General features: G+C 39.5%; 1 long non-coding RNA gene across 2 annotated transcripts; it reads left to right on the forward strand.

The window, feature by feature from the left end:
* The first annotated feature begins 18,167 nt into the window (after positions 1-18,167).
* LOC141420293 (uncharacterized) lies at positions 18,168-48,165 on the forward strand. 2 transcript variants are annotated; one of them, XR_012444917.1, is made up of 13 exons: positions 18,168-18,262; positions 19,983-20,075; positions 22,440-22,532; positions 24,253-24,345; positions 26,708-26,800; positions 28,521-28,613; positions 35,266-35,358; positions 37,079-37,171; positions 39,536-39,628; positions 41,349-41,441; positions 43,804-43,896; positions 45,617-45,709; positions 48,072-48,165. It is a non-coding gene; the product is annotated as an uncharacterized lncRNA (long non-coding RNA). The 2 variants fall into 2 exon arrangements; XR_012444916.1 differs by lacking the exon at positions 18,168-18,262 and having other exon boundaries at positions 19,660-20,075.
* Positions 48,166-72,089: the final 23,924 nt, after the last annotated feature.

The following is a 72,089-nucleotide window of genomic DNA, read 5'->3' on the forward strand; positions in this document are numbered from 1 at the left end:
AATTAAAGAAACTGTTGATAGTGGTTCCTCATTATTTTATATTCTTGTTCATTTCCATGTAGCTAATTAATTTGCCACTTTTTATTGAAATTTACTAATATTATGGGTTGCTAAGTGTTTATTGATTGACTACTCATATCTCAAATGGTAATCAAAAGAATTAGGCTTCTCAAAGATACTTGAGTGTGTGTGTGTATAAAATCCTGACCGTCATGGTATTTATAGTATGCCTAGTTTTAGAAGTGATTTACAGTAGATATTCTTTTGCAGTAACCACTTGTTCTCATAGCAATAATTAATCAATCATGAAAATATGAACTAACCATTGTCCTTATTTTATTAATGAGGAATTGGACTCAGATTATGTGAATGGAATAATAGATGAATATAGGAAAATCATATTTCTGATATGACATGGTTTTTTATCATTTTATCATTTTTGCATTTACTTACATGTGGCACTCAGAAAGTGTACTATCCATAGGTCATTGTTGAACAAATTACTAATGAATGTACTCTACCAAGAATATCAATGAACCAGGATAAAATAATGTGCTTCAGAATGTAATGAGGCACAAAGAATGCAAAGAAACATGCTGTTAAGTTCAATTGAAAATTTTCCATGGGACATGCAGAGGAAGTATAACGGAGAGCAAACAGTCACCCGAGCTCTAGTCATTTTGGGAGAAAGATAAATATACTTGGTAACTATAGAGTAGGCTAGAAAATGATAAATTTATGTTTAAACTCCTAATAAAAATAATACCAATTATAATTTGCTAAGCATTTACTATGTTCCAGATACTGTGTAAGCATCTTACCTCAATTATGAGATATATATATAAATATGCACATACATATGTGTACATATACTTAAATATTTTTAAAGTACAAACAAATGTAAAGATAGGTACCAAATACTTACAAGATATGTCCTTTAGGAAATGGAGGGGAAATGAATGGGATGGAGAAGTATGAAAGTCAAGAGAAAATTTTAGGTTTATCTTTATAGATGCTTTTAAAGAAAAAAGTGCTTTTGTGCTCACATAAAAAATTTCCCAGATACTCCAAAAAGAAAAAAATAATTCATTCCCATCTATGTTATATTTTCTTAATCACATCATCTCTCCTCCCTCATTTTTAACAGTTATTGTGTTTCATTATATTTTCATTCATATATCTATATATCTCTATATATAAACACACACACACATATTCATAATATTCTTTTATCATATTCACCTCCCATCACCTTTCTTCCTCATTAGGGTGAGATGAATCTCAGTGTTGTTGTGTTTTGTTTAACTGGAGGTTAAACTCAGGGCCTCATGCTTGCTAGTCTGTAGCCTGGTACTCTAACACATGAGCTGCTTTACTGGCCCTTTTTAATGTTGGGTACTTTCAAGATAGGATCATGCTCTTTGAACCATGATCATTTATTGTTTTTGCAGTGGGCATTTTCCTCAAGGTAAAACTAGCCCCAGTTCTTGGCTTAACTCTCTGGGATTCCTTCCTCTTTGGATTTGGCCTTGTGATTCTTCATTGTCTTAATAACTTTCTAATGTTTTCAAATATCATTTATAAATTTCCTAATTTCCAGTGAGAGCAGATTGGAATTGGACTCTGCAAATATTTGATGAATGAACTTATTTATTCATATATTATTTATTAAAGGACAAAGCAGTGGTAGGTGCTAAAGATAAATCATCATACAACACAGACAAAAATCTCTGCTGTCATTGAGGCTACATTTTAGGGACAGGTGGTATGAAATAAACATACACCTAAGATACATATTATGTCAAAGGTGAAAATTCTCTGGTGAATATAATGGAGGAATGCATAGTATATAGTAAGTATTAAAGTCAGAAGATTGAATTAAATTCCCTGATAATTTAATCAAGTAAGGGATTAGGCTTACAATGCTGATTCTCTAGAGAGTGAATTCTTCATTGAATAAAGGTAGAAACTCCAACTGACAACAAAAGTATGAAGAATGGATAGTCTCAATTTTTATTTGTTTGTAAAAGTGTTTGTTTTGCTTTTATTTATAATATGGGTTAGGATTTTCACTGTGAGGCTAGGAGTTAGAATTTAAAAGGATTATTTGGCAACAACACTTTCATTTTTATTTCACTTTACTTGTTGAGTTGGCTACAGATAGCTAGCTCAGTGAGTACTTATTTTGCTGTTTAGTTAATTGTATCTGTTTTCAAGTCAGTGAAAATACTTGTAAAAGTGATTATACTGTTTTTGTCAGCTGCATGTTATTTAAGACATATTTTAAATGTACATTTTGAAATAGGGTTATTTTATAATCATTACTCCCTTTGTTTTCTCTTCCTTCCCTAGAGTTTTATAGACTGTATAAGTAGCAGCATTGGTACACACTTGGGTATAGTTATTTCATTGGTATAGAAACAGTGTAAAGCAAATAGGAAACAAACAAATAATTTTCTATTTTGCTTAACTTTTTCTGATGATCATTAACTTTTATTATGTTCATGCTCAAATTATAAAATATTTTTTCTATTAAATAATGATCTAGAAGTCACTTATGCATGTTAATGTTTAATGGCAGATTTTGAAGGTTGGATGACTGGTACAAGTTCATATATTTGTCTTGTGGTGTGGTTTCTCTGGTACTAATTGTTTTTGATGTTGAGAATACATGGATTTAAATTCTGATCCCACTAGCTTTGGGATCTTTGGCAGGTTATATTACTTATGTTAACATCTATTTCTTCTCATGTAATACCTATGACTCAGAGTTATGAGATTTAAAGATTATTTGCACAATATGTTCACAAAATGGTGATTCATCATGAGCCCAGATGGGCATTCTGCCAGTTGAGTCACTCTGTTAGCCCTAATCCTAGTTTTTTTTCATTTATTCATATGTACATACAATGTTTTGGCCATTTCTCCTCCTATCCCCCATCCCCTCCCTCTCCCCTGTACCCCATCTCTTCTGCCCTCATCTCTAATTTTGTTGAAGAGAGATTATAAGCAATAATAAGAAAGACAAAGCATTTTTGCTAGTTGAGATAAGGACAGCTATACAGGGAGATTCATAGCATTGCTTCCATGTACAAATGTGTTACATTCTAAGTTGATTCTTCTCAAACTGACCTTTTCTCTAATTCTTGATCCCCTTCTCCTATTGGCCTCTGTTGCTTTAAAGTTTCTGCTTTAGTTCCTCTGCATTGAAGATATCAAATACTATAATGTTTTTTGAGTTTCTTACCCATCCCCATACCTCCCATATGTGCTCTCCCCTTAGCCTGTGACCAAAGCCCAACCACATTGCTGTATTTTTCCTGGACATAAAGTGCACATATGAGGGAGAACATACAGTTTTGGGGCTTCTGAGCCTGGCTAACCTTGCTCAGAATGATGATCTCCAGTTCCATCCATTTACTTGTGAATGATAAGATTTCATTCTTCTTCATGGCTGAGTAGAATTCCATTGTGTATAAATACCACATTTTCTTTATCCATTCATTAGTAGTGGGGCATCTTGGCTGTTTCTATATCTTGGCTATTGTAAATAGTGCTGCAATAAATATGGGCGTGCAAGTGCTTCTGGAGTATCATATGTCACATTCTTTTTTGTATATCCCCAGGAGTGGGATTGCTGAATCATATGGCAGATCTATGTTTAGATTTTTAAGAAACCTCAAAATACTTTCCAGAGTGGTTGCACTGGTTTGCCTTCCCACCAGCAGTGTACGAGGGTTCCTTTTTCCCACATCCTCACCAACACCTGTTGGTGGTTGTATTTCTAATGATGGCTATTCTAACAGGGATGAGGTGAAGTCTTAGTGTGGTTTTGATTTGCATTTCCTTTATTGCAAGAGATGGGAGCATTTTTTCATGTGTTTTTTGGCCATTTGAATTTCTTCTTTTGAGAAAGTTCTGTTTTGTTCACTTGCCCATTTCTTTATTGGTTCAGTGATTTTGGAAGTTTCCTTTTTTGTGTTCCTTGAATAATATTCTAGTAATCAGTCCTTCGTCTGATGTATGTCTGGCAAATATTTTCTCCCACTCTGTGGATGGAATCCTCAGTTTAGAGACCTTTTCTTTTGTTGTGAAGAACCTTTTTAGTTTTATGAATACCCATTTGTCTATACTTTCTCTTAGTTACTGAGCTGCTGGGTTTCTATTGATGAAGTCCTTGCCTATATATATTAGTTCCAAGGTGTTTCCTCTTCTTCCCTGAACCAACTTTAGAGTTTGGGGTCTGATATTAAGGTCCTTGATCCATTTTGAGTTGATACTAGTACAGGGTGATAAACATGGATCTAGTTTCAGTTTTTTGCAGAAGGCTAACCACTTTTCCCAACAACATTTGTTGAAGAGACTGTCTTTTTCTCCATTGTATATTTTAAGCACCTTTGTCAAAAATAACATAGGCATAGTTGTGTGAATTTATACCCGGGACCTCTATTCTGTTCCTCTGGTCTTCATGTCTGTTTTTGTGCCAGCACCATGCTGTTTATATTGCTATTGTTTTGTAATATAGTCTGAAGTTGGGTATTATGATACCTCCAGCATTGTTCTTTTTGCTAAGTATTGCCTTGGCTATTCTCAGTCTCTTGTGTTTCCAAATGAATTTTAGGGTAGATTTTTCAATCTCTTTGATGAATGGCATTGTGATTTTTATGGGAATTACATTAAACATGTAGATTGCTTTTGATAGTATAGACATTTTTACTAAGGTGATTCTACCAATCCATGAGCATGGGATATCTCTCCACATTCTGTATTCTTCCTCAATCTCTTTCTTCACAGGTCTGTAGTTCTTCACATAGAGGTCATTCACATCCTTTGTTAAGTTACTAATCCTACTTTTTAAGTGAAGAAATTGTTTTGGATTTTCATTTTTCGCAGCCCTTTTGTAGGCTCTCCTTGTTTTTCTGCTTTCTGTTTTCCAATTTCTTTATATAGCCTTTTTTTTACTATCCTTCATGTCTTCTATCTCGTTTACTCTAGTAAAGGGCACTTTGTATTTACAAATGAATGGTGACATCTTCCCCAGCCTTCCAATTTCAGTGAAGATCTCACCTTTTTTTGCAAAGATGTATTAGATGTCCTTTTATTGTTCTTTTCTATTTCTGATCTGTTCAATAATGCTATTTGTTTAGCAAGGGCTTCTGTTATAATTGCTTTATATATTCTTTTCTTTAGCCAGCTAGATAATTAGTTCTAAAACAGAAATATAAGAAATATAAGGTGAGCCAGAAAAAATTTTAAGTTTTCCAGTATCTACATTGAAAAATTAAAAAGGAAACCTGGAAATAATTTTAGTACATTTTATTAATCTTAGTAGATCTGTTAGCTTGGGGGCAGCTGATTTTGTTGCAGTTATCTTAAATGCCAAGATAGAGAACTATTTTGTAATTACAAATATTATTACATTCATCCTCTAATCCTCATCTTCACCCTAAAAAATGTAGACATTGTTATTAGCGTTTATTAGTTGTACCAGGAGGGTTTCATTGTGATATGTCCATATGTGTTTACTATGTACCTTGGTTAGACTCACCCTTCTATCATTCTCCCTCATTCCCTTCCCCCTGGTTAAAATAATTACAACCAAAGTTGTTCAATTTTGCATACAAGTAAATGAATAACATTGACTATATTCATTCTCCTTCACCCTCTCAGTAGTATCTATGCTTTATTTTTTAAAATGGGTATTAATTGTTCAAAGGGGGTTTCACTGTGGTATTTAACACATTCATATATTGTATTTCAATCAGATTAACCACCTCTTTCACTATCTCTCTACCCCCTATTATTCAACACTCTTCAGTGAGTTCGGTTATATTATCTACATGTATACCATGTATTCTGATATTATTCAGTCTATCATTCTATTTTCCTCTCTCCCCTTCCCAACCCCCTCAAACAGTCCCACCATTACAAACATGTTTATATGTGTATATATGTATATATATACATTATATATATATATATATATATATATACTATCATGTATGTATTTATGTGTATGTTTATCTTTTTTGTTTTGCTTTCACATATGAGTAAAAATATGTGTCTTTGTCCTTCTGAACCTGGCTTACTTCACTTAACACAGTTGTCTACAGTTCCATCCATTTATCTGTACACATAATTTCATTCTTCTTTATGGCTAAATAATGCTCCACTGTATACATATACACATTTTCTCAATCCATTCATCAGTTGTAGGTTATGTGGTTGTTTCCATAACTTGGCTCTTGTATATAGTAATTCAGTAAACATGGATGTGTAAGTGTCACTGTTGTGTTTTTCTCTTGCAGCTTTCAGTATCCTTTTTTCATTCTGTAATCTTGGTATTTAGTTATGATATGATGTGGAGTTGTTCTTTTCTGGTCATGTCTACTTACAATTTGAAGTGCCTCCTTTACATGGATATTCAGCAGGGTTGATACTTTGATTGTGTCCCAGAATTCTTGTATGTTACATTTGTAGGTGTTCATTTTTTCTTTGTTATTATCTGAGTACAATTGTGCCTCCATCTTGTCCTCCATCTTTGATAGCCTTTTTCTGTTTGATCTTGTCTGCTGATAATGGTATCCACAGTAGTTTCATTTTAATTTGTTGAGGTTTTCATTTCTAACATTTCTATGTAATTTCCCCCCCATAATTTACATTTCCTTGCTGAATTTCTCATCCATGTTGCTGACTTTCTTGTGTGGCTCTTGAATTGATTTCCTAACTTCATTTATCTATTTGAATCCTGTTTGAGGTCACTGACTATTCTTAACAGTAGGCTTCTGAATTCTCTGACATTTCAGTCAATCAGTATCTTTTGGATTTAGTTATTGAGCTGTGAAGTTTTGGAGGTTTGGCAGTGCCTTTCCTTTTCATATTAAATTTCTGTGCTGTGCTTTATGCATGAGTTAGGATCTGTTTCTGTGTTATTTCCTCCTGTGGGAGGATTCCTGCACCTGTGGGAGAACTCACTCTAGTATTGAAGTCAACAATTGAATAATAAACCAAATATTTGAATAAATGAGAAAAAAATTGGATCCCTTATCTGTTCCCCCAGTAATGTTGTGTTGGAACAAAACTCTGGTTCCTAAGGGAAGATCTGTAAGCTTAGCACTGTTTGAGCAAATAAAAATCAGAAATTTGAGTAATGGAAGGAATGGAGGTGGGGAAAAGATGGAAGTAGGAAGATAGGGAGATGGGGAGAATATCATTGAAATTTTGATTGTAGTAGGGCTATTTTCACTATATTATTTCTGCTAATCTATGAAAATGAGTGTTCTCTCCAGCACCTAGAGTATTCAATAATTTCTTTCTACAGTGTTTTATTGTTTTTGTTGTAGAGGTCTTTCACATGTTTGGTTAAGTTTATATGCAGGTATTTTTTCATTTTGTTTTGTTTTTATGACTGTAATTAACAGGAGTGTTTTTTGACTCATATTTCAGTGTGTTTGTTATTGATGCATAGAAATGCTATTGATGTTTATATGTTGATTTTGTTCCTGGTATGTTGCTGAAAGTGCTTATCAGATCTGAGTCTCATGGAGGGATTTTTAGGATCTTTTTAGTATATAGTCATATCACTGGTAAAAAGGGATAATTTGGCTTCTTCTTATCCTGTTTACATCTCCTTTATTTCTTTTTCTTACCTTATTGCTTGGATATTGCAAGTACTATATTGAATAAGAGTGGTGAGAGGGGATACCCTTGACTCACTACTGATTTTCGAATGAGCTGCTTTTAGTTTTTCTCTATTCATGGGAATATGGGGAACATTGAGGAGAACAGCAAACCTCAGATCAGAAGATCTTGCCAGGACCCTGTCAGAAGGGGCTGGAGACTGGTGGGGAAGGGTCCTTAGTGGGAGTGCTTAAGCAGTCTGACCAACCAGAAAAGACTTGGTTGTGATGTCACAGTGGGCTCATAGCCCCTGGAACTTGGAGAGTCCTGAGGCAGCTCCTGCCTGGTCTGTTGCTATGACAGTCCAGCCAGCCAAGGAGAAAGAAGCTGAAGGAAGGTGTCCCTGTCTTGTGTGGAAGACTGCTCAGTTAAGTGGGGCCTAGGGAAACAACAGGTGTTGACAAGGATGCAGGGAAAAAGAAATCCTTTTACAGTGCTGGTGTGAATGGAAACTACTACAACCACTCTGGAAAAAAAGTTGAAGGCTTCTTAAAAATCTAAACGTAGATCTACCATACGATCCAGCAATGCCACTCTTGGGGATATATCCAAAAGAATGTGAAACAGGTTACTCCAGAGGCACTTGCACACCCCTGTTCATTGCAGCACTATTCACAATAGTCAAGTTATGGAAATGGTAAGATGCCCCACTACTGACGAATGGATTAAGAAAATCTGATAGGCAGAAAGTAATTTTATGCAGCCTTGAAGAAGAATGTAACCTTATCATTCACAAGTAAATGGATGGAACTGGAGAACATAATTCTGAGTGAGGTTAGCCTGGCCCAAAAGACCAAAAATCATATGTTCTCCCTCATATGCAGACATTAGATCTAGGGAAAGGAAAACAAGGGGATTGGACTTTGATCACATGATAAAGCCAGAGCACACAAGGGAGGTATGAGGATAGGTAAGACACCCAAAAATCTAGAGAGCAATTTTTGCCCTCAAAGCAGAGAAACTAATACAGATATGTAAAATCAACAGAGGCCAATAGGAGAAGGGGACTGGGAACTAGAGAAAACGTTAGATTCAGAAGAATTAATTTAGAGAGTAACACACATGTAGAGAAAAGCAATGCAAGTGAACTCCCTGTATGGCTATCCTTATCTCAACTAGAAAAATCCCTTGGTACTTTATATTATTGCTTATACACTCTCTTCAACAAAATTAGAGATAAGGGCAAAATAGTTTCTCCCTAGTTACAAGGTAGTAGGGGGAAGAGGGAGAGGACATGGGCAGTAAAGGAGGGGGCAGGGATAAGGGGGGAGAAATGATCCAAAGATTGCATGCACATATGAATAAAAAGAAATAAGACTCCTTGAATCATACTCTGTCTTTAACATGGTGGAAATTGATAGAATGCACCAGGGTATCCTGGTCTTCAATGAGTTCTAGACTTGTTCAAAGTTGATATTCAGTAAATAGAAGCTAAGAAATTCATTTACTCGATAACAATTAGGATATCACCACTTTGTGTGTGTGGGTGTTTGTGTGTGCATGATCTTTCTGGTTCAATTTGCCATCATTGATTTGTAGAAATTAGGTAAGAGGCAATGAATGTGTGTGTGAATGTGTGTGTGTGTTTGTGTGCTTCTGTGCATGTGTGTGTATGTGTTTGTGGGAGCCCTTGCACACAGGGTTGGTAGTGTAATATTTCTTTTGTAAGTTTCTCTGAGATATGCTTTTTCAAAAAATGGCAGTCATGATTGTTTCCTGGAACTCAATAATTCTGGATAGATCAAAATTTCTTTTCTGTAGATCACGTACAATGTATTCTGTAAGGAAGAACTATTCAGCATTCAGGGAATGTGTGCAGTGTATGTTCAGGCATCAAGACACATGGGTCAATGTGCATCACTGGCATAATAAAAAGGATTTCAATTCAAGTGATTGCTTCAGGAACAGACTCAGGTGGATTACACTTTGCTTGTTTATTTGCATAAATGTGGCAGTATGTCTTCCGTCCAAGAACATGGGTGGAAATGAAGTCACTTCACCTATTTTTCTTAGAATGATCTTTTTGAAGTGCTGATATTGTCCCCTCAGTAGTGTAACGCCTAGACTTTTAGCTACTGTGGATAACATTCCTCATGTGATGAATATGGACAGGTTAGTTTTATTTTGTGTTTGTGTGTTTGTGTTTGCAATATTTCTAGTTTGCAAATGTAATAATTTCCTTGCTCATTTTAATAAGTTCTCATACTACAAAGTATTTCACACTTATTGTGTATAACCACAGTTTAGGCATGCATAAGACCCCTTCAAGCAAATTTTTTCTTTTACACTGTGGAAATGGATGGAATCCACCAGGCTGTGCTTGTGTTCAGTGAATTCTAATTTTGCATTTCAGAACATACAAGCAAAGAAATTCATTGACTTGATAACATTTAGTATATCACCACTTTGTGTGTGTGTGTGAGTGTGTGTATGTGTGTGTTTTTGATTGTGCTTGTTATCTTTCTTGAAATTTGCTTCACTGATTTTAGAACGTAGCTTAATGCACTATGTCTGTTTGAGTAAAAGCCTTGAGTTACCCTGTCTTTTAGTCATCAGTTCCTTGAATGAAATATATAGTGTTTTGTCATTGAGAAATTTTTCAGAACTGAATGTCCTTCCGATGGTTTCATTGTATTCCATAGTTTCTGGTGTTCCTGAAGCTGCCATTCACTGGAGAAAGGATACCAATTTCACTGACAAGGAAATACTATGCATTCATTGACTATCACCTGTGTGATCCTGTGCATTTCTCGGATGAAAGTAATTCATTTCTTTGTCCACCTTAAGTGAATTCCTTTGGTCCGATTCCCACTCCTGCCAGCCAGTGTGTGTTTCTGTTTTTTGATGAAGTTAAGAACAGAGAGCCTGGAATAGCAACATCCTGGTTACTAATGAGCTACAATTTGCATCTACATCAGGAAACAATGTCAGTCGATAGGAGATGTTGCTCTGAGAGGGAGTTGCCTCATCCAATACGAAAGGAGTTTTCCTGGGTGATGGAAGTGCAAAGGGTTTGAGTCGTTTTTGTATGCAATGCAAAAAAACACTTCTTATTGTCAAAAATATGGGTTGCAGATTGGGAGTTCTTGGAATCAGGAGAAAAATATCCCAGTTCTGCCTAGAGCAAGCAGATGTGGGAATATGGAGCAGTAAAGCCATGGTGATATACTAACATATTGCCAGTACCTGATGACACAAGTGGCTGGAGACTAGAGGGGGAGGGTTCTTAAGAGGAGTCCTTATGCAGTCCTACCAATCAGGAAAGACATGGTTGTGATGTCACAGTGAGCTCACAGCCCCTTGAACTTGAAGAGTCCTGAGGCAGCTTCTGCTTGGCCTGTTGCTAAGGCAGCCCAGAAAGCATAGGAAGAAGAAGCTGAAGAAAGGTGCTTCTGTCTTGGGTGGAAGACTTCTAAGTGAAGTGTAGCCTAGGGAAATGGGGGTAGGCAGAACAGGAGCACATGGGTGACCTGAGCCCATCAGATTGGGGGATCCATTTTTCATTGTAGCAAAAGCATCCATGATCCACAGTTTGTATGTCCACTGGCCTGTGTTCCACCTGGGGCTGAATTTCACTTTGAAGAAAAGGCTGCTGTGGATCTCACAGTGATACACACGCTGCCTTGATTTCAGTGTCCCACCAGACCACCTGTACTTAGGCTGTGGTACTAGTGGACTGGCAAGGTGAGAATGATGTTACATGGCGGCCCAGGCACCTGTTGACCTGACAGAAGTTCTTCTCTGCCCAGCAGCGTACTACAAACCATGAGCAAGGAATCTTCGAAGAAGTTGACCTAATTCTCCAGTGTTTCCTGGTATTCATTTGGACTGCTACTGCTGAAAGGTACTTTTCTTTCATGAAGGTCCACAAATTCACTGACTCCAGAATGTTTGCTATTCAAGGAGCAATGAATGTGTATGTATGTGAGGGGGTGTGTGTTTGTTTGTCTTTTTCTGTGCATGTTTGTGCGTGTGTACCTGTGTTTGTGTGTATTTGTTTCTGTGCTTCTGTGCATGTGTGTGTGTGTGTGTGTGTGTGTGTGTGTGTGTGTGTGTGAGTCCTTGCACACAGGGTTGATAGTATAACATTTCTTTTGTCAGTTTCTGTGAGATACACTTTTTCAAAAACTGGCAGTCATGATTGTTTCCTGGAAGTCAGTAATTTTGGATAGATCAAAGTTTCTTTTCTGTAGATCAAGTACAATATATTCTGTAAGGAGGAACTCATCAGCATTCAGTTTTTGTGTGCAGTGTGTGTCCAGGCATTATGATACAGGGGTCAATGTGCATCACTGGCTTAATAAAAAGGATTTCAATTCAAGTGATTGCTTCAAGCACATACTCCTGTGAATTTCACTTTGGTTGTTTATTTGAATAAATGTGACAGTATTTCTTCTGTCCCAGATCATTGGTGGAAATGAAGTCACTTCACCTATGTTTCTTAGCATGACATTTTTGAACTGCTGATATTGTCCCCTCAGTAGTGTAATGCTTGGATTTTTAGCTATTGCGGATAACATTCCTCATGCCGTAAATAAGTACAGGTTTGTTTTATTTTGTGGGTGTGTGTGTTTGTGCGTGTAATATTTCTACTTTGGAAATGTATTAATTTCTTTGATCATTCTAATAAGTACTCATACTACAAGGTATTTCACACTCATTGTGTATAACCACAGTTTAGGCATGCATAAGACCCCTTCAAGCAAATTTTTGTTTTACACTGTGGAAATTGATGGAATCCACCAGGCTATTCTTGTGTTTAATGACTTCTGATTTTGCATTTCAGAACACACAAGCAAAGAAATTCATTCACTTGATAACATTTAGGATATGATGACTTTGTGAGTGTGTCTGTGTGTGATTGTGTGTGTTTGTGTGTGGTTGATTGCGTGTTGGTTATCTTTTTGAAATTTCCCTCACTGACTTTAGAAATTAGCTAATTGTGCTATGTCAGTTTGAGTAAAAGCCTTGAGTTTCCCTGACTTTTAGTAATCAGTTCCTTCAACGAAAGATGTAGTGTTTGTCATTGAAAAATTTTGCAGAACTAAATGTTGTACCTGAGGGTTTCATGGTATTCCACAGTTTGTGGTGTTCCTGAAAGCTAGCATTCACTGGAGAATGGGTACCAATTTTACTGACTAGGAAATACTATGCATTCATTGACTACCCCTCTGTGATCCAGTGCATTTCTCACATGAAAGTGAATTAATTTCTCTGTCCACCTGAAGCGAATTCCTGTGGTTCTATTCACGCTCCTGCCAATCAGTGTGTGCGTTTCTGTGTTTTGCTGAAGTTAGGAACAGAGAAGCCTAGAAAAACAACATCCTACTTCTCAATGTGCTTCAATTTGCGTCTACATCAGGGAATAACCTCAGGGGATGGGAGATGTTTCTCTGAGTGGGAAGTTGCCTCATCAAATAAGAAAGGTGTTTTCTTGGGTGATGGAAGTGCAAAGGGTTTGAGGCGTTTTTGTACTTACCACAAAGAAACACTTTTTTTCGTCCAAAATGTGGGTTCCAGATTGGAAGTTCTTGGAAACAGGACAGAAATATCATCCGAGTTCCACCAAGAGCAAGCAGAGGTGGGAATATGGAGCAGTGAAGCCATGCTAAAGGTCCAAACATCTTGCCAGGACCCAATGACACAAGGGGGTGGAGACTGCGTGGGGAGGGTTCTTAAGGGCAGTGCTTACACAGTCTGACCAATCAGAAAAGACATGGTAGTTATGTCTCAATGGGCTCACAGCCACTTGAACTTGGAGAGTCCTGAGGCATCTCCTGCTTGCCCTGTTGCTATGGCAGCCCAGAGAGCCAAGCAAGAAAAAGCTGAAGGAAGGTGCCCCTGTCTTGTGTGGAAGACTTCTCAGTGAAGTGTGGCTACAGAAATGGGGGTAGGCAGAACAGGAGCACATGGGTGAACTGAGCCCATCAGATTGTGGGAATCCATTCTTCACTGCTAGCCAAAGCATCCAGGTCCCACGGTTTTGAATGGCCACACACATGTGTTCCACCTGGGACTAGATCTAACTTTCCAGAACAGGCTGCCATATACCTCTCTGTGATACAAATGCTGCCTTGACTTCAGTGTCCCAGCAGACCACCTGTTCTTTGGGTATCTTACTATCGGTCTGGCAATGTAAGAATGAGTTTATATGGTGGACCAAGCACCTGTTGATCTGACAGAATTTCTTCTCTGCCCTGGAGGATACACTAACCCATGGGCAAGGCAACTTCGAAGAAGTTGACCTGATTCTCCAGTGTTTCCTGCTATTCATTAAGGATTACTGCAGAAAGGTACTTTTCTTATATAAAGGTCCACAAATTCATTGACTGCAGAACATTTGCTATTTAGGAGCAATGAATGGGTGTGTGTGTGTGTGTGTGTGTGTGTGTGTGTGTGTGTGCAATATTTCTAGTTTGTAAATGTATTAATTTCTTTGCTCGTTCTAATAAGTTCTCATTCTACAAAATCTTTCACAAGCATTGTGTAACCACAGTTAAGGCAAGCATATGACCATTTCAGTCAAATTCTTTGTTTGACACTGTGGAATTTGATGGAATCCACCAGGCTGTGCTGGTGTTAAATCACTTCTGATTTTGCTAAACGTTGCTGGACATACAAGCAAATAAATTCATGGACATGATGACATTGAGGATATTACCACTTTGTGTTTGTGTGTGTGTGTGTGTGTTTGCAAATGTGTGTGTGTGTTTGATTGTGTGTTTGTTATCTCTCTCTTGAAATTTGCCTCAGTGATTTTAGAAATTAGCTTAATTTTCTATGTCAGCTTGAGGAAAAGTCTTTAGTCATCCTGACTTTGAGGCTCTAGTTCCTTGAATGAAAGATGTAGTGTTTTGTCACTGAGAAATTTGCAGAAATGAATGTCCTTCCCGAGGGTTTTATGATATTCCCTAGTTTGTTGTGTTCCTGAACGTTGCCGGTGCATGGAGAAAGGGATCAAATTTCAAACACTAGGAAACACAAGGCATTCCTTGTCTATCCCCTGTGTGATCCAGTGCATTTCTCAGATGAAAGTGAATTAATTTCTTTGCCCACCTTAAGTGAATTTCTATGGTCATTTCCACGCTCTTGGCAGCCAGTGTGTGCGTTTCCATGTTTTGATGAAGTTAGGAACAGACAAGCCTGGGATAACAACATTGTGGTTCCCAAAGTGCTACAGTTTGTGTCCACATAAGGGAATAACCTCAGGTGATGTGAGATGTTGGTCTGAAGGGAAGCTGCCTCATCAAATGTGAAAGGAGTTTTCCTGCATGACAGAAGGGCAATGTGTTTGAGGCATTTTTGTATTCACCACAAGTAAACACTTCTTATCGTCCAAAATATGGGTTCCAGATTGGGAGTTCTTGGAAACAGGAGAGAAATATCATCCCAGTTCCACCTAGAGCAAGCAGAGGAGGGAATATGGAGAAGTGAAGCCATGCTCAGATCCAAACATTTTGCCAGGACCCTATGACCCAAGTGGCTGGAGACTGGAGGTGGGTGGCTTGAAGTTTAGTGCTTTCACAGTCCGACCAATCAGGAAAGACATGGTTGTGATGTCACAGTGGGCTCACTGCCCCTTGACCTTGGAGAGTCCTGAGGCAGCTCCTGCCTGCCCTGTTGCAATGGCAACCGAGCCAGCCAAGCAGAAAGAAGCTGAAGGAAGGTGGCCCTGTCTTGTGTGGAAGACTTCTCAGTGAAGTGTGGCCTAGGGAAATGAGGGCAGGCAGAACGGGAGCACATGGATGACCTGAGTCCATGAGATGGGGAGAATCCATTTTTCCCAGCTAGGGAAAGCATCCATGTCCCATTTTTTTGAGTGTCCACAGGTCTGTGTTCCACCTGGTGCTGGATCACACTTTGAAGAACAGGCTGCCATGGATCTCACTGTGATACACAGGCAGCCTTGATTTCAGGGTCCCAACAGACCACGTGTTCTTTGGGTGTGGTACTATTGGACTGGCAAGGTAAGAATGAGATAACATGGTGGCCCAGGCACCTATTGATCTGACAGAAATTCTTTTCTGCCCTGCAGGGTACACTAAACCATGGGCAAGGAATCTTGGAAGAAGTTGACCTGATTCTCCAGTGTTTCCTGGTATTCATTAAGGATTGCTACTGCTGAAAGTTACTTTTATTACATGAAGGTCCACAAATTCACTGACTCCAGAATGTTTGACATTCAAGGAGCAATGAGTGTGTATGTATGTGTGTGTGTGTGTGTGTGTGTGTGTGTGTGTGTGTGTGAGTGTATTTGTTTGTATGCTTCTGTGCATGTGTGTGTGTGCGGGTGTGTGTTTGTGAGTGTTTTTTTCTGTGCTTCTGTGCATGTGGGTGTGTGTTTGTGGGAGCCCTTGCACACAGGGTTGATAGTATAATATTTCTTTTGTCATTTTGTGTGAGAGACACTTTTTCAAAAACTGACAGTCACGATTGTTTCCTGGAAGTCAATAATTTCAGATAGATGAAAGTTTCTTTTCTGTAGATCAAGTACAATATATTCTGTAAGGAGGAACTATTCATCATTCAGGGAATGTGTGCAGTGTCTGTCCAGGAATTATGATACATGGGTCAAAGTGCATCACTGACTTAATGAAAAGGATTTCAATTCAAGTAATTGCTTCAGGCACAGAGTCTGGTGGATTACACTTTGCTTATTTATTTAAATAAATGTGGCAGTATGCCTTCTGTCCCAGAACATTGGTGGAAATGAAGTCACTTGAATTATTTTTCTATCATGAGTTTTTTGAAGTGCTGATATTCTCCCCTCAGTAGCGTAACGCCTAGATTTTTTCTATTTTGGATGATATTCCTCATACGATGAATATGGACAAGTTTGGTTTATTTTGTATGTGTGTTTCTGTGTGTGTGTGCAACTTTTCTAGTTTGGAAATGTATTAATTTCTTTGCTCTTTCTAATAAGTTCTCATACTACAAGGTATTTCAAACTCATTGTGTATAACCACAGTTTATGCATGCATAAGACCCCTTCAAGCAAATTCTTTCTTTTACACTGTGGAAATTGCTGCAATCCACCAGGCTGTGCTTGTGCTTAATGACTTCTGAATTTGCATTTCAGAACATAAAGACAAAGAAATTCATTCACTTGATAACTTTTAGAATATCACCATTTTGTGTGTCTGTGTGTGTGTGTGTGTGTTGTTCTTGATTGTGTGTTCGTTATCTTTCTTGAAATTTGCCTCACGGACTTTAGCAATTAGCTTAATTCACTCTGTCTGTTTGAGTAAAAGCCTTGAGTTTCCCTGACTTTTAGACTTCAGTTCCTAGAATGAAAGATGTAGTGCTTTCTTATTGTGAAATTTTGCAGTATTGAATGTCCTTCCCGAGCGTATCATGGTAGTCCATAGTTTGTGGTGTTCCTGAAAGCTGCCATTCACTGGAGAATGGGTACCAATTTTACTGACTAGGAAATACCATGAATTCATTGACTATTCCCTGTGTGATCCAGTGCATTTCTCACAAGAAAGTGAATTAATTTCTTTGTCCACCTGAAGTGAATTCCTGTGGTTATTTTCACTCTCCTGCCAATCAGTGTGTGCGTTTCTGTGTTTTGATGAAATTAGGGATAGAGAAGCCTAGAATAACAAAATCCCAGTTCCCAATGTGCTTCAATTTGCGTCTACATCAGGGAATAACCTCAAGGGATGGGAGATGTTTTTGGGAGTGGAAAGTTTCCTCATTAAATGTCAAAGGAGTTTTCTTGGGTGATGGAAGTGCAAAGGGTTTGAGGCTTTTTTGAACTCACCACAAAGAAACACTTCTCATCGTCCAAATATGGGTTCCAGATTGGAAGTTCTTAGAAACAGCAGAGAAATATTATCCGAGTTCCACCAAGAGCAAGCAGAGGTGGGAATATGGAGCAGTGAAGCCATGCTAAAGTCCAAACATTGTGCCAGAACCCAATGACACAAGGGGCTGGAGATTGCGTGGGGAGGGTTCTTAAGGGGAGTGCTTATGCAGTCCTACTAATCAGGAAACACATGGTTGTTATGTCACAATGGGCTCACAGCCACTTGAACTTGGAGAGTCCTGAGGCATCTCCTGCTTGCCCTGTTGCTATGGCAGCCCAGAGAGCCAAGCAAGAGAAAGCTGAAGGAAGGTGCCCCTGTCTTGTTTGGAAGACTTCTCAGTGATGTGTGGCCTACGGAAACCCAGACAGGCCGAACAGGAGCACATGGGTGACCTGAGCCCATCAGATTGTGGGAATCCATTCTTCACTGCTAGCCAAACCATCCAGATCCCACGGTTTTGAATGTCTACAGGCCTGTGTTCCAGCTGGGGCTGGATATGACTTTCCAGAATAGGCTGCCATATATCTCACTGTGATACACATGCTGCCTTGATTTCAGTGTCCCAGCAGACCACCTGTTCTTAGGGTGTGTTACTATGGGACTGGCAATGTAAGAATGAGTTTACATGGTGGTCCAGGCACCTGTTGATCTGACAGAATTTCTTCTCTGCCCTGCAGGATACATTAACCCATGGGCAAGGCAACTTGGAAGAAGTTGACCTGATTCTCCAGTGTTTCCTGCTATTCATTAGGGATTGCTCCTGCTGAAAGGTACTTTTCTTACATGAAGGTCCACAAATTCATTGACTGCAGAACATTTGCTATTTAGGAGCAATGAATGTGTGTGTGTGTGTGGTTGTGCGATATTTCTAGTTTGCAAATGTGTTAATTTCTTTGTTTGTTCTAATAAGTTCTCATTCTACCAACTCTTTCACAAGCATTGTGTAACCACAGTTAAGGCAAGCATATGACCATTTCAATCAAATTCTTTGTTTGACACTGTGGAATTTGATGGAATCCACCAGGCTGTGCTGGTGTTAAATGACTTCTGATTTTGCTAAGCGTTGCTGTACATACAAGCAAATAAATTCATGGACATGATGACATTTAGGATATTACCACTTTGTGTTTGTGTGTGTGTGTGTGTTTGCGAATGTGTGTGTGTGTTTGATTGTGCGTTTGTTATCTCTCTCTTGAAATTTGCCTCAGTGATTTTAGAAATTAGCTTAATTTGCTATGTCAGCTTGAGGAAAAGTCTTGAGTCACCCTGACTTTTAGGCTTTAGTTCCTTGAATGAAAGATGTAGTGTTTTGTCACTGAGAAATTTGCAGAAATGAATGTCCTTCCCGAGGGTTTTATGATATTCCCTAGTTTGTTGTTTTCCTGAACATTGCCGTTGCATGGAGAAAGGGATCAAATTTCACAGACTAGGAAACACTAGGCATTCCTTGTCTATCCCCTGTGTGATCCAGTGCATTTCTCAGATGAAAGTGAATTAATTTCTTTGTCCACCTTAAGTGAATTTCTATGGTCAGTTCCATGCTCTTGGCAGCCAGTGTGCGCGTTTCCATGTTTTGATGTAGTTAGGAACAGACAAGCCTGGAATAACAACATCATGGTTCCCAAAGTGCTACAGTTTGTGTCCACATAAGGGAATAACCTCAGGTGATGTGAGATGTTGGTCTGAAGGGAAGCTGCCTCATCAAATGTGAAAGGAGTTTTCCTGCGTGACAGAAGGGCAATGTGTTTGAGGCGTTTTTGTATTCACCACAAGTAAACACTTCTTATCGCCCAAAATATGGGTTCCAGATTGGGAGTTCTTGGAAACAGGAGAGAAATATCATCCCAGTTCCACCTAGAGCAAGTGGAGGTGGGAATATGGAGAAGTGAAGCCATGCTCAGATCCAAACATTTTGCCAGGACCCTATGACCCAAGTGGCTGGAGACTGGAGGTGGGTGGCTTGAAGTTTAGTGCTTTCACAGTCCGACCAATCAGGAAAGACATGGTTGTGATGTCACAGTGGGCTCACTGCCCCTTGACCTTGGAGAGTCCTGAGGCAGCTCCTGCCTGCCCTGATGCAATGGCAACCGAGCCAGCCAAGCAGAAAGAAGCTGAAGGAAGGTGGCCCTGTCTTGTGTGAAAGACTTCTCAGTGAAGTGTGGCCTAGGGAAATGAGGGCAGGCAGAACAGGAGCACATGGATGACCTGAGTCCATGAGATGGGGAGAATCCATTTTTCCCAGCTAGGGAAAGCATCCATGTCCCATTTTTTTGAGTGTCCACAGGTCTGTGTTCCACTTGGTGCTGGATCACACTTTGAAGAACAGGCTGGCGTGGATCTCACTGTGATACACAGGCAGCCTTGATTTCAGGGTCCCAACATACCACGTGTTCTTTGGGTGTGGTACTACCGGACTGACAAGGTAAGAATGAGATAACATGGTGGCCCAGGCACCTGTTGATCTGACAGAAATTCTTTTCTGCCCTGCAGGGTACACTAAACCATGGGCAAGGAATCTTGGAAGAAGTTGACCTGATTCTCCAGTGTTTCCTGGTATTCATTAAGGATTGCTACTGCTGAAAGGTACATTTATTACATGAAGGTCCACAAATTCACTGACTCTAGAATGTTTGAGATTCAAGGAGCAATGAATGAGTATGTATGTGTGTGTGTGTGTGTGTGTGTGTGTGTGTGTGTGAGTGTACTTGTTTGTATGCTTCTGTGCATGTGTGTGTGTGCGGGTGTGTGTTTTTGTGTATTTTTTTCTGTGCTTCTGTGCATGTGTGTGCGTGTTGGTGGGAACCCTTGCACACAAGGTTGATAGTATAATAATTCTTTTGTCAATTTCTGTGAGAGACACTTTTTCAAAAACTGGCAGTCATGATTGTTTCCTGGAAGTCAATATAGATAGATCAAAGTTTCTTTTCTGTAGATCAAGTACAATATATTCTGTAAGGAGGAACTATTCATGATTCAGGGAATGTGTGCAGTGTCTGTCCACGCATTATGATACATGGGTCAAAGTGCATCACTGACTTAATGAAAAGGATTTCAATTCAAGTAATTGCTTCAGGCACAGAGTCTGGTGGATTACACTTTGCTTATTTATTTAAATAAATGTGGCAGAATGCCTTCTGTCCCAGAACATTGGTGGAAATGAAGTCACTTCACCTATATTTCTAGCATGAGCTTTTTGAAGTGCTGATATTCTCCCCTCAGTAGCCTAACACCTGGATATTTTCTTATTTTGGATGACATTCCTCATGCGATGAACATTTACAGGTTTGGTTTATTTTGTGTGTGTGTTTGTGTTTGTGTTTGTGTGTGTGTGTGTGCAACTTTTCTAGTTTGGAAATGTATTAATTTCTTTGCTCTTTCTAATAAGTTCTCATACTACAAGGTATTTCACACTCATTGTGTATAACCACAGTTTAGGCATGCATAAGACCCCTTCAAGAAAATTCTTTCTTTTACACTGTGGAAATTGCTGCAATCCACCAGGCTGTGCTTGTGCTTAATGACTTCTGAATTTGCATTTCAGAACATAAAGGCAAAGAAATTCATTCACTTGATAACTTTTAGGATATCACCATTTTGTGTGTGTGTGTGTGTGTGTTGTTGTTGTTGATTGTGTGTTCGTTATCTTTCTTGAAATTTGCCTCACGGACTTTAGAAATTAGCTTAATGCACTCTGTCTGTTTGAGTAAAAGCCTTGAATTTCCCTGACTTTTAGACTTCAGTTCCTAGAATGAAAGATGTAGTGCTTCCTTATTGTGAAATTTTGCAGTATTGAATGTCCTTCCCGAGCGTTTCATGGTAGTCCATAGTTTGTGGTGTTCCTGAAAGCTGCCATTCACTGGAGAATGGGTACCAATTTTACTGACTAGAAAATACTATGAATTCATTGACTATACACTGTGTGATCCAGTGCATTTCTCACATGAAAGTGAATTAATTTCTTTGTCCACCTGAAGTGAATTCCTGTGGTTATTTTCACTCTCCTGCCAATCAGTGTGTGCGTTTCTGTGTTTTGATGAAATTAGGGATAGAGAAGCCTAGAATAACAAAATCCCAGTTCCCAATGTGCTTCAATTTGCGTCTACATCAGGGAATAACCTCAAGGGATGGGAGATGTTTCTGTGAGTGGGAAGTTTCCTCATTAAATGTCAAAGGAGTTTTCTTGGGTGATGGAAGTGCAAAGGGTTTGAGGCTTTTTTGAACTCACCACAAAGAAACACTTCTCATCGTCCAAATATGGGTTCCAGATTGGAAGTTCTTAGAAACAGCAGAGAAATATTATCCAAGTTCCACCAAGAGCAAGCAGAGGTGGGAATATGGAGCAATGAAGCCATGCTAAAGTCCAAACATTGTGCCAGAACCCAATGACACAAGGGGCTGGAGATTGCGTGGGGAGGGTTCTTAAGGGGAGTGCTTATGCAGTCCTACTAATCAGGAAACACATGGTTGTTATGTCACAATGGGCTCACAGCCACTTGAACTTGGAGAGTCCTGAGGCATCTCCTGCTTGCCCTATTGCTATGGCAGCCCAGAGAGCCAAGCAAGAGAAAGCTGAAGGAAGGTGCCCCTGTCTTGTTTGGAAGACTTCTCAGTGATGTGTGGCCTACGGAAACCCAGACAGGCCGACAGGAGCACATGGTTGACCTGAGCCCATCAGATTGTGGGAATCCATTCTTCACTGCTAGCCAAAGCATCCAGATCCCACGGTTTTGAATGTCTACAGGCCTGTGTTCCAGCTGGGGCTGGATCTGACTTTCCAGAATAGGCTGCCATATATCTCACTGTGATACCCATGCTGCCTTGATTTCAGTGTCCCAGCAGACCACCTGTTCTTAGGGTGTGTTACTATGGGACTGGCAATGTAAGAATGAGTTTACATGGTGGTCCAGGCACCTGTTGATCTGACAGAATTTCTTCTCTGCCCTGCAGGATACATTAACCCATGGGCAAGGCAACTTGGAAGAAGTTGACCTGATTCTCCAGTGTTTCCTGCTATTCATTAGGGATTGCTCCTGCTGAAAGGTACTTTTCTTACATGAAGGTCCACAAATTCATTGACTGCAGAACATTTGCTATTTAGGAGCAATGAATGTGTGTGTGTGTGTGGTTGTGCGATATTTCTAGTTTGCAAATGTGTTAATTTCTTTGTTTGTTCTAATAAGTTCTCATTCTACCAACTCTTTCACAAGCATTGTGTAACCACAGTTAAGGCAAGCATATGACCATTTCAATCAAATTCTTTGTTTGACACTGTGGAATTTGATGGAATCCACCAGGCTGTGCTGGTGTTAAATGACTTCTGATTTTGCTAAGCGTTGCTGTACATACAAGCAAATAAATTCATGGACATGATGACATTTAGGATATTACCACTTTGTGTTTGTGTGTGTGTGTGTGTTTGCGAATGTGTGTGTGTGTTTGATTGTGCGTTTGTTATCTCTCTCTTGAAATTTGCCTCAGTGATTTTAGAAATTAGCTTAATTTGCTATGTCAGCTTGAGGAAAAGTCTTGAGTCACCCTGACTTTTAGGCTTTAGTTCCTTGAATGAAAGATGTAGTGTTTTGTCACTGAGAAATTTGCAGAAATGAATGTCCTTCCCGAGGGTTTTATGATATTCCCTAGTTTGTTGTTTTCCTGAACATTGCCGTTGCATGGAGAAAGGGATCAAATTTCACAGACTAGGAAACACTAGGCATTCCTTGTCTATCCCCTGTGTGATCCAGTGCATTTCTCAGATGAAAGTGAATTAATTTCTTTGTCCACCTTAAGTGAATTTCTATGGTCAGTTCCATGCTCTTGGCAGCCAGTGTGCGCGTTTCCATGTTTTGATGTAGTTAGGAACAGACAAGCCTGGAATAACAACATCATGGTTCCCAAAGTGCTACAGTTTGTGTCCACATAAGGGAATAACCTCAGGTGATGTGAGATGTTGGTCTGAAGGGAAGCTGCCTCATCAAATGTGAAAGGAGTTTTCCTGCGTGACAGAAGGGCAATGTGTTTGAGGCGTTTTTGTATTCACCACAAGTAAACACTTCTTATCGCCCAAAATATGGGTTCCAGATTGGGAGTTCTTGGAAACAGGAGAGAAATATCATCCCAGTTCCACCTAGAGCAAGTGGAGGTGGGAATATGGAGAAGTGAAGCCATGCTCAGATCCAAACATTTTGCCAGGACCCTATGACCCAAGTGGCTGGAGACTGGAGGTGGGTGGCTTGAAGTTTAGTGCTTTCACAGTCCGACCAATCAGGAAAGACATGGTTGTGATGTCACAGTGGGCTCACTGCCCCTTGACCTTGGAGAGTCCTGAGGCAGCTCCTGCCTGCCCTGATGCAATGGCAACCGAGCCAGCCAAGCAGAAAGAAGCTGAAGGAAGGTGGCCCTGTCTTGTGTGAAAGACTTCTCAGTGAAGTGTGGCCTAGGGAAATGAGGGCAGGCAGAACAGGAGCACATGGATGACCTGAGTCCATGAGATGGGGAGAATCCATTTTTCCCAGCTAGGGAAAGCATCCATGTCCCATTTTTTTGAGTGTCCACAGGTCTGTGTTCCACTTGGTGCTGGATCACACTTTGAAGAACAGGCTGGCGTGGATCTCACTGTGATACACAGGCAGCCTTGATTTCAGGGTCCCAACATACCACGTGTTCTTTGGGTGTGGTACTACCGGACTGACAAGGTAAGAATGAGATAACATGGTGGCCCAGGCACCTGTTGATCTGACAGAAATTCTTTTCTGCCCTGCAGGGTACACTAAACCATGGGCAAGGAATCTTGGAAGAAGTTGACCTGATTCTCCAGTGTTTCCTGGTATTCATTAAGGATTGCTACTGCTGAAAGGTACATTTATTACATGAAGGTCCACAAATTCACTGACTCTAGAATGTTTGAGATTCAAGGAGCAATGAATGAGTATGTATGTGTGTGTGTGTGTGTGTGTGTGTGTGTGTGTGTGAGTGTACTTGTTTGTATGCTTCTGTGCATGTGTGTGTGTGCGGGTGTGTGTTTTTGTGTATTTTTTTCTGTGCTTCTGTGCATGTGTGTGCGTGTTGGTGGGAACCCTTGCACACAAGGTTGATAGTATAATAATTCTTTTGTCAATTTCTGTGAGAGACACTTTTTCAAAAACTGGCAGTCATGATTGTTTCCTGGAAGTCAATATAGATAGATCAAAGTTTCTTTTCTGTAGATCAAGTACAATATATTCTGTAAGGAGGAACTATTCATGATTCAGGGAATGTGTGCAGTGTCTGTCCACGCATTATGATACATGGGTCAAAGTGCATCACTGACTTAATGAAAAGGATTTCAATTCAAGTAATTGCTTCAGGCACAGAGTCTGGTGGATTACACTTTGCTTATTTATTTAAATAAATGTGGCAGAATGCCTTCTGTCCCAGAACATTGGTGGAAATGAAGTCACTTCACCTATATTTCTAGCATGAGCTTTTTGAAGTGCTGATATTCTCCCCTCAGTAGCCTAACACCTGGATATTTTCTTATTTTGGATGACATTCCTCATGCGATGAACATTTACAGGTTTGGTTTATTTTGTGTGTGTGTTTGTGTTTGTGTTTGTGTGTGTGTGTGTGCAACTTTTCTAGTTTGGAAATGTATTAATTTCTTTGCTCTTTCTAATAAGTTCTCATACTACAAGGTATTTCACACTCATTGTGTATAACCACAGTTTAGGCATGCATAAGACCCCTTCAAGAAAATTCTTTCTTTTACACTGTGGAAATTGCTGCAATCCACCAGGCTGTGCTTGTGCTTAATGACTTCTGAATTTGCATTTCAGAACATAAAGGCAAAGAAATTCATTCACTTGATAACTTTTAGGATATCACCATTTTGTGTGTGTGTGTGTGTGTTGTTGTTGTTGATTGTGTGTTCGTTATCTTTCTTGAAATTTGCCTCACGGACTTTAGAAATTAGCTTAATGCACTCTGTCTGTTTGAGTAAAAGCCTTGAATTTCCCTGACTTTTAGACTTCAGTTCCTAGAATGAAAGATGTAGTGCTTCCTTATTGTGAAATTTTGCAGTATTGAATGTCCTTCCCGAGCGTTTCATGGTAGTCCATAGTTTGTGGTGTTCCTGAAAGCTGCCATTCACTGGAGAATGGGTACCAATTTTACTGACTAGAAAATACTATGAATTCATTGACTATACACTGTGTGATCCAGTGCATTTCTCACATGAAAGTGAATTAATTTCTTTGTCCACCTGAAGTGAATTCCTGTGGTTATTTTCACTCTCCTGCCAATCAGTGTGTGCGTTTCTGTGTTTTGATGAAATTAGGGATAGAGAAGCCTAGAATAACAAAATCCCAGTTCCCAATGTGCTTCAATTTGCGTCTACATCAGGGAATAACCTCAAGGGATGGGAGATGTTTCTGTGAGTGGGAAGTTTCCTCATTAAATGTCAAAGGAGTTTTCTTGGGTGATGGAAGTGCAAAGGGTTTGAGGCTTTTTTGAACTCACCACAAAGAAACACTTCTCATCGTCCAAATATGGGTTCCAGATTGGAAGTTCTTAGAAACAGCAGAGAAATATTATCCAAGTTCCACCAAGAGCAAGCAGAGGTGGGAATATGGAGCAATGAAGCCATGCTAAAGTCCAAACATTGTGCCAGAACCCAATGACACAAGGGGCTGGAGATTGCGTGGGGAGGGTTCTTAAGGGGAGTGCTTATGCAGTCCTACTAATCAGGAAACACATGGTTGTTATGTCACAATGGGCTCACAGCCACTTGAACTTGGAGAGTCCTGAGGCATCTCCTGCTTGCCCTATTGCTATGGCAGCCCAGAGAGCCAAGCAAGAGAAAGCTGAAGGAAGGTGCCCCTGTCTTGTTTGGAAGACTTCTCAGTGATGTGTGGCCTACGGAAACCCAGACAGGCCGACAGGAGCACATGGTTGACCTGAGCCCATCAGATTGTGGGAATCCATTCTTCACTGCTAGCCAAAGCATCCAGATCCCACGGTTTTGAATGTCTACAGGCCTGTGTTCCAGCTGGGGCTGGATCTGACTTTCCAGAATAGGCTGCCATATATCTCACTGTGATACCCATGCTGCCTTGATTTCAGTGTCCCAGCAGACCACCTGTTCTTAGGGTGTGTTACTATGGGACTGGCAATGTAAGAATGAGTTTACATGGTGGTCCAGGCACCTGTTGATCTGACAGAATTTCTTCTCTGCCCTGCAGGATACATTAACCCATGGGCAAGGCAACTTGGAAGAAGTTGACCTGATTCTCCAGTGTTTCCTGCTATTCATTAGGGATTGCTCCTGCTGAAAGGTACTTTTCTTACATGAAGGTCCACAAATTCATTGACTGCAGAACATTTGCTATTTAGGAGCAATGAATGTGTGTGTGTGTGTGGTTGTGCGATATTTCTAGTTTGCAAATGTGTTAATTTCTTTGTTTGTTCTAATAAGTTCTCATTCTACCAACTCTTTCACAAGCATTGTGTAACCACAGTTAAGGCAAGCATATGACCATTTCAATCAAATTCTTTGTTTGACACTGTGGAATTTGATGGAATCCACCAGGCTGTGCTGGTGTTAAATGACTTCTGATTTTGCTAAGCGTTGCTGTACATACAAGCAAATAAATTCATGGACATGATGACATTTAGGATATTACCACTTTGTGTTTGTGTGTGTGCGTGTGTTTGTGAATGTGTGTGTGTGTTTGATTGTGTGTTTGTTATCTCTCTCTTGAAATTTGCCTCAGTGATTTTAGAAATTAGCTTAATTTGCTATGTCAGCTTGAGGAAAAGTCTTGAGTCACCCTGACTTTTAGGCTTTAGTTCCTTGAATGAAAGATGTAGTGTTTTGTCACTGAGAAATTTGCAGAAATGAATGTCCTTCCCGAGGGTTTTATGATATTCCCTAGTTTGTTGTTTTCCTGAACATTGCCGTTGCATGGAGAAAGGGATCAAATTTCACAGACTAGGAAACACTAGGCATTCCTTGTCTATCCCCTGTGTGATCCAGTGCATTTCTCAGATGAAAGTGAATTAATTTCTTTGTCCACCTTAAGTGAATTTCTATGGTCAGTTCCATGCTCTTGGCAGCCAGTGTGCGCGTTTCCATGTTTTGATGTAGTTAGGAACAGACAAGCCTGGAATAACAACATCATGGTTCCCAAAGTGCTACAGTTTGTGTCCACATAAGGGAATAACCTCAGGTGATGTGAGATGTTGGTCTGAAGGGAAGCTGCCTCATCAAATGTGAAAGGAGTTTTCCTGCGTGACAGAAGGGCAATGTGTTTGAGGCGTTTTTGTATTCACCACAAGTAAACACTTCTTATCGCCCAAAATATGGGTTCCAGATTGGGAGTTCTTGGAAACAGGAGAGAAATATCATCCCAGTTCCACCTAGAGCAAGTGGAGGTGGGAATATGGAGAAGTGAAGCCATGCTCAGATCCAAACATTTTGCCAGGACCCTATGACCCAAGTGGCTGGAGACTGGAGGTGGGTGGCTTGAAGTTTAGTGCTTTCACAGTCCGACCAATCAGGAAAGACATGGTTGTGATGTCACAGTGGGCTCACTGCCCCTTGACCTTGGAGAGTCCTGAGGCAGCTCCTGCCTGCCCTGTTGCAATGGCAACCGAGCCAGCCAAGCAGAAAGAAGCTGAAGGAAGGTGGCCCTGTCTTGTGTGGAAGACTTCTCAGTGAAGTGTGGCCTAGGGAAATGAGGGCAGGCAGAACAGGAGCACATGGATGACCTGAGTCCATGAGATGGGGAGAATCCATTTTTCCCAGCTAGGGAAAGCATCCATGTCCCATTTTTTTGAGTGTCCACAGGTCTGTGTTCCACTTTTTGCTGGATCACACTTTGAAGAACAGGCTGGCGTGGATCTCACTGTGATACACAGGCAGCCTTGATTTCAGGGTCCCAACATACCACGTGTTCTTTGGGTGTGGTACTACCGGACTGACAAGGTAAGAATGAGATAACATGGTGGCCCAGGCACCTGTTGATCTGACAGAAATTCTTTTCTGCCCTGCAGGGTACACTAAACCATGGGCAAGGAATCTTGGAAGAAGTTGACCTGATTCTCCAGTGTTTCCTGGTATTCATTAAGGATTGCTACTGCTGAAAGGTACATTTATTACATGAAGGTCCACAAATTCACTGACTCTAGAATGTTTGAGATTCAAGGAGCAATGAATGAGTATGTATGTGTGTGTGTGTGTGTGTGTGTGTGTGTGTGTGAGTGTACTTGTTTGTATGCTTCTGTGCATGTGTGTGTGTGCGGGTGTGTGTTTTTGTGTATTTTTTTCTGTGCTTCTGTGCATGTGTGTGCGTGTTGGTGGGAACCCTTGCACACAAGGTTGATAGTATAATAATTCTTTTGTCAATTTCTGTGAGAGACACTTTTTCAAAAACTGGCAGTCATGATTGTTTCCTGGAAGTCAATATAGATAGATCAAAGTTTCTTTTCTGTAGATCAAGTACAATATATTCTGTAAGGAGGAACTATTCATGATTCAGGGAATGTGTGCAGTGTCTGTCCACGCATTATGATACATGGGTCAAAGTGCATCACTGACTTAATGAAAAGGATTTCAATTCAAGTAATTGCTTCAGGCACAGAGTCTGGTGGATTACACTTTGCTTATTTATTTAAATAAATGTGGCAGAATGCCTTCTGTCCCAGAACATTGGTGGAAATGAAGTCACTTCACCTATATTTCTAGCATGAGCTTTTTGAAGTGCTGATATTCTCCCCTCAGTAGCCTAACACCTGGATATTTTCTTATTTTGGATGACATTCCTCATGCGATGAACATTTACAGGTTTGGTTTATTTTGTGTGTGTGTTTGTGTTTGTGTTTGTGTGTGTGTGTGTGCAACTTTTCTAGTTTGGAAATGTATTAATTTCTTTGCTCTTTCTAATAAGTTCTCATACTACAAGGTATTTCACACTCATTGTGTATAACCACAGTTTAGGCATGCATAAGACCCCTTCAAGAAAATTCTTTCTTTTACACTGTGGAAATTGCTGCAATCCACCAGGCTGTGCTTGTGCTTAATGACTTCTGAATTTGCATTTCAGAACATAAAGGCAAAGAAATTCATTCACTTGATAACTTTTAGGATATCACCATTTTGTGTGTGTGTGTGTGTGTGTTGTTGTTGTTGATTGTGTGTTCGTTATCTTTCTTGAAATTTGCCTCACGGACTTTAGAAATTAGCTTAATGCACTCTGTCTGTTTGAGTAAAAGCCTTGAATTTCCCTGACTTTTAGACTTCAGTTCCTAGAATGAAAGATGTAGTGCTTCCTTATTGTGAAATTTTGCAGTATTGAATGTCCTTCCCGAGCGTTTCATGGTAGTCCATAGTTTGTGGTGTTCCTGAAAGCTGCCATTCACTGGAGAATGGGTACCAATTTTACTGACTAGAAAATACTATGAATTCATTGACTATACACTGTGTGATCCAGTGCATTTCTCACATGAAAGTGAATTAATTTCTCTGTCCACCTGAAGCGAATTCCTGTGGTTCTATTCACGCTCCTGCCAATCAGTGTGTGCGTTTCTGTGTTTTGCTGAAGTTAGGAACAGAGAAGCCTAGAAAAACAACATCCTACTTCTCAATGTGCTTCAATTTGCGTCTACATCAGGGAATAACCTCAGGGGATGGGAGATGTTTCTCTGAGTGGGAAGTTGCCTCATCAAATAAGAAAGGTGTTTTCTTGGGTGATGGAAGTGCAAAGGGTTTGAGGCGTTTTTGTACTTACCACAAAGAAACACTTTTTTTCGTCCAAAATGTGGGTTCCAGATTGGAAGTTCTTGGAAACAGGACAGAAATATCATCCGAGTTCCACCAAGAGCAAGCAGAGGTGGGAATATGGAGCAGTGAAGCCATGCTAAAGGTCCAAACATCTTGCCAGGACCCAATGACACAAGGGGGTGGAGACTGCGTGGGGAGGGTTCTTAAGGGCAGTGCTTACACAGTCTGACCAATCAGAAAAGACATGGTAGTTATGTCTCAATGGGCTCACAGCCACTTGAACTTGGAGAGTCCTGAGGCATCTCCTGCTTGCCCTGTTGCTATGGCAGCCCAGAGAGCCAAGCAAGAAAAAGCTGAAGGAAGGTGCCCCTGTCTTGTGTGGAAGACTTCTCAGTGAAGTGTGGCTACAGAAATGGGGGTAGGCAGAACAGGAGCACATGGGTGAACTGAGCCCATCAGATTGTGGGAATCCATTCTTCACTGCTAGCCAAAGCATCCAGGTCCCACGGTTTTGAATGGCCACACACATGTGTTCCACCTGGGACTAGATCTAACTTTCCAGAACAGGCTGCCATATACCTCTCTGTGATACAAATGCTGCCTTGATTTCAGTGTCCCAGCAGACCACCTGTTCTTTGGGTATCTTACTATCGGTCTGGCAATATAAGAATGAGTTTATATGGTGGACCAAGCACCTGTTGATCTGACAGAATTTCTTCTCTGCCCTGGAGGATACACTAACCCATGGGCAAGGCAACTTCGAAGAAGTTGACCTGATTCTCCAGTGTTTCCTGCTATTCATTAAGGATTACTGCAGAAAGGTACTTTTCTTATATAAAGGTCCACAAATTCATTGACTGCAGAACATTTGCTATTTAGGAGCAATGAATGGGTGTGTGTGTGTGTGTGTGTGTGTGTGTGTGTGTGTGTGCAATATTTCTAGTTTGTAAATGTATTAATTTCTTTGCTCGTTCTAATAAGTTCTCATTCTACAAAATCTTTCACAAGCATTGTGTAACCACAGTTAAGGCAAGCATATGACCATTTCAGTCAAATTCTTTGTTTGACACTGTGGAATTTGATGGAATCCACCAGGCTGTGCTGGTGTTAAATCACTTCTGATTTTGCTAAACGTTGCTGGACATACAAGCAAATAAATTCATGGACATGATGACATTGAGGATATTACCACTTTGTGTTTGTGTGTGTGTGTGTGTGTTTGCAAATGTGTGTGTGTGTTTGATTGTGTGTTTGTTATCTCTCTCTTGAAATTTGCCTCAGTGATTTTAGAAATTAGCTTAATTTTCTATGTCAGCTTGAGGAAAAGTCTTTAGTCATCCTGACTTTGAGGCTCTAGTTCCTTGAATGAAAGATGTAGTGTTTTGTCACTGAGAAATTTGCAGAAATGAATGTCCTTCCCGAGGGTTTTATGATATTCCCTAGTTTGTTGTGTTCCTGAACGTTGCCGGTGCATGGAGAAAGGGATCAAATTTCACAGACTAGGAAACACAAGGCATTCCTTGTCTATCCCCTGTGTGATCCAGTGCATTTCTCAGATGAAAGTGAATTAATTTCTTTGCCCACCTTAAGTGAATTTCTATGGTCATTTCCACGCTCTTGGCAGCCAGTGTGTGCGTTTCCATGTTTTGATGAAGTTAGGAACAGACAAGCCTGGGATAACAACATTGTGGTTCCCAAAGTGCTACAGTTTGTGTCCACATAAGGGAATAACCTCAGGTGATGTGAGATGTTGGTCTGAAGGGAAGCTGCCTCATCAAATGTGAAAGGAGTTTTCCTGCATGACAGAAGGGCAATGTGTTTGAGGCATTTTTGTATTCACCACAAGTAAACACTTCTTATCGTCCAAAATATGGGTTCCAGATTGGGAGTTCTTGGAAACAGGAGAGAAATATCATCCCAGTTCCACCTAGAGCAAGCAGAGGAGGGAATATGGAGAAGTGAAGCCATGCTCAGATCCAAACATTTTGCCAGGACCCTATGACCCAAGTGGCTGGAGACTGGAGGTGGGTGGCTTGAAGTTTAGTGCTTTCACAGTCCGACCAATCAGGAAAGACATGGTTGTGATGTCACAGTGGGCTCACTGCCCCTTGACCTTGGAGAGTCCTGAGGCAGCTCCTGCCTGCCCTGTTGCAATGGCAACCGAGCCAGCCAAGCAGAAAGAAGCTGAAGGAAGGTGGCCCTGTCTTGTGTGGAAGACTTCTCAGTGAAGTGTGGCCTAGGGAAATGAGGGCAGGCAGAACGGGAGCACATGGATGACCTGAGTCCATGAGATGGGGAGAATCCATTTTTCCCAGCTAGGGAAAGCATCCATGTCCCATTTTTTTGAGTGTCCACAGGTCTGTGTTCCACCTGGTGCTGGATCACACTTTGAAGAACAGGCTGCCATGGATCTCACTGTGATACACAGGCAGCCTTGATTTCAGGGTCCCAACAGACCACGTGTTCTTTGGGTGTGGTAAGATTGGACTGGCAAGGTAAGAATGAGATAACATGGTGGCCCAGGCACCTATTGATCTGACAGAAATTCTTTTCTGCCCTGCAGGGTACACTAAACCATGGGCAAGGAATCTTGGAAGAAGTTGACCTGATTCTCCAGTGTTTCCTGGTATTCATTAAGGATTGCTACTGCTGAAAGTTACTTTTATTACATGAAGGTCCACAAATTCACTGACTCCAGAATGTTTGACATTCAAGGAGCAATGAGTGTGTATGTATGTGTGTGTGTGTGTGTGTGTGTGTGTGTGTGTGTGTGTGTGAGTGTATTTGTTTGTATGCTTCTGTGCATGTGTGTGTGTGCGGGTGTGTGTTTGTGAGTGTTTTTTTCTGTGCTTCTGTGCATGTGGGTGTGTGTTTGTGGGAGCCCTTGCACACAGGGTTGATAGTATAATATTTCTTTTGTCATTTTGTGTGAGAGACACTTTTTCAAAAACTGACAGTCACGATTGTTTCCTGGAAGTCAATAATTTCAGATAGATGAAAGTTTCTTTTCTGTAGATCAAGTACAATATATTCTGTAAGGAGGAACTATTCATCATTCAGGGAATGTGTGCAGTGTCTGTCCAGGAATTATGATACATGGGTCAAAGTGCATCACTGACTTAATGAAAAGGATTTCAATTCAAGTAATTGCTTCAGGCACAGAGTCTGGTGGATTACACTTTGCTTATTTATTTAAATAAATGTGGCAGTATGCCTTCTGTCCCAGAACATTGGTGGAAATGAAGTCACTTGAATTATTTTTCTATCATGAGTTTTTTGAAGTGCTGATATTCTCCCCTCAGTAGCGTAACGCCTAGATTTTTTCTATTTTGGATGATATTCCTCATACGATGAATATGGACAAGTTTGGTTTATTTTGTATGTGTGTTTCTGTGTGTGTGTGCAACTTTTCTAGTTTGGAAATGTATTAATTTCTTTGCTCTTTCTAATAAGTTCTCATACTACAAGGTATTTCAAACTCATTGTGTATAACCACAGTTTATGCATGCATAAGACCCCTTCAAGCAAATTCTTTCTTTTACACTGTGGAAATTGCTGCAATCCACCAGGCTGTGCTTGTGCTTAATGACTTCTGAATTTGCATTTCAGAACATAAAGACAAAGAAATTCATTCACTTGATAACTTTTAGAATATCACCATTTTGTGTGTCTGTGTGTGTGTGTGTGTGTTGTTCTTGATTGTGTGTTCGTTATCTTTCTTGAAATTTGCCTCACGGACTTTAGCAATTAGCTTAATTCACTCTGTCTGTTTGAGTAAAAGCCTTGAGTTTCCCTGACTTTTAGACTTCAGTTCCTAGAATGAAAGATGTAGTGCTTTCTTATTGTGAAATTTTGCAGTATTGAATGTCCTTCCCGAGCGTATCATGGTAGTCCATAGTTTGTGGTGTTCCTGAAAGCTGCCATTCACTGGAGAATGGGTACCAATTTTACTGACTAGGAAATACCATGAATTCATTGACTATTCCCTGTGTGATCCAGTGCATTTCTCACAAGAAAGTGAATTAATTTCTTTGTCCACCTGAAGTGAATTCCTGTGGTTATTTTCACTCTCCTGCCAATCAGTGTGTGCGTTTCTGTGTTTTGATGAAATTAGGGATAGAGAAGCCTAGAATAACAAAATCCCAGTTCCCAATGTGCTTCAATTTGCGTCTACATCAGGGAATAACCTCAAGGGATGGGAGATGTTTTTGGGAGTGGAAAGTTTCCTCATTAAATGTCAAAGGAGTTTTCTTGGGTGATGGAAGTGCAAAGGGTTTGAGGCTTTTTTGAACTCACCACAAAGAAACACTTCTCATCGTCCAAATATGGGTTCCAGATTGGAAGTTCTTAGAAACAGCAGAGAAATATTATCCGAGTTCCACCAAGAGCAAGCAGAGGTGGGAATATGGAGCAGTGAAGCCATGCTAAAGTCCAAACATTGTGCCAGAACCCAATGACACAAGGGGCTGGAGATTGCGTGGGGAGGGTTCTTAAGGGGAGTGCTTATGCAGTCCTACTAATCAGGAAACACATGGTTGTTATGTCACAATGGGCTCACAGCCACTTGAACTTGGAGAGTCCTGAGGCATCTCCTGCTTGCCCTGTTGCTATGGCAGCCCAGAGAGCCAAGCAAGAGAAAGCTGAAGGAAGGTGCCCCTGTCTTGTTTGGAAGACTTCTCAGTGATGTGTGGCCTACGGAAACCCAGACAGGCCGAACAGGAGCACATGGGTGACCTGAGCCCATCAGATTGTGGGAATCCATTCTTCACTGCTAGCCAAACCATCCAGATCCCACGGTTTTGAATGTCTACAGGCCTGTGTTCCAGCTGGGGCTGGATATGACTTTCCAGAATAGGCTGCCATATATCTCACTGTGATACACATGCTGCCTTGATTTCAGTGTCCCAGCAGACCACCTGTTCTTAGGGTGTGTTACTATGGGACTGGCAATGTAAGAATGAGTTTACATGGTGGTCCAGGCACCTGTTGATCTGACAGAATTTCTTCTCTGCCCTGCAGGATACATTAACCCATGGGCAAGGCAACTTGGAAGAAGTTGACCTGATTCTCCAGTGTTTCCTGCTATTCATTAGGGATTGCTCCTGCTGAAAGGTACTTTTCTTACATGAAGGTCCACAAATTCATTGACTGCAGAACATTTGCTATTTAGGAGCAATGAATGTGTGTGTGTGTGTGGTTGTGCGATATTTCTAGTTTGCAAATGTGTTAATTTCTTTGTTTGTTCTAATAAGTTCTCATTCTACCAACTCTTTCACAAGCATTGTGTAACCACAGTTAAGGCAAGCATATGACCATTTCAATCAAATTCTTTGTTTGACACTGTGGAATTTGATGGAATCCACCAGGCTGTGCTGGTGTTAAATGACTTCTGATTTTGCTAAGCGTTGCTGTACATACAAGCAAATAAATTCATGGACATGATGACATTTAGGATATTACCACTTTGTGTTTGTGTGTGTGTGTGTGTTTGCGAATGTGTGTGTGTGTTTGATTGTGCGTTTGTTATCTCTCTCTTGAAATTTGCCTCAGTGATTTTAGAAATTAGCTTAATTTGCTATGTCAGCTTGAGGAAAAGTCTTGAGTCACCCTGACTTTTAGGCTTTAGTTCCTTGAATGAAAGATGTAGTGTTTTGTCACTGAGAAATTTGCAGAAATGAATGTCCTTCCCGAGGGTTTTATGATATTCCCTAGTTTGTTGTTTTCCTGAACATTGCCGTTGCATGGAGAAAGGGATCAAATTTCACAGACTAGGAAACACTAGGCATTCCTTGTCTATCCCCTGTGTGATCCAGTGCATTTCTCAGATGAAAGTGAATTAATTTCTTTGTCCACCTTAAGTGAATTTCTATGGTCAGTTCCATGCTCTTGGCAGCCAGTGTGCGCGTTTCCATGTTTTGATGTAGTTAGGAACAGACAAGCCTGGAATAACAACATCATGGTTCCCAAAGTGCTACAGTTTGTGTCCACATAAGGGAATAACCTCAGGTGATGTGAGATGTTGGTCTGAAGGGAAGCTGCCTCATCAAATGTGAAAGGAGTTTTCCTGCGTGACAGAAGGGCAATGTGTTTGAGGCGTTTTTGTATTCACCACAAGTAAACACTTCTTATCGCCCAAAATATGGGTTCCAGATTGGGAGTTCTTGGAAACAGGAGAGAAATATCATCCCAGTTCCACCTAGAGCAAGTGGAGGTGGGAATATGGAGAAGTGAAGCCATGCTCAGATCCAAACATTTTGCCAGGACCCTATGACCCAAGTGGCTGGAGACTGGAGGTGGGTGGCTTGAAGTTTAGTGCTTTCACAGTCCGACCAATCAGGAAAGACATGGTTGTGATGTCACAGTGGGCTCACTGCCCCTTGACCTTGGAGAGTCCTGAGGCAGCTCCTGCCTGCCCTGATGCAATGGCAACCGAGCCAGCCAAGCAGAAAGAAGCTGAAGGAAGGTGGCCCTGTCTTGTGTGAAAGACTTCTCAGTGAAGTGTGGCCTAGGGAAATGAGGGCAGGCAGAACAGGAGCACATGGATGACCTGAGTCCATGAGATGGGGAGAATCCATTTTTCCCAGCTAGGGAAAGCATCCATGTCCCATTTTTTTGAGTGTCCACAGGTCTGTGTTCCACTTGGTGCTGGATCACACTTTGAAGAACAGGCTGGCGTGGATCTCACTGTGATACACAGGCAGCCTTGATTTCAGGGTCCCAACATACCACGTGTTCTTTGGGTGTGGTACTACCGGACTGACAAGGTAAGAATGAGATAACATGGTGGCCCAGGCACCTGTTGATCTGACAGAAATTCTTTTCTGCCCTGCAGGGTACACTAAACCATGGGCAAGGAATCTTGGAAGAAGTTGACCTGATTCTCCAGTGTTTCCTGGTATTCATTAAGGATTGCTACTGCTGAAAGGTACATTTATTACATGAAGGTCCACAAATTCACTGACTCTAGAATGTTTGAGATTCAAGGAGCAATGAATGAGTATGTATGTGTGTGTGTGTGTGTGTGTGTGTGTGTGTGTGTGAGTGTACTTGTTTGTATGCTTCTGTGCATGTGTGTGTGTGCGGGTGTGTGTTTTTGTGTATTTTTTTCTGTGCTTCTGTGCATGTGTGTGCGTGTTGGTGGGAACCCTTGCACACAAGGTTGATAGTATAATAATTCTTTTGTCAATTTCTGTGAGAGACACTTTTTCAAAAACTGGCAGTCATGATTGTTTCCTGGAAGTCAATATAGATAGATCAAAGTTTCTTTTCTGTAGATCAAGTACAATATATTCTGTAAGGAGGAACTATTCATGATTCAGGGAATGTGTGCAGTGTCTGTCCACGCATTATGATACATGGGTCAAAGTGCATCACTGACTTAATGAAAAGGATTTCAATTCAAGTAATTGCTTCAGGCACAGAGTCTGGTGGATTACACTTTGCTTATTTATTTAAATAAATGTGGCAGAATGCCTTCTGTCCCAGAACATTGGTGGAAATGAAGTCACTTCACCTATATTTCTAGCATGAGCTTTTTGAAGTGCTGATATTCTCCCCTCAGTAGCCTAACACCTGGATATTTTCTTATTTTGGATGACATTCCTCATGCGATGAACATTTACAGGTTTGGTTTATTTTGTGTGTGTGTTTGTGTTTGTGTTTGTGTGTGTGTGTGTGCAACTTTTCTAGTTTGGAAATGTATTAATTTCTTTGCTCTTTCTAATAAGTTCTCATACTACAAGGTATTTCACACTCATTGTGTATAACCACAGTTTAGGCATGCATAAGACCCCTTCAAGAAAATTCTTTCTTTTACACTGTGGAAATTGCTGCAATCCACCAGGCTGTGCTTGTGCTTAATGACTTCTGAATTTGCATTTCAGAACATAAAGGCAAAGAAATTCATTCACTTGATAACTTTTAGGATATCACCATTTTGTGTGTGTGTGTGTGTGTGTTGTTGTTGTTGATTGTGTGTTCGTTATCTTTCTTGAAATTTGCCTCACGGACTTTAGAAATTAGCTTAATGCACTCTGTCTGTTTGAGTAAAAGCCTTGAATTTCCCTGACTTTTAGACTTCAGTTCCTAGAATGAAAGATGTAGTGCTTCCTTATTGTGAAATTTTGCAGTATTGAATGTCCTTCCCGAGCGTTTCATGGTAGTCCATAGTTTGTGGTGTTCCTGAAAGCTGCCATTCACTGGAGAATGGGTACCAATTTTACTGACTAGAAAATACTATGAATTCATTGACTATACACTGTGTGATCCAGTGCATTTCTCACATGAAAGTGAATTAATTTCTTTGTCCACCTGAAGTGAATTCCTGTGGTTATTTTCACTCTCCTGCCAATCAGTGTGTGCGTTTCTGTGTTTTGATGAAATTAGGGATAGAGAAGCCTAGAATAACAAAATCCCAGTTCCCAATGTGCTTCAATTTGCGTCTACATCAGGGAATAACCTCAAGGGATGGGAGATGTTTCTGTGAGTGGGAAGTTTCCTCATTAAATGTCAAAGGAGTTTTCTTGGGTGATGGAAGTGCAAAGGGTTTGAGGCTTTTTTGAACTCACCACAAAGAAACACTTCTCATCGTCCAAATATGGGTTCCAGATTGGAAGTTCTTAGAAACAGCAGAGAAATATTATCCAAGTTCCACCAAGAGCAAGCAGAGGTGGGAATATGGAGCAATGAAGCCATGCTAAAGTCCAAACATTGTGCCAGAACCCAATGACACAAGGGGCTGGAGATTGCGTGGGGAGGGTTCTTAAGGGGAGTGCTTATGCAGTCCTACTAATCAGGAAACACATGGTTGTTATGTCACAATGGGCTCACAGCCACTTGAACTTGGAGAGTCCTGAGGCATCTCCTGCTTGCCCTATTGCTATGGCAGCCCAGAGAGCCAAGCAAGAGAAAGCTGAAGGAAGGTGCCCCTGTCTTGTTTGGAAGACTTCTCAGTGATGTGTGGCCTACGGAAACCCAGACAGGCCGACAGGAGCACATGGTTGACCTGAGCCCATCAGATTGTGGGAATCCATTCTTCACTGCTAGCCAAAGCATCCAGATCCCACGGTTTTGAATGTCTACAGGCCTGTGTTCCAGCTGGGGCTGGATCTGACTTTCCAGAATAGGCTGCCATATATCTCACTGTGATACCCATGCTGCCTTGATTTCAGTGTCCCAGCAGACCACCTGTTCTTAGGGTGTGTTACTATGGGACTGGCAATGTAAGAATGAGTTTACATGGTGGTCCAGGCACCTGTTGATCTGACAGAATTTCTTCTCTGCCCTGCAGGATACATTAACCCATGGGCAAGGCAACTTGGAAGAAGTTGACCTGATTCTCCAGTGTTTCCTGCTATTCATTAGGGATTGCTCCTGCTGAAAGGTACTTTTCTTACATGAAGGTCCACAAATTCATTGACTGCAGAACATTTGCTATTTAGGAGCAATGAATGTGTGTGTGTGTGTGGTTGTGCGATATTTCTAGTTTGCAAATGTGTTAATTTCTTTGTTTGTTCTAATAAGTTCTCATTCTACCAACTCTTTCACAAGCATTGTGTAACCACAGTTAAGGCAAGCATATGACCATTTCAATCAAATTCTTTGTTTGACACTGTGGAATTTGATGGAATCCACCAGGCTGTGCTGGTGTTAAATGACTTCTGATTTTGCTAAGCGTTGCTGTACATACAAGCAAATAAATTCATGGACATGATGACATTTAGGATATTACCACTTTGTGTTTGTGTGTGTGTGTGTGTTTGCGAATGTGTGTGTGTGTTTGATTGTGCGTTTGTTATCTCTCTCTTGAAATTTGCCTCAGTGATTTTAGAAATTAGCTTAATTTGCTATGTCAGCTTGAGGAAAAGTCTTGAGTCACCCTGACTTTTAGGCTTTAGTTCCTTGAATGAAAGATGTAGTGTTTTGTCACTGAGAAATTTGCAGAAATGAATGTCCTTCCCGAGGGTTTTATGATATTCCCTAGTTTGTTGTTTTCCTGAACATTGCCGTTGCATGGAGAAAGGGATCAAATTTCACAGACTAGGAAACACTAGGCATTCCTTGTCTATCCCCTGTGTGATCCAGTGCATTTCTCAGATGAAAGTGAATTAATTTCTTTGTCCACCTTAAGTGAATTTCTATGGTCAGTTCCATGCTCTTGGCAGCCAGTGTGCGCGTTTCCATGTTTTGATGTAGTTAGGAACAGACAAGCCTGGAATAACAACATCATGGTTCCCAAAGTGCTACAGTTTGTGTCCACATAAGGGAATAACCTCAGGTGATGTGAGATGTTGGTCTGAAGGGAAGCTGCCTCATCAAATGTGAAAGGAGTTTTCCTGCGTGACAGAAGGGCAATGTGTTTGAGGCGTTTTTGTATTCACCACAAGTAAACACTTCTTATCGCCCAAAATATGGGTTCCAGATTGGGAGTTCTTGGAAACAGGAGAGAAATATCATCCCAGTTCCACCTAGAGCAAGTGGAGGTGGGAATATGGAGAAGTGAAGCCATGCTCAGATCCAAACATTTTGCCAGGACCCTATGACCCAAGTGGCTGGAGACTGGAGGTGGGTGGCTTGAAGTTTAGTGCTTTCACAGTCCGACCAATCAGGAAAGACATGGTTGTGATGTCACAGTGGGCTCACTGCCCCTTGACCTTGGAGAGTCCTGAGGCAGCTCCTGCCTGCCCTGATGCAATGGCAACCGAGCCAGCCAAGCAGAAAGAAGCTGAAGGAAGGTGGCCCTGTCTTGTGTGAAAGACTTCTCAGTGAAGTGTGGCCTAGGGAAATGAGGGCAGGCAGAACAGGAGCACATGGATGACCTGAGTCCATGAGATGGGGAGAATCCATTTTTCCCAGCTAGGGAAAGCATCCATGTCCCATTTTTTTGAGTGTCCACAGGTCTGTGTTCCACTTGGTGCTGGATCACACTTTGAAGAACAGGCTGGCGTGGATCTCACTGTGATACACAGGCAGCCTTGATTTCAGGGTCCCAACATACCACGTGTTCTTTGGGTGTGGTACTACCGGACTGACAAGGTAAGAATGAGATAACATGGTGGCCCAGGCACCTGTTGATCTGACAGAAATTCTTTTCTGCCCTGCAGGGTACACTAAACCATGGGCAAGGAATCTTGGAAGAAGTTGACCTGATTCTCCAGTGTTTCCTGGTATTCATTAAGGATTGCTACTGCTGAAAGGTACATTTATTACATGAAGGTCCACAAATTCACTGACTCTAGAATGTTTGAGATTCAAGGAGCAATGAATGAGTATGTATGTGTGTGTGTGTGTGTGTGTGTGTGTGTGTGTGTGAGTGTACTTGTTTGTATGCTTCTGTGCATGTGTGTGTGTGCGGGTGTGTGTTTTTGTGTATTTTTTTCTGTGCTTCTGTGCATGTGTGTGCGTGTTGGTGGGAACCCTTGCACACAAGGTTGATAGTATAATAATTCTTTTGTCAATTTCTGTGAGAGACACTTTTTCAAAAACTGGCAGTCATGATTGTTTCCTGGAAGTCAATATAGATAGATCAAAGTTTCTTTTCTGTAGATCAAGTACAATATATTCTGTAAGGAGGAACTATTCATGATTCAGGGAATGTGTGCAGTGTCTGTCCACGCATTATGATACATGGGTCAAAGTGCATCACTGACTTAATGAAAAGGATTTCAATTCAAGTAATTGCTTCAGGCACAGAGTCTGGTGGATTACACTTTGCTTATTTATTTAAATAAATGTGGCAGAATGCCTTCTGTCCCAGAACATTGGTGGAAATGAAGTCACTTCACCTATATTTCTAGCATGAGCTTTTTGAAGTGCTGATATTCTCCCCTCAGTAGCCTAACACCTGGATATTTTCTTATTTTGGATGACATTCCTCATGCGATGAACATTTACAGGTTTGGTTTATTTTGTGTGTGTGTTTGTGTTTGTGTTTGTGTGTGTGTGTGTGCAACTTTTCTAGTTTGGAAATGTATTAATTTCTTTGCTCTTTCTAATAAGTTCTCATACTACAAGGTATTTCACACTCATTGTGTATAACCACAGTTTAGGCATGCATAAGACCCCTTCAAGAAAATTCTTTCTTTTACACTGTGGAAATTGCTGCAATCCACCAGGCTGTGCTTGTGCTTAATGACTTCTGAATTTGCATTTCAGAACATAAAGGCAAAGAAATTCATTCACTTGATAACTTTTAGGATATCACCATTTTGTGTGTGTGTGTGTGTGTTGTTGTTGTTGATTGTGTGTTCGTTATCTTTCTTGAAATTTGCCTCACGGACTTTAGAAATTAGCTTAATGCACTCTGTCTGTTTGAGTAAAAGCCTTGAATTTCCCTGACTTTTAGACTTCAGTTCCTAGAATGAAAGATGTAGTGCTTCCTTATTGTGAAATTTTGCAGTATTGAATGTCCTTCCCGAGCGTTTCATGGTAGTCCATAGTTTGTGGTGTTCCTGAAAGCTGCCATTCACTGGAGAATGGGTACCAATTTTACTGACTAGAAAATACTATGAATTCATTGACTATACACTGTGTGATCCAGTGCATTTCTCACATGAAAGTGAATTAATTTCTTTGTCCACCTGAAGTGAATTCCTGTGGTTATTTTCACTCTCCTGCCAATCAGTGTGTGCGTTTCTGTGTTTTGATGAAATTAGGGATAGAGAAGCCTAGAATAACAAAATCCCAGTTCCCAATGTGCTTCAATTTGCGTCTACATCAGGGAATAACCTCAAGGGATGGGAGATGTTTCTGTGAGTGGGAAGTTTCCTCATTAAATGTCAAAGGAGTTTTCTTGGGTGATGGAAGTGCAAAGGGTTTGAGGCTTTTTTGAACTCACCACAAAGAAACACTTCTCATCGTCCAAATATGGGTTCCAGATTGGAAGTTCTTAGAAACAGCAGAGAAATATTATCCAAGTTCCACCAAGAGCAAGCAGAGGTGGGAATATGGAGCAATGAAGCCATGCTAAAGTCCAAACATTGTGCCAGAACCCAATGACACAAGGGGCTGGAGATTGCGTGGGGAGGGTTCTTAAGGGGAGTGCTTATGCAGTCCTACTAATCAGGAAACACATGGTTGTTATGTCACAATGGGCTCACAGCCACTTGAACTTGGAGAGTCCTGAGGCATCTCCTGCTTGCCCTATTGCTATGGCAGCCCAGAGAGCCAAGCAAGAGAAAGCTGAAGGAAGGTGCCCCTGTCTTGTTTGGAAGACTTCTCAGTGATGTGTGGCCTACGGAAACCCAGACAGGCCGACAGGAGCACATGGTTGACCTGAGCCCATCAGATTGTGGGAATCCATTCTTCACTGCTAGCCAAAGCATCCAGATCCCACGGTTTTGAATGTCTACAGGCCTGTGTTCCAGCTGGGGCTGGATCTGACTTTCCAGAATAGGCTGCCATATATCTCACTGTGATACCCATGCTGCCTTGATTTCAGTGTCCCAGCAGACCACCTGTTCTTAGGGTGTGTTACTATGGGACTGGCAATGTAAGAATGAGTTTACATGGTGGTCCAGGCACCTGTTGATCTGACAGAATTTCTTCTCTGCCCTGCAGGATACATTAACCCATGGGCAAGGCAACTTGGAAGAAGTTGACCTGATTCTCCAGTGTTTCCTGCTATTCATTAGGGATTGCTCCTGCTGAAAGGTACTTTTCTTACATGAAGGTCCACAAATTCATTGACTGCAGAACATTTGCTATTTAGGAGCAATGAATGTGTGTGTGTGTGTGGTTGTGCGATATTTCTAGTTTGCAAATGTGTTAATTTCTTTGTTTGTTCTAATAAGTTCTCATTCTACCAACTCTTTCACAAGCATTGTGTAACCACAGTTAAGGCAAGCATATGACCATTTCAATCAAATTCTTTGTTTGACACTGTGGAATTTGATGGAATCCACCAGGCTGTGCTGGTGTTAAATGACTTCTGATTTTGCTAAGCGTTGCTGTACATACAAGCAAATAAATTCATGGACATGATGACATTTAGGATATTACCACTTTGTGTTTGTGTGTGTGCGTGTGTTTGTGAATGTGTGTGTGTGTTTGATTGTGTGTTTGTTATCTCTCTCTTGAAATTTGCCTCAGTGATTTTAGAAATTAGCTTAATTTGCTATGTCAGCTTGAGGAAAAGTCTTGAGTCACCCTGACTTTTAGGCTTTAGTTCCTTGAATGAAAGATGTAGTGTTTTGTCACTGAGAAATTTGCAGAAATGAATGTCCTTCCCGAGGGTTTTATGATATTCCCTAGTTTGTTGTTTTCCTGAACATTGCCGTTGCATGGAGAAAGGGATCAAATTTCACAGACTAGGAAACACTAGGCATTCCTTGTCTATCCCCTGTGTGATCCAGTGCATTTCTCAGATGAAAGTGAATTAATTTCTTTGTCCACCTTAAGTGAATTTCTATGGTCAGTTCCATGCTCTTGGCAGCCAGTGTGCGCGTTTCCATGTTTTGATGTAGTTAGGAACAGACAAGCCTGGAATAACAACATCATGGTTCCCAAAGTGCTACAGTTTGTGTCCACATAAGGGAATAACCTCAGGTGATGTGAGATGTTGGTCTGAAGGGAAGCTGCCTCATCAAATGTGAAAGGAGTTTTCCTGCGTGACAGAAGGGCAATGTGTTTGAGGCGTTTTTGTATTCACCACAAGTAAACACTTCTTATCGCCCAAAATATGGGTTCCAGATTGGGAGTTCTTGGAAACAGGAGAGAAATATCATCCCAGTTCCACCTAGAGCAAGTGGAGGTGGGAATATGGAGAAGTGAAGCCATGCTCAGATCCAAACATTTTGCCAGGACCCTATGACCCAAGTGGCTGGAGACTGGAGGTGGGTGGCTTGAAGTTTAGTGCTTTCACAGTCCGACCAATCAGGAAAGACATGGTTGTGATGTCACAGTGGGCTCACTGCCCCTTGACCTTGGAGAGTCCTGAGGCAGCTCCTGCCTGCCCTGTTGCAATGGCAACCGAGCCAGCCAAGCAGAAAGAAGCTGAAGGAAGGTGGCCCTGTCTTGTGTGGAAGACTTCTCAGTGAAGTGTGGCCTAGGGAAATGAGGGCAGGCAGAACAGGAGCACATGGATGACCTGAGTCCATGAGATGGGGAGAATCCATTTTTCCCAGCTAGGGAAAGCATCCATGTCCCATTTTTTTGAGTGTCCACAGGTCTGTGTTCCACTTTTTGCTGGATCACACTTTGAAGAACAGGCTGGCGTGGATCTCACTGTGATACACAGGCAGCCTTGATTTCAGGGTCCCAACATACCACGTGTTCTTTGGGTGTGGTACTACCGGACTGACAAGGTAAGAATGAGATAACATGGTGGCCCAGGCACCTGTTGATCTGACAGAAATTCTTTTCTGCCCTGCAGGGTACACTAAACCATGGGCAAGGAATCTTGGAAGAAGTTGACCTGATTCTCCAGTGTTTCCTGGTATTCATTAAGGATTGCTACTGCTGAAAGGTACATTTATTACATGAAGGTCCACAAATTCACTGACTCTAGAATGTTTGAGATTCAAGGAGCAATGAATGAGTATGTATGTGTGTGTGTGTGTGTGTGTGTGTGTGTGTGTGAGTGTACTTGTTTGTATGCTTCTGTGCATGTGTGTGTGTGCGGGTGTGTGTTTTTGTGTATTTTTTTCTGTGCTTCTGTGCATGTGTGTGCGTGTTGGTGGGAACCCTTGCACACAAGGTTGATAGTATAATAATTCTTTTGTCAATTTCTGTGAGAGACACTTTTTCAAAAACTGGCAGTCATGATTGTTTCCTGGAAGTCAATATAGATAGATCAAAGTTTCTTTTCTGTAGATCAAGTACAATATATTCTGTAAGGAGGAACTATTCATGATTCAGGGAATGTGTGCAGTGTCTGTCCACGCATTATGATACATGGGTCAAAGTGCATCACTGACTTAATGAAAAGGATTTCAATTCAAGTAATTGCTTCAGGCACAGAGTCTGGTGGATTACACTTTGCTTATTTATTTAAATAAATGTGGCAGAATGCCTTCTGTCCCAGAACATTGGTGGAAATGAAGTCACTTCACCTATATTTCTAGCATGAGCTTTTTGAAGTGCTGATATTCTCCCCTCAGTAGCCTAACACCTGGATATTTTCTTATTTTGGATGACATTCCTCATGCGATGAACATTTACAGGTTTGGTTTATTTTGTGTGTGTGTTTGTGTTTGTGTTTGTGTGTGTGTGTGTGCAACTTTTCTAGTTTGGAAATGTATTAATTTCTTTGCTCTTTCTAATAAGTTCTCATACTACAAGGTATTTCACACTCATTGTGTATAACCACAGTTTAGGCATGCATAAGACCCCTTCAAGAAAATTCTTTCTTTTACACTGTGGAAATTGCTGCAATCCACCAGGCTGTGCTTGTGCTTAATGACTTCTGAATTTGCATTTCAGAACATAAAGGCAAAGAAATTCATTCACTTGATAACTTTTAGGATATCACCATTTTGTGTGTGTGTGTGTGTGTGTTGTTGTTGTTGATTGTGTGTTCGTTATCTTTCTTGAAATTTGCCTCACGGACTTTAGAAATTAGCTTAATGCACTCTGTCTGTTTGAGTAAAAGCCTTGAATTTCCCTGACTTTTAGACTTCAGTTCCTAGAATGAAAGATGTAGTGCTTCCTTATTGTGAAATTTTGCAGTATTGAATGTCCTTCCCGAGCGTTTCATGGTAGTCCATAGTTTGTGGTGTTCCTGAAAGCTGCCATTCACTGGAGAATGGGTACCAATTTTACTGACTAGAAAATACTATGAATTCATTGACTATACACTGTGTGATCCAGTGCATTTCTCACATGAAAGTGAATTAATTTCTTTGTCCACCTGAAGTGAATTCCTGTGGTTATTTTCACTCTCCTGCCAATCAGTGTGTGCGTTTCTGTGTTTTGATGAAATTAGGGATAGAGAAGCCTAGAATAACAAAATCACAGTTCCCAATGTACTTCAATTTGCGTCTACATCAGGGAATAACCTCAAGGGATGGGAGATGTTTCTGTGAGTGGGAAGTTTCCTCATTAAATGTCAAAGGAGTTTTCTTGGGTGATGGAAGTGCAAAGGGTTTGAGGCTTTTTTGAACTCACCACAAAGAAACACTTCTCATCGTCCAAATATGGGTTCCAGATTGGAAGTTCTTAGAAACAGCAGAGAAATATTATCCAAGTTCCACCAAGAGCAAGCAGAGGTGGGAATATGGAGCAATGAAGCCATGCTAAAGTCCAAACATTGTGCCAGAACCCAATGACACAAGGGGCTGGAGATTGCGTGGGGAGGGTTCTTAAGGGGAGTGCTTATGCAGTCCTACTAATCAGGAAACACATGGTTGTTATGTCACAATGGGCTCACAGCCACTTGAACTTGGAGAGTCCTGAGGCATCTCCTGCTTGCCCTATTGCTATGGCAGCCCAGAGAGCCAAGCAAGAGAAAGCTGAAGGAAGGTGCCCCTGTCTTGTTTGGAAGACTTCTCAGTGATGTGTGGCCTACGGAAACCCAGACAGGCCGACAGGAGCACATGGTTGACCTGAGCCCATCAGATTGTGGGAATCCATTCTTCACTGCTAGCCAAAGCATCCAGATCCCACGGTTTTGAATGTCTACAGGCCTGTGTTCCAGCTGGGGCTGGATCTGACTTTCCAGAATAGGCTGCCATATATCTCACTGTGATACCCATGCTGCCTTGATTTCAGTGTCCCAGCAGACCACCTGTTCTTAGGGTGTGTTACTATGGGACTGGCAATGTAAGAATGAGTTTACATGGTGGTCCAGGCACCTGTTGATCTGACAGAATTTCTTCTCTGCCCTGCAGGATACATTAACCCATGGGCAAGGCAACTTGGAAGAAGTTGACCTGATTCTCCAGTGTTTCCTGCTATTCATTAGGGATTGCTCCTGCTGAAAGGTACTTTTCTTACATGAAGGTCCACAAATTCATTGACTGCAGAACATTTGCTATTTAGGAGCAATGAATGTGTGTGTGTGTGGTTGTGCGATATTTCTAGTTTGCAAATGTGTTAATTTCTTTGTTTGTTCTAATAAGTTCTCATTCTACCAACTCTTTCACAAGCATTGTGTAACCACAGTTAAGGCAAGCATATGACCATTTCAATCAAATTCTTTGTTTGACACTGTGGAATTTGATGGAATCCACCAGGCTGTGCTGGTGTTAAATGACTTCTGATTTTGCTAAGCATTGCTGTACATACAAGCAAATAAATTCATGGACATGATGACATTTAGGATATTACCACTTTGTGTTTGTGTGTGTGTGTGTGTTTGTGAATGTGTGTGTGTGTTTGATTGTGTGTTTGTTATCTCTCTCTTGAAATTTGCCTCAGTGATTTTAGAAATTAGCTTAATTTGCTATGTCAGCTTGAGGAAAAGTCTTGAGTCACCCTGACTTTTAGGCTTTAGTTCCTTGAATGAAAGATATAGTGTTTTGTCACTGAGAAATTTGCAGAAATGAATGTCCTTCCCGAGGGTTTTATGGTATTCCCAAGTTTGTTGTGTTCCTGAACATTGCCGTTGCATGGAGAAAGGGATCAAATTTCAAAGACTAGGATACACTAGGCATTCCTTGTCTATCCCCTGTGTGATCCAGTGCATTTCTCAGATGAAAGTGAATTAATTTCTTTGTCCACCTTAAGTGAATTTCTATGGTCACTTCCACGCTCTTGGCAGCCAGTGTGCGCGTTTCCATGTTTTGATGAAGTTAGGAACAGACAAGCCTGGAATAACAACATCATGGTTCCCAAAGTGCTACAGTTTGTGTCCACATAAGGGAATAACCTCAGGTGATGTGAGATGTTGGTCTGAAGGGAAGCTGCCTCATCAAATGTGAAAGGAGTTTTCCTGCGTGACAGAAGGGCAAAGTGTTTGAGGCATTTTTGTATTCACCACAAGTAAACACTTCTTATCGCCCATAATATATTCTAGATTGGGAGTTCTTGGAAACAGGAGAGAAATATCATCCCAGTTCCACCTAGAGCAAGCGGAGGTGGGAATATGGAGAAATGAAGCCATGCTCAGATCCAAACATTTTGCCAGGACCCTATGACCCAAGTGGCTGGAGACTGGAGGTGGGTGGCTTGAAGTTTAGTGCTTTCACAGTCCGACCAATCAGGAAAGACATGGTTGTGATGTCACAGTGGGCTCACTGCCCCTTGACCTTGGAGAGTCCTGAGGCAGCTCTTGCCTGCCCTGTTGCAATGGCAACCGAGCCAGCCAAGCAGGAAGAAGCTGAAGGAAGGTGGCCCTGTCTTGTGTGGAAGACTTCTCAGTGAAGTGTGGCCTAGGGAAATGAGGGCAGGCAGAACGGGAGCACATGGATGACCTGAGTCCATGAGATGGGGAGAATCCATTTTTCACGGTAGTACTCACACAGGAAACAGCAGATTTCAAACATAGGCTTTCAGAAAAAACTTAATATTTTAAAAGGAGCAATTATATACACATGCACACTGAACATTGCATGCTCAAATTTTTTTTGGTGGTGCAGAGATTTGATGTCAGAATTGAGACACTCTGCTGGACTTATTTTCTATTGGGTATATTGAAGAAAGGATCTTTGCCCACGCAGGTTTCAAACTGCCAGCCTCTTGATTTCTGCCTTCCAAATACCTAAGATTACAGACATGAACCACCAGAGCTTGGATGCCTCCTCAATTTATCACGGAAATGTTGCTGTGCATAAAGGCTCATTCAGACCAAACACAACAATTGTAGTTCAAAGCTCAATTTCACCAATAGATAGGTATTTCAGAAAAATAATCAATGAGGAAATAGCAAAATTAAATGAACTATAGATCAATTCACTTAAGAAATATATACAGAATGTTTTATACAAGACGTGAAAAATGTACATTTTTTCTCAGTATCTCCTGGAATTCTCTTAAAAATAGATCATGCTTTTTGGGCATAAAGCAGGTGTAAATATGAAATAAATTTGAAATAACTATTTATGTTTTAGTAGATCATAATTGAATAAAAGTAGATTATAGGAGTGAAACTACATAAAATATATGAACACATGGAGATTAAACATTACATTTTGTACAATTAATTTGCAATGAAAAAAGCAGGGGAGAAGTTGAAAAAATCAGTGGATCAAATTAAAATTAAAACGCAGCAAAGAGAATGTGTGGGAATCAGTGAAAACAGTTCATAAAAGGAAGTTTATATATAAATGATGACATTAGACATTCAGAGGACATGCAGTGTAATCCAAGATACTTGTGAAATGGAGATAAAAGGATCATGGTCTAAGGCTGATCAGAGAAAAAACATGAGATCCTATCTGAAAAAAAATCTATGAACAATCAAAGAACTGAGACGTGACTCAAGTGGTGCATTGCTTACCTAGCAGGCACAAGACCCTTTGTTACTCCTGCAGAAAAGTGAAAGAGAGAGAGAGAGAGATTTTCAGGTATTTCAAAAAGAGCAAGCCAATCTCAAAGTTAGTAGAGAGATAAAAAATGATGAGATTAGCCAAATTTAGAGAAAAGGAAAAAGAATAAAGCAAAGAGTTCTCTCTTTGAGAAAATAAATAATATTGATAAATTCATCACCATAGTAATCAAAAGAAAGAGAGAAAAATGCAAACAATAATATAATTAGAAACATATATATAATATTACAATGGACAAAGCAATATTATGAAAAACTGTTTATACTATGGGGAGGACACTAATGGAAGAGCAAGGGTAAAGGTAGGTTAAGAAGTTGAATCTTGATGTACGAGATGTACATCAAGTTTATCAAAAATGTCAAGAATAAATTCTGAAAAGAATAATATATGAATCCAAACATTGTGAATGTTTATAGCCTATCAGTATCATTTGTTATTTTTCAGACCAATTTTTTAAACAATTTGCTACTGAAAATATATTATGACTGAAAGGCAGAATCTGCTAATTTTCAACATCAGGAGAAACCATTGTGGCCCATAAATCTGCACAATTATTATGTGTCAACATAGTAAATAAATATGTAAGTGTCAACATAGTAAGAATTAAAATATAATTTCAATTAGAACTTTCATCATATGGATCATTATACTATGAAAACCTTTAATTCTTTTCTCTATATTCACTACTAACTTTTAGAAAACGTTTTCATTAAAATAAAATGATTTAGGTTTTTTCCAAGATAGTGACTAGAGGAAGGAAGCAGATAGCATATGTTCCTTAAAGTAAAAATTTTCCTAAGATGCTGGAGACACACTGGACAGGAAAAAACAGCAAGAAGAGGAAATTCTTCAACACTTCCACACTGCAAGCATACACATAGCTCCCCCACATCACAGAATACAGAGAAACAAGGAGCTCTCCTGTGCCACCAGGCACCAGCTCCTAACCTGCTTGGCAGACCCAAAGGTGAGCAAATAAGTGTCATGTGGTTCCTCTACAGCCACACCTGGGAAAAATCAGCATAGCTCCCTGGACAGACTGACAAAGAAAATGAAAAAAAACTGAATAATAAATAAGAAATAGAAAAAATGGACATATGGCAAGAGGGCAAGGCTCCCAGAGCACCAGTGAGTGGGAGAGGGGCACTTGCCCACCCGAATTGTAAATAAACAAGCCTACAGGAAAAGGCAGGTGTAGCATAACTATCCCCAATGTGCTTGGAGAGGGAAAAGCTTGTAACAGAGACTGAAGTGAGGCACAATCCACCAGAGAGTGGGGGTGCACTTGCCTATATGAATTGTAAATAAACAAGGGCTGCAATTGCAACAAGCTGATAGAGCCTTACACTGGAGAAAAGAAAAGAGGCAGGCATCCACAAGAACAATAAAAATATAAAGTCAGCTGGACTAAGTGAGTGTGATGTCTTATCCCTGAAAATTGTAATAAATAAAGCCTGCAGCAACAGCGGGCTGACAGTAGATGGCAGGTGAGCTGCACCCTCAAACAAAGCAGATAAAGTTTCACTAAGCTGTCTGTAGATCCAATCACCAGGTGAGATAACCACAGGGATACTGATTAAACACCAACACCAAGACTAGATGCTGAAGGAACAACACCACAACTACTAAGATGGAAATGACATGGTTTCAGGACCTGAAACTTTATTCTTTTATAGTTTTATGTTCTTTTTCAATTTTTTTCCTTTTATTATCATCATTTTTTCCCTTGAAGTGACAAGGACAGAACTACTACTCAAACACCAAAACCAGGACTGGATGCTAAAGAAGTAACACCAGAAACAGAAATATTAAGGCTGAAACTGCACTGCATTTGAACTTGGTTTTTTTTTCTTCTTTCTCTGTCTCTCTAATGCCTGTTTAGCTCACTGCTGATTAGTACACTATCTCTCCCTGTTCATTTCTTTGGATCTGTATCTTTTCTTCCTTCTCCTTTCTTTTTCTTTACCTTCTTGCCTTCTTTCTCCACTTACCTTTCCACTCTAGATACCATCATTTTTACTATTACTAGCTAGACAATACTAAATTGCACACAGTACAAGGACAGTAACAGCAGCCAGTGGAATGAATGGAAGATGGAAAAAGATGGAAACCATAATTCCCCCAATAATAACTTACTACAGGAACCAGAGGGATATGAAGAAAACAGAAGCCCAGATTCAGTTATCAATGAAACAAAGATAAACTATGACAAAGGACCCAATAAAGCCAACAAGAACACTCTAAAAGAAGAAATCCTACAGGTAATCAATGAGAACTTTGTAGAAATGATACTGGTTAGGGTCAACCAAAATGTACAGGAGACAATCAAGAAATACCAAGACAACAAAGACAGAGAATTGGAGGAAGCACAAGAACATATAAAAGAAATGGTACAAGCACTATATAAACACGAAAGTGAAACAATGAACATCATAAATAGAGAGATAAATGGACTGAGGATGAAAATACACAATATTGAAGAGGAAGTGACCCAGGACATGGAAAACCTCAGAAAACAAATAAAACAGAAATGCAAAACAAAATGAGAGGCCAATCCAGGAGATTAGAACAAGCAGAGACAGAATCTCTGAACATGAGGATGAAATGGTAATTAAAGGAAAAACTGAAGAACTACTAGTCAGACAACTCAAGGCTTTGAAAGGAACATGCAAGAATTCAATGACTCAATCAAAAGACTAAACCTGAGAATCATGGGCATTGAAGAAGGAGAAGAGATGCAAACAGAAGGAATTTGTAATATATTTTGAAAAATAATAACAGGAAATTACCAAATCTAGAGAAAACTATGCTCATTCAGGTACAGGAGGCCTCCAAGACACCAAACAGACTTGACCAAAATAGAACTAACCCACAACATATTATCATTAAAACAACAAGGACAGAGAATAGAGAAAGAGTATTGAAGACTGTAAGAGAGAAAAAACAAGTAACTTACAAAGATAAACCCATCAAAATCACAGCAGATTACTCAACAGAATCATTAAAAGGAAGATGAGCGTGGGGTGAAATCTTATGGGTAATGAATGAAAATAACTTCAACTCTAGGATACTCTATCCAGCAAAATTATCATTCAAAATAGATCAAGTGATAAAAGACTTCAATGATAAGCAGAAACTAAAGCAATATACGACCACAAAGCCACCTCTATAAAAAATTCTTCAAGGGATTCTACACACAGAAAGTGAATGCCAACACAACCATAAAAGGACAGGCAGTACCAAAGCACAGGAGAAGAACAGGCATGAGAGTACAGAGTAACAGCAATTTAGCTGCACACACTCCAACCCTTGAACAACTGAGACAATTAAATGACAGGAATCACCACATATCTGTCAATACTAACACTGAATATTAACACACACAATTCCCCAATTAAAAGACACCATTTGACAAACTGGATTAAAAAGGAAGATCCACCAATTTGTTGCTTACAGGAGACCAATCTCATTGACAGAAATAAGCATAGGCTTAGGGTGAAAGGCTAGAAGAAGATTTACCAAACCAATAGGCCCCCAAAACAGACAGGAGTAGCAATACTTATCTCGGACAAAGTAGACTTCAGACCTACACTGAACAATGAGAAAAAGAAGGACATTCCATATTAATAAAAGGTGAAATATACCAAAAGGAAATAATTATCAATCTATATGCACCCAATGTCAATGCACCCAATTTCTTCAAACATACTCTGAAGGACCTAAAAGCATATATAGACTCCAACACAGTGGTAGTGCGAGACTTTAATAACTCCCATAATCAACAGATAGGTCATCCAAACAAAAAATCAATAAAGAAATCCTAGACCTAAATCATACCATAGAGCAAATGGACCTAGTTTACGTCTACAGAACCTTTCATCCAAATTCTACACAATAAACATTTTTTCTCAGCAGCCCAGGGAACTTTCCCCAAAATTGATCATGTACTAGGGCTCAAAGGAAGCCTCAGCAAATATAAGAAAATAGAAATAATAACATGCATTCTATCTGATCATAAAGCATTAAAACTAGAAGTTAACAACAATAATAATATCAAAAAGCATGTATGCAACTGGAAACTGAACAACACATTGCTCAATGACCAACGGGTCACCAATGAAATAAAACAGGTAATTAAAACATTCCTGGAAGTTAATGAAAATGAAAACACAAGCTACTGGAACCTATGGGACACAGGAAAGGCAGTCCTGAGAGGAAAGTTTATAGCCATGAGTGCATATTTAAAAAAACAGAAAGATCTCAAATCAGTGACCTAATAGTACATCACAAACTCCTGGAAAAACAACAAAAAGCAAATCCCAAAATAAACAGAAGAAGAGAAATAATTAAAATAAGAGCTGAAATCAATGAAATAGTAACAAAAAAATCCATACAAAGAATAAATGAAACAAAACGTTGGTTCTTTGAAAAAACAAACAAGATTGACAGACTCATGGCAAACATGACTAAAATGAGGAGAGAAAAAATTCAAATCAGTAAAATCAGGAATGCAAAAGGGGAGATAATAAAAAACACCATGGAAGCCCAAGAAATGGAAGCCCATGAAGAGACTACTTCAATAACCTATATTCTAATAAATATGGAAATTTTGAAGAAATGGATAGATTTCTGGATACTTACAATCATCCAAAACAGAACCAATAGGACATTAATGACCTGAATAGATATATAACACAAAAGGAAATTGAAGCAGCAATAGTCTCCCAAAAAAGAAAAGTCCAGGATCTGATGGATTCACTGCTGAATTATATCAGACATTTAAAGAAGAACTAATACCAACCCTCCTTAATCTGTACCACAAAATAGAAAGGGAAGAACAACTGCCTAATACATTTTATGAAGCCAGTACTACATTCTCCCCAAATCATGCAACGATGACTCCAAAAAGGAGAATTAGAAGCCAATCTCCTTAATGAACACTGATTCCAAAATACTCAATAAAATAATGGCAAGCCAAATTCTACAACACATCAAAAGGATCATTCACCACGACCAAGTTGGCTTCATCCCAGGAATGCAGGGATGGTTCAATATATGCAAATCAATAACTGTAATACAGCACATTAACAGAAGCAAAGACAAAAAAACCACTTGATCATCTCAACAGATGCTGAAAAAGACTTTGATAAGATCCAACACTCTTTCATGATAAAAGCTCAAAGAAAACCAGGAATAGAAGGAATGTACGTCAACATTATAAAAGCTACATATGACAAACCTACAGTGAACATTATATATATTGGGTAAAATCTGGAACCATTCCCTCTATAATCAGGAACAAGACAACGATGCCCACTATCCCTATTTCTATTCAACATAGTACTGGAATTCCTAGCCAGAGTAATAAGGCAAGAAGAAGAAATAAAAGGAATACAAATAGAAAAAGAAACTGTCAAAATATCCCTCCTGCAGACAATATGATCCTATACCTTAAAGAGCCAAAAAAAACTACCCAAAAGCTCCTAGGCACCATCAACAGCTATAGCAAGGCTGCAGGATACATTACAATAATTATTAGCTTTTCTATACACTAATAATGAACAAAAAGAGAAAGAACATATGAAAACAATTCCACTTACAATAGCTTCAAAAACAATCAAGCACCTTGGAATAAACTTAACAAAAGATGTGAATGACCCTTACAAGGAGAATTATAAACCCCTGAAGAAAGATACAGAGAAGAACTATAGAAGGTGGAGAGATCTCCCATATTCATGGATAGGTAGAATCAACATAGTAAAAATGGCTATACTACCAAAGCAATCTACATTTTTAATGCAGTTCCCATCAAAATCCCAATGATATTCATCAAAGAGACTGAAAAATCTACCTTATAGTTCATTTGGAAACACAAGAGACCACAAATAGACAAGGCAATACTCAGCAAAAAGAACAATGCTGGAGGTATCACAATACCCAACTTCAAACTATATTACAAAGCAATAACAATGAAAATAGCATGACACTGCCACAAAAATAGATGTGAAGACCAGTGGAATAGAATAGAGGACCCGGATGTGAATCCACACAACTGTACCCAACTTATTTTTGACAAAGGCGCTAAAAATATATAATGGAGAAAAGACAGCCTCTTCAACAAAAACTGTTGGGAAACTGGTTAGCCATCTGCAAAAAACTGAAATTAGATCTATGTATATCACTCTGTACTCGTATTAACTCAAAATGGATCAAGGACCTTAATATCAGACCTCAAACTCTAAAGTTGATACAGGGAAGAGTAGGAAATACTTTGGAAGTAATAGGTATATGCAATGACTTCCTCAATAGAACCCCAGCAGCTCAGCAACTAAGAGAAAGCATAGGCAATCGAGACTTTATAAAAATAAAAACCTCTGCTTAACAAAAGAAATGATCTCTACACTGAAAAGACCACCCACAGGGTGAGAGAAAATATTTGCCAGATACACATCAGACAAAGGACTGATAATAAGAATATATAGGGAACAAAAAATTAAACTCTCCCCAAACTAATGAACCAATAAAGAAATGGGCAAGTGAACTTAACAAAACTTTACCAAAGGGAGAACTTCCAATGGCCAAAATACACATGAAAAAATGCTCACCATTTCTAGCCATAAATGAAATGCAAATCAAAACTACACTAAGATTCCACCTAACCCCTGTTAGAATAGCCATCATTAGCACACTACCACCAACAGATGTTGGCTAGGATGTGAAGAAAAAAGAACAATTCTATAGTGCTGGTGGGAATGCAAACAAGTACAACCACTCTGGAAAAAAAATTTGAGGCTTCTTAAAAATCTAAACATTGACCTGCCATTTGACCCAGCAGTACCACTCTTGGGGATATACCCAAAGTAATGGGACACAGATTCCTCCAGAGGTACTTGTACACCCATGTTTATTGCAGCACAATTCACAATAGCCAAGTTATGGAAACAACCATGATACACCACTACTGCATGGATTAAGAAAATGTGGTATTTGTACACAATGGAATTTTATGCAGCCTTGAAGAAGAATGAAATCGTATCATTTGCAAGCAAATGGATGAACCTGGAGAACATCATCCTGAGCGAGGTTATCCAGGCCCAGAAGACCAAAAATCATATGTTCTCCCTTACATGAGGACTTTAGATCAAAAGCAAACACAACAAAGATATTGGAATAATGCAGAAACTTTAAAGCAACAGAGACCAATAGGAGAAGAGGACTAGGAACTAGAGAAAAGTTTAGTTCCAGAAGAATCAATTTAGAAAATAACAAATATGTACATGGAAGCAATACTGGGAATCTCCTTATATAGCTATCCTTACCTCACCTATCAAAAAACTCCTGGTCCTCTTTATTAGTATTTTACCTCTCTCTTCATCAAAATCAGAGATAAGGGCAAAACATTTTCTGGTTGGAAGCAATGGGTTAGTGGATGAGTGAGGGGTGGGAAGAAAGGGAGGGGGCAGGGAAGTGGGGAGTAATGACCCTCTCACTGTATGCACATATGAATAAAGGAAATAAACAAAGAAGGAAATGATTTAAACAAACATTGGTTAAAATAGAATAATTTTAATGTGATAGACGTACAGAAAGAAATCAAACTCCTTTTAACATATTCAAGTAAAAATTATAAGATTCTAAAAAATATATTTACATTCCAGTTCAATGATTTGAATCCTGTAAAATATATGGAGATTTTGAAAAGAAAATAAAAAACCAGTTTTAGCAAAATAAGTTTTATTTTTAAATACAAAATAAACACAGCTGCAGTATTATCACAGAAAATGTTGACCTGTCACTGCCATTTACATTCAAATATACATTGTTGCTCTTTATCCAAGTGGGCCAGGTGACAAGGAAACAGCATAGTCACCATCTTCTGTAAAAGTAAAATATCTTCCCAATGGGTAGAGATTCAAGAATTGTACCCAGGGTATACACTTCCTTTGGAAGTAGGAATGACCTAAAGTGAGTGCCATTCTTAATTTATGATCAGAGTCAAATAGCCTGGTTAGCTGATCACTAATTTAAAGGAAAAAGACTATATGATCCGAGAAATTATGGGTTTATCTAGTGGCATTTTGGTAGGCATTTGGGATGGTGCACAGATTGCAGACACCTTTGTATGACATGTTTATAATTATCAGTAATCATTCACCACAAAAAACGGCAGTGAGGAGGAAGAGTAAATGTCTCCACCAGTTTACATTAAGCATGTTGTATCCCTGCCTCCTCACCACTGATGTTGTAAGTATGTAAACAATTTATATGAATGCCAATATGTAAATAAGGTATGCCAATTTTATGCTGCCAATTTAGAACTCTCCTTCTGGAAGATCAACTGGTTATCTGGTGGTGAATCTATTTATTGCTAATTAGAAATAGAAGTTACTTGTGAGTATGGATTTGGGTTTCTTCCAGCTGTACTTCAACCAACAATATTATATTTTTCCTTATGAAATGCATGCTATTAACAGCATTTACCAAGACCCCATTGCATAATGAAGGAAATATAGAACTGCACCTATGATCATGAGACCCACTGCTCCTACCACACAGGATTCTCCAAAAAAGCAGCTATCTTTCTAGAGCACTAAAATCACACGATGATTGTGCTGCTGAAGACCCCGCTTGGCAGTAATATTCTATCAGAATGTTGGGCCATTTTCCAAGAGGCACTATGCACAATGAATTAAAATGGATTTTGTCTCCTTACAAGGAAAAACACCTGGGTCTGGAAACAAAGATGGAAGCAAAAATACCCTGCATTGTTAGTATCCCCAAAGACTCAAATTGGAATTCCTGTCCACAAACTTTGAAGTCTACAATCCTGGAGGAAATGGTGGCTAAAGAGAGGAAAATCTTGACAGGCTCAGCAAGGTAATAAATATGGTGTAAGGTAGGCATTCACTGTCACTTGGGTACCATGGATTCTTAGTGTCAAAGAGTGAGAAGATCAAAAAGAATTTCCAAGCTGCCTTGGCAAATTGTTTATAAGGAAGCAGAATCAATGCTATATGTTGGAGCTGAGAGGAATATGTGGGGAACTGAAATGAACTGGTGACAAAAATTAAAGAAAAATGCAATAGAAATCAAAATTCAGACAAAGAAACAAAATATGCTCTGTAATTGTCAAAATTATTAAGGAAGCTTGGATTTTCACATTATGAATTGTATTTAAAACACATAGACTCCATCAATGTAGTCACTATCCTCACAGTATGTTCACTCACCTAAATATAAGAAACTTCCTGCCTATATTTTTATACATAACTAAAAGTGGAGAATTTTAATTTACAAAAAATACAAAACTCAAGTTTAGATACGAATAAAGCATTCATCACACATAAAGTTGTATGTCAGTATTTGAAATGTGAAGTACTAACATATTTAATAATAATATTTGGAGAAATTACAATAGCTGTTTAAACAAATAAAGAACAAACAGTTGTTTTGTGAATAATTTATTTTGATGTAATTGAATATTATAAAGAGCATATTGTGACCATGAAAATGGGTTAAATGCATTTAAAGATTATACCTCTATCAAATGTGGTTTAAACATTTTACTTGTTTTACTGTTGTTTTCTATTTTTATTTTATATTTGTAGTTATCATCAAGGAAAAAATGATTGTTCTGTCAACTAAGCCACCGATGGAAATACACTCCTATATATTGATTTTAAATAGAGTTGCTCATTTTATTGAGGAAGATATCGATTACTATTAAATAACTTCCTAATTTGTTCATATTTGTTGGTCTTTCCAGAAAACAAAGGATGAAAATTAATATTCTCAAATTTCATTTATTACATAATGTTTAAAGTCCAAAGATTTTTAGAAATATTTAAGTTCTTTACCTAACTACTGAAGTCACGAATGTCAGATGCAAACATCAACTCAAAACATTATAATGATATTAAGATTACACATCACATCTTTTAGGAGTGACTACCATGAAGAACATAAACAAAAATGTGTTGGCAAGGATGTGGGGAAAAGGAACACTCATTCTTGCTGGTAGAAATATAAGGTGTTTCAATCACTATGGAAACTGTATGGAGGCTTCTTAAGATACTAAAAACAGTAATACCACTCCTATGGACATACCCAAAGGAATATGAATCAACATACAACAAAGGCACCTGAACAACAATATTTATGCAGCACTATTCACAACAGCTAAGCAACAAAAACACCCAAGATGCCCCACTACTGATAAATAGGTTAAGAAAATGTGGTATTAATACACAATAGAATTTTACTTAGCCAGAAAACAGAAGGAAATTTTGTCATTCGCAGGTAAGTGGGTGGAACTGGAGAACATCACCTTCAGTGAAGTTACCCAGACTCAGAAGGCAAAAAACCACATGTGGATTATAGACCTAGCATAAATGCCACAATATTATGAAACAATGGTCAAACTAAGGGAAGGTCATGTATGGGAAGGGTAGGTTAGAAGAAGGAAACTAAGGAATTGAATATGGTTGATATACTTTCTGTATAAGAATAAACACAGAAATCTTAAACTGGCTGAAATCACCATAAGAAAGGTACTAAGGTAGAATGAAGAAAATTAGAGAAGAAGAAAGTACTGGAGCTACAACACATATATACATGAAAATATCACAAAGCATCTCCTTGTGTAGCTATCTTTATCTCAAACTAAAAAATGTAATTGTTTTCTTATTTTATTTTACAAACTCAGAGAATAGGAGGGTGAAACACGTCCTCTGCTTGTGGGGAGGATTCAGTTGGCACCAGTGTGAATGGGGGAGGTGTCATGGAAAAGGGGTAGCAGTGTGAATATAGCTGCAATGTATCCCCACCCAGCTCAAGAATACAGCAAAAAGAAAAAAATATTTCACACACAGAAAACCATATGTTAGGATCATCAATGTCATGTCACAATAAATCCTTTAATAAAAAAACAAAATCAAGTGAAGAGCAATAGGAACTGTGAGACCCCTGACTATCCTGAAACTTACCTATAAAGGCTAGACAATACCTGTACCACCGAATTAGTGGCAATATTTCTAATTTTGTCAGAATTCAGCCTAACTATTTCATCTAGAGGAATCATGAGCTGGAAGATGGTAGAATTCATTTTCCTATGTCACACTTTACTTCCTAGAAAATCTCCTTGAACTTTTTTCCCCTGGTCATTGCTAATCATATAATCCATTAGTAACATGAGACTTTGAAAGGTTTTTAAATAATACATTTCTCTTTTGCAGTGTCAAAATCCATTAATTTATTTAATTAGAAGAGGCATTGATTTTTTAGAAAGAATTTTCATTGAAAGCAGGACAGTGTGAAGGAGAATCGAAAGGAATAATTAGTAACAATGGATAAAAATAACACTTCTAGACTCACTGAATAGAAGCAGTACATCATAGTAAAACAGTGAAATCTCTATTCTTAAAGTATTAAATGTGCACAATATTATAATTTCAAATAATTAATGAATTTCATTTAGAAGTACAAAAGCACTTGTCAGTTTGCACTGTTTAATAAAAGAACATCTAAAACTGCAAGTCTTACTAGTTACATATATTTGCTCTATTTTAGCAGATCAATTTCATACCCATCTTCTTGTCTAATTAATCTTTAAATGTACATGATGTATCACAATATTCAAGAGGAATAATGAAGCAAAATGTCTAAAGCAATGCCATAATACCATAATCAGAAGAGAAGAAGATTTATTCTGTTTTCTAGGTTACTTTTTTTTTTAAAAAAAAGTTCATTCTTGAAGTGTTTATAACAGTATCTTGTAGCAGTCATTATTATAATGGGTCTGGTAGCATGCCTTTAATTATTTTAAAGACTCTTACTTTCTTCTGCTTACACAACCTCCTGAAATTCTCTTACACTGGTATCACACATGACACAAATTAATGTGATTAAAATACATGTTTATAAATTTCTTTTTTGAAAATTGTCTCCATGAGTTTTTTATGCCTTACGCTTTCACCAGTAAAGGTTATGCTGCGATCCCAGACCACACCTCTGAGTCTTTGGAAAGTGGGATGACGAGGTGGATCTTGAAGGTGTCTAATTACTGGTAGGTACATAAATACTTCCACGCTGTTTTGCAGAAGTTTGGTCAGTAATAGTTTTTTCAGAGGAAAAAAATTGTTTTTGTTTTGTGAGAATGAGCACTGAAATATACTAATTTTTAATGGGCCATCTCAATATTTAGTTGTTTGATGTGTTGCACTCTTAGGGTGAATATTTTAACCCACAAAACATTTAAAGAATATGGCACATATTGCAGCCTATTTATTGATGCGTTTTTTGAGATGCACGTGTACTATTACTGGCAGTGCAATCCCCCTGATCTCTGTCCTGATTTGCTAGGTAACTTGGGTGAGCTCCTGGGGTCCAGCTGGAAGAAAGAAAAAAAACAAAATCCTTCCTTGTGGACCTCAGGATTTGAGGTCATGACCTCCCGCTCACAAGGCCAGCATCCTAGGACAATAGCTTCCCTGCCAGCTGCTGGCGGTTTTGCTTCCTTATATTCCTTCTTTCTCGCTGGCCTGCAAGGCAGAGGAAACCAAGTGATGAAGCAAGCTGGCCAGTGCAATTCCTGACCTTAGCACTTGCTCACAACCAACAGGAGGCGGCGCTCGTTCACGGTGACATCTGCCTTTGAGAGAAAGGCAGGTGAGGGAGGCCTGCTGACCCCACTGTCACTTGTCAGCTGTCAGCTGTAGTCTGCAAGAGCCAAGGGTAAGGGAGTTTCCCCAGTCCGCGAGTCGGCAGCGTGTTTTGGTTGTGCAGGTGCCAGAGGCATGCCTTGCAGGAGTCAGGAGGAAGAGGAAGATCCGGAGTGGGTGGAGGTGGACCGCTGCTTCCTGGGGAGCAGTTTAGGATGTAGGGAGGCTAGGGCAAGGGGAACCAGCTGCAGGGAGGCCAGATCGAATTGGGGATCGCTGCAGTTGGCTGCCGGCCAGCAGAGCCCTGCTTCAACTGAGCACAGCTATGGACGCTGCTCTCGCGCCCTGTGGCTCTACCCGACCTCCCCTTCTCCCAATCCCGGTTCCCAGCCCTTCCACAGTTGCTGAGGTCCCGGTGGGCCATGGTCCGGCGCGGGCACCTGCTGGAGCCCTGTGCAGCCTCTTCCCGGACCGCAGTTGGGTGTCAGACTGAGCCCTGTTGCCTGGATGAGCTCGCAGCAGCCCCTGCCTGCTTCACAGACTCTACAGTGGAGTCTGGATCTGGGCCACCCTTGCCTCCTAGAACCTAAGGCAGCCACTGGTACCTAGACCCGGCTGTGCTCCCCAGAGCACAGCCTACACCTGCTTCTCAAGCCTCTGTGGCTTGGGGCAAATGTGAACCAGGACGCCCTGTGGAGCCTCCTGGCCAAGCACTGCTGTGCTGGATGCCAGGAAGCCACACATGGATGCATCACCTGAGGGCCCAAGAGCCAAGTGTGTATTTATCTATTCATGTATCTATGTAGTTATTGTTTTATTTATGTTCATTCATTTGTTCATATTTATATTCATTTATCTTTCATTTGATTATTTATGTATTTGTTTATTGATGGATTTATTCAATCATTTATATATTCACTGATCTATTTATGCATTTATTGATATAACTATATTTATGGATTTATGGATTTATTTGTTTAGTCATTCATTTATGTTTATTTATGGATTGAGCTATTAACCATTCATTCATTCATTCATTTATATATATATAGCTATGTATTTATTGATATAACTATATATTTTAAAATTTTTCTTCATTTATCCACTTATGTACTAATATATTTCTTCATTCAGTCAGTCATTTATATGTTTATGTGTTTATGTATTCAAGTATTTATTTCTCCATTCATTCATTTAATCATTTATATATGTATGTATTCATGGATATATCTATGAATGTAGTAACATATTTTCATTCATTTATGTATTCATTCATTTAGGTATTTATGTGTTTATGTATTTATTTACTCAGTCATTTTTATTTTTTATTTTTTATTGTTTATATATGTGTATGAATGTGGGTGCATGTGCATGTCTGAATGTATGTGTGTATTGTGTGTGAGTGTGTTTGTGTGTGTGTGTATGAGTGTATTATGTATGTAAGGTATGTGTGGGTGAGTGAGTGTGTGAGTGTGTGTATGTCTATGTTTCAACTAGTTATATTAAAGCTGTTATAAAGGACAGCTTTCCTTTGGGCTGATTGTAGAGTTTAACCTGTTCCATAGATTCATATTTTGAGTTTATATTCCAAGGATGTAAACTTTGACTAGATATGCAAATCAATTGCATCATCATTAATCCAGCCACTTGGAAATGTTCAGATTTCAGGGTTACCTTTGGCCTGTTCCAACCTGGAGCTGCCAAGCCCCAAGCTGCCCAATCTGTTTCCACTTTCCACATCTGCTGCCAAAGCTGTAAGAGCCATTTAGTTCACAGATCTTTTGAAATACACAGTTAAATCCTTCCTCTTTATCCAGCAGACTTTAGCAGATGGTAGATGTTGTCCCTCTCCTTTTGCTCTTTTAGATGTAAGCCCCTAGAATATGAGGTCATAACATGATTCCAGCTGTATTTTTTGGTGGTACTAGGATTTGAACTCAGGGCCTCATGCTTGCTAGGCAGGTCCTCTACCACTTGATCACTCCATCAGCCCCTTTTATGTTGAGTATTTTTGAGATAGGCCAATTATTTGCCCATGTTGGTTTCAAACTGTAGTCCTGATCTCTGCTTCCTGAGTAGTTAGGATTAAAGGTGTGAGCCACCAGTGTCTGGTCAAATTGTATTCTCACCATTAAATTTGCATTATTCAAAATTTTCTGTTCTACTATTGATTAATTGTAAACCATTTAGAAACTGAATGTTGAGCCAGGGTTGTATGTTAGTGGTAGAGGTGTTGAGCATCTACAAGCCCCTGGATTTGATCTCCAGCAACACACACACACACACACACACACACACACACACACACACACACAAATCCACACACTCTCTCTCTTTAATGTCATGGGTATTGATATGAGTTGTGATGATATTCAATCTATTAAACCTCCAGAATGGCAAAAACAAAAATAAAGGAAGGAAGGACAGTGGCAAAGAACTAGAATGGGGTCCTAATAAAAGAGATATGTGTCCAGAGAGCAGAGAGGTACAGATGGTCCAAGAAAAGAGGAAAGGCTGAACAGAGCAGCAGGAAGTATGTACAGCTCATGGTAGAAGCTCTTTATAAACACGTAAAAAGTACTGCAGTATCATTTAAACTGATAAGGCAATGCTGATGTGTGACAGCTAAATCCCAGCCCTTTGGGTATCAGCATTCTTTCAATCAGACTTGTACAAGTATACACACTTACACATTTTATTTATGTCAGGTTTTTTTGTGGTACTGGGGCTTAAATTCAGGGAATGTACCTTGAGACACTCCACCAGCTTTTTATTTTTTTCTGTGGTTATTTTCAAGATAGAGTCTTGTGAACTATTTGCAGGCTGACTTTAAGCCATAACACTAAATGTAAATGTGCTAACACCCCAATTTAAAAGGTTGTCAGGTTGGATTAAAAAGAAAGACTTAAATATATTCTACCTACACAAAAGTCACATTAAATGTAAATACACAATTAGTTAAAAAGTAAAGAGATGAGAAATATATTCTATCACAAATGCAACGAAAACTGGAGTATTGTCTGTCTATGTTAATATCACACAAAGCAGATTTAAGAGCAAAGAATGTTGCTTGAATATAGATGCATCACAATGATAACAGGATCACTCAATCAAGCACACTGATGGTTTTTATGAGCCTAATAACAGAGCTTCAAACCACTTTAAGAAAAAAATGATGCAATTGCAATAAGAAATGAAGATCCACGGTAGTAGAGGTTTAATTGTTCATTTCTCAAGGTGTAACGTGGAGGTAGACATTTAATATGAGCTTAGAGACTCTATTAATTTGGTCTAATTGATATTTATAGAGCAAAACCCCAATAGCATAATACATATTATTTGCCATGCACATGAAATATTTCACTATTCCAGGACATAAGACAATCTCAATAAATAAAATGGTTCAGTTCTTACAGTGGATTTTTTTAGCAATAACTGGTTTAATTTATAAATCAATAACACAAAGATATCTGGCAATTTCTCACATATTTGGATTCTACATTAAAAAATTTAAAATAATGCATGAGTCAAGGGCAATTTTTACAAAATAGAAAATATTTTAGACTGAGTGATAAAACAAATCACTCTAAAATTTGTGAGTTCTCCCTCATGTGTTACTTAAAGAAAAATTCATTAGCAGGAGATGCTTGTATTAGAAAAGGAAAAAGTTCTCAAACCAAGGATCTTAGCTTCCACCTTAAGAAACTAGAAAGATCTGGACCTGTAATCCCAGCAATCAGGAAGCTGAGCCTGGAGGATCACTAATTGAGGCTAGCCTGGGCTACTTAGTGAAACCGTGTCTCAATAAAAACAAAAGAAATCAACAACAAAAAAAGAAACTGGAAAAGAAAAAAAATGAGTAAGCCAACAAAAGAAAATCTGAGAGATCAATAATGTGGAAATCATAAAAAGTATGCAAAAAAATGAAACAAAACTCTAGTTCTTTTCAAGTTCTATAATATTAATAAACTCTTCCAGCAGTTCATGAAAAGGAGATATAAGAAAACAAGTATGTACAGAATAAAAGAAGTATCAAAATAACAGATCTGACAGAAGCTAAACAATAATGAAAGATAGTTATGATAATGTTGTGTGAGAAGATTTGACAGTTTAGATGAAATGGACAAATTCCTCAACAAAGACAATCATCTAATTTTATTCAACAAGAAAAAGTCAGAATATCACTGTATCTAATAAAAAAATTGAAGTTTTACCTTAAACCTTCCCCAAAGAAAAATCTAGGTCTACATGGCTTCAGTAGAACAGTCTGTCAAATACTCAAGAGAAATCATAAGACTTCTTCTAACCAAGTCACTTCCTGTTAGTGTCTTGTACTTTTCTCAGACCTGTACAGGTGTGCCATGGTAATTATCAGTTTACAAGGAGAACTATGTATTCCTCATAGGTGTGTCTGGCCACAGCTACAGGCAGATTCCAGGAACTTTTCAAATTTCCTCAAGAGAATGTCTGAGGAAAAATGAAAAAGTGTTCTGGAAATGTAAATACTATCTAAGAATAAAGGAATGTTAACTTATGGATAATTTTGAGGATAGCCTTTGAAACATGAGTGACAGAATGTTGCTGTCAGTGTAAATGGTTTGCATTTTCATAAGAACTCAAAATTTGTATTGCTTTATAAAGAAAGGAAAGGTTTAGAAGGCAACAGTTGGAGCAGTTAGAGGGGCTCATGCAGTCAGAGTGCCTGCCTAGCAAGCATGGGGCCCTGAGTTTTAACTTCAGTGCATCCAGAAAAATAAAAGAAGGTAATAGTTCAATATGTCATATTTTTCATTTTCATTTTTCCAAATATTGAAGATGAACCGGACAAGGCTATGTGGGGCAATGTAGGGCAATTGTGTTTAGATATCAAAGAGTAGACTGTCATTGTGTAACTGAAATAGATTTATTGGTATAGGTGTCATGACTATTAATAAGCATGGGCAAGGTTAAAAAATAAATAAAACTAAGTTAAATACTGAATCACCACACTTGAGATGCAGAGATTGATCAGGCTCACAACTTGGTATATTAAGGAAGATTCCCAAATGCCTGGCAGATCCATGTTGGTGGGCCATCTATCATGCTGGTAAGTCTAAAATGCTTTTATTCCATTATATTACACTAGAGTCATCAAGGTGTTGGTCCATCTAAGTATGGTCTGTTGACTCATTAATTAGCAGTTTGTTTTGAGAGCAGCATCCATAGTTATAGGTACTTGTCACAATGTAGGAGGATGTGCAAAAAACAAGCAGAGCCAGGAATACCTCAACTTCAAGGCCAAAGTCAATCACTCTTTGTCATCATACAGGTATAGATAATGGTTGCTCCAGTGAACACTGTGCATTAACCTCATCATTTCCTGCAATAGATGTGCTATTACTTGGACTCATTCCTGATGGTGAACACATAATCAGATACATTTCTCAAGATTAAGCTAAATGTATGTAATAGACTTAGTGAAGGTGGTAAACCTTTCAACTTGCTGGCAGACACTGCCCAAAGAAATGAAAACTTCCTTCAACCCTGTTTTCATTGATGTATCAAGAAATGAATGTGTGCTGGGGAGGTGGAAAGTTCATCCAGATCCTGCCTACTCTGAATCTAGAACACTTATCACGAGTGTGAGATAGAGCCATAGACACTGCAGTCATTTTTTTGTGAGAGTTCCAAGCTGTGGGTTTTAAAACCAAATGAGCCCATTTTTCTTCTGGATCTTCTTGTTAATATCCTGTACATATTCAAGTCTCTCCAGCCAGGTAGTGTTTGTTGTTCTGTGAAGTTGCAGGAGTGGAGAAGCTAATAGAAACCCCATTCCTCACGGAACCCAACAATAATTCGTTGAGAAGCTGTGCAGAACTGAATGAGAGAGTCAAACTCAAAGTGTGCAGTTGAAATCACAGTATGTACACAATTGCCCTGGTTCTAGCACAACTTGTTCTTTTACAATGTGGAAGCATATAAAATTTTATGGAGATTGAGATCAGTATCTTCTTTCACTGTGCCAGCCAGCACATATGTGCAATTAAGATTTTTCTAAAGCTATAAGAATAATTGTATTTGACCTAGAAAATAAAGGCATTAGATTTGATGATTTAGAAATTTCTTCACTTCATTTAAATGTGCTCATTTTTCTATTCTAACAGATTGTTCCTATTACATACATGAATGTGCTGTTGTTATTTTTTTTTAAACTTTCTTTTGCTGAGATCAGTGACTCACAACTGCAATCCCAGCTCTCAGGAGGATCATGGTTCAATGCTTTCCAGGGCAAAATTTAGTGAGAAACCTATCTCAACAACAACAACAAAAGAAAAGCTGGCTATGCTGGTACATGCCTGTTACCCTAGCTATGGGGGGAGACACAGGCTAGCAAAAAGGGATCATGGCTGAAGTGGTAGAGTGCCTGCTGAGCAAACTTGAGATCCTGGGTTCACGCCTGAGTACTGCCACACAAAAACGGACTCTATTATTATTATGTTGGTGTAATTTAGACATGTGGCAAATTACAAAATATTTACTTGTGTATATTTATTTGTGAATTTTACAATAAGGACTATTTAGCAAATACATGCATAAGAGCTATTACACAGAGTGCTGGGGATACACCCCAACAATCTCTAACATCTCTTTCTCCACATATTATACATATATATATATATATATATATATATATATATATATGTATGTATGTATGTATAATGATTCCAACTGCCTCTCCCTGTGGCTTCTTTTATTTAACATTGTGCATTTAAGATTCCTCCATGTCTTCTGTGTCTTTATAATTCTTTTTATCTCTGAGTAAAATTACACTCTATAGATTTACAAGTTTGTTTATATCCTCACCTATTGAAGGGTGTCTTAAGCTTTTAAGTTTTAGGACCACTGACATGTTCTCAGAAGTAGTGCTTTTCTACACATTGGAACTTTTCTGATAGTTCTCTTAACAACAATTATAATTTAATAGCTAATAACAAGGAGAAGAAGCCCTTGCTTCATCAATCAACTGTTCAATCCAGCAACTGGTAGTGTAACTTATATTAAAAATACCATTCATTTGTATGTTTCTGAACTAGGTTAAGTTGAAACATAGACAGGACTTTTTCAAAACACAAATGTGATGTTACACCTGCCCTGGTGATGGTCTTCTTGTGGCTCTCAGTTGCCAGAGGATGGAGTGCTAATGCTTTTGGATGATAGTTATTTCAACATCCTGGGCTTGCTTTCCTAACATCATCTCTATGTCTACACATCTTTATCCATTCTTATTAGAGACAAATTGTTTCTTGTCTCTAAGCTTTGACTTCTGACTTCTCTCCTGGGAAGCTCTCCATTAATATAATTGTTAATATTTCCCCAAATTTCCTTCATTCTTTAACATCACACTTTTAGTTGTTTGTTAAAAACTTAGCACAAAGCTGGCTGCTGGTGGCTCACATCTGCAATCCTAGCTACTTGTGAAGGTGATATTGGGAGAATGTTGGTTCCAGGCCAATCCAGGCAAAAAAAAATTTGCAAGATCCCATTTCAACAGAAAAAAGTTGGATGTAGTGGTGCATGCCTGTTTTCTTAGCTACAGAAGGAAGCCTAAAATAGGATGATCATAGTCCAGGCCAGTCTGGACAAAAAGCAAAACACTATTCTAATAATAATAATAATAATAAATCTAAAGGCACTGGAGTCTGGCTCAAGTGGTAGAGCACCTGCCTAGCAAGTGCAAAGCCCTACATTAAAATTGCAGTACTGCCAAATAGAAAAAAAATCAAACTATCAGTGATCCATGGATCTTTCATTCTTGTTGCAGTGATTTTTTTAAGTTCAGACAAGAGATTTTCAGATAACATATTTCCAGGATGAGACTTGGAAGAGAAAGATCCAACCTATCATCTAGGAAACTCATACTCCAGGGGAATAGGACATTAAATCCCAAAACACCCAGGCAGAAATTCGCTATGAGAGCTTGGAATGTGCCTGGAACTTGCTAGTTCAATGTCATGCACAGCATTTCCTTTCTATAGGCTGCCCTCCTCTCAAGCAGAGATAACCATTCATAACCTGACAGCTTCTGGCTGTCAGGAAGCATCATGGGAAAAATCTCTCAGAAAGAGAAGTTTCAACACTCCATGAAGCATTTCCTGAGTAGGCCCAACCCCATGGTAGCTCCCTCCCTTCCTCACAGAAATCACCTGCACATCACACCTGGACCACACTTTCATAGGCAGACATGTCTTTTCAATTGGATAGTGAGCATCTGAAGTCATTTGTAAGCATTGGACTGACTGAAAGCTTAAAGGGGGAAAAAGACAAAAAAAAAACCCATGAAAAGTACTCTAGAAGAAAATAAAGGCTGTGAATAGAAGCACATTTGATAGAGGGCCACCCAACTTTCACATTCTGATTAATTGGTACACAGAGAATAATTCAATCATAGTTGATATACATGTCCCTTCTCATTCAATCAGAGCAAGTCTTCTGGGAAAACACATTTGAATACAAAGTCCATGAAAGGGCTGTTTGGGGCCAACTCCACCATTTTTTTCTTTTTTTGCCTGGGGTATACATGTTGGTGCTGTATCCCGGCCTACCGCAGGAGAAGTGAGCAGATCAGATGACCCTGTTTGATACCTGAAGTACAGAACTATGTTTGCCCATCCTGGAAAGTGTCCCAGAGCTTCTTCATTCTCCAGCAACTCATCCCTGGTGAGTCTTGTCACTATTGAAGTTTGCTCAGGTGTCACAGGAAGGTTGTGACCACAGGCCCTGG

Source organism: Castor canadensis, unplaced genomic scaffold, assembly GCF_047511655.1.
Source record: "Castor canadensis unplaced genomic scaffold, mCasCan1.hap1v2 HAP1_SCAFFOLD_94, whole genome shotgun sequence".
Taxonomy (NCBI): Eukaryota; Metazoa; Chordata; class Mammalia; order Rodentia; family Castoridae; genus Castor; species Castor canadensis.